Source organism: Chaetodon trifascialis, chromosome 5, assembly GCF_039877785.1.
Source record: "Chaetodon trifascialis isolate fChaTrf1 chromosome 5, fChaTrf1.hap1, whole genome shotgun sequence".
In the NCBI taxonomy this organism is placed as follows: domain Eukaryota; kingdom Metazoa; phylum Chordata; class Actinopteri; order Chaetodontiformes; family Chaetodontidae; genus Chaetodon; species Chaetodon trifascialis.
Genome location: NC_092060.1, coordinates 21,181,276 through 21,242,223, shown reverse-complemented (window position 1 = coordinate 21,242,223; position 60,948 = coordinate 21,181,276). Strand labels below are relative to the sequence as shown.

General features: G+C 42.3%; 3 protein-coding genes across 7 annotated transcripts; all 3 read left to right on the top strand.

Annotated features, from left to right (window-relative positions):
- The first annotated feature begins 343 nt into the window (after positions 1-343).
- LOC139331213 (protein eva-1 homolog C) lies at positions 344-5,789 on the top strand. 2 transcript variants are annotated; one of them, XM_070962592.1, is made up of 8 exons: positions 344-612; positions 1,606-1,811; positions 1,935-2,058; positions 3,508-3,660; positions 3,938-4,081; positions 4,178-4,249; positions 4,336-4,416; positions 5,041-5,783. In XM_070962592.1, exons 1-8 carry the CDS (start codon positions 516-518, stop codon positions 5,424-5,426), a joined length of 1,263 nt encoding a protein of 420 aa, XP_070818693.1. In that variant the 5' UTR covers positions 344-515; the 3' UTR covers positions 5,427-5,783. The 2 variants fall into 2 exon arrangements, with proteins under 2 accessions (XP_070818693.1, XP_070818694.1); XM_070962593.1 differs by lacking the exon at positions 4,336-4,416 and having other exon boundaries at positions 5,041-5,789.
- A 1,725-nt stretch (positions 5,790-7,514) lies between these two features.
- ocrl (OCRL inositol polyphosphate-5-phosphatase) lies at positions 7,515-25,700 on the top strand. 4 transcript variants are annotated; one of them, XM_070962474.1, is made up of 23 exons: positions 7,515-7,947; positions 11,289-11,380; positions 11,807-11,845; positions 12,234-12,353; positions 14,070-14,264; positions 14,437-14,686; positions 14,857-15,030; positions 15,154-15,255; positions 15,355-15,469; positions 15,639-15,755; positions 16,132-16,313; positions 16,510-16,621; positions 17,190-17,299; positions 17,546-17,681; positions 17,830-17,940; positions 18,112-18,277; positions 18,707-18,942; positions 19,677-19,700; positions 21,552-21,671; positions 22,044-22,128; positions 22,459-22,586; positions 22,780-22,891; positions 23,580-25,700. In XM_070962474.1, the coding sequence occupies exons 5-23, from the start codon at positions 14,099-14,101 to the stop codon at positions 23,702-23,704; spliced, it is 2,571 nt and encodes an 856-aa protein (XP_070818575.1). In that variant the 5' UTR covers positions 7,515-7,947; positions 11,289-11,380; positions 11,807-11,845; positions 12,234-12,353; positions 14,070-14,098; the 3' UTR covers positions 23,705-25,700. The 4 variants fall into 4 exon arrangements, with proteins under 4 accessions (XP_070818575.1, XP_070818576.1, XP_070818577.1 ...); XM_070962475.1 differs by lacking the exon at positions 7,515-7,947 and adding an exon at positions 8,643-8,716; XM_070962476.1 differs by lacking the exons at positions 7,515-7,947; positions 11,289-11,380; positions 11,807-11,845 and having other exon boundaries at positions 12,240-12,353; positions 14,860-15,030.
- Positions 25,701-25,968: 268 nt separating this feature from the next.
- Positions 25,969-43,065, top strand: vimr2 (vimentin-related 2). The gene is made up of 10 exons (XM_070963231.1): positions 25,969-26,078; positions 26,497-26,641; positions 26,802-26,960; positions 27,156-27,275; positions 30,411-30,506; positions 33,005-33,136; positions 34,820-34,951; positions 38,525-38,635; positions 38,787-38,911; positions 42,450-43,065. Exons 1-10 carry the CDS (start codon positions 25,969-25,971, stop codon positions 42,502-42,504), a joined length of 1,185 nt encoding a protein of 394 aa, XP_070819332.1. The 3' UTR covers positions 42,505-43,065.
- The last annotated feature ends 17,883 nt before the right edge of the window (positions 43,066-60,948 follow it).

The window sequence follows — 60,948 nt, the reverse complement described above, 5'->3', positions numbered from 1 at the left end:
TCTCTGAGATTTTGAGAAAGCCAGGCTATGTGTTTTCCTGTGCTAAGCTAAGCTAATTGCCTCTTGGCTGCAGCTTCTGGGCTCCGTAAATAAGTGCATCTCCCAGAAAGTTAAATGATTTCTTAAAACTCACAATATAAAACACCATTATACTCAAACCACGAGCTGCAACAACCAATCAAAAGAGCCATATCGCAGGTTTTCGCAGTGTGTGGCTCCAGTATAAAGATGTTGCTGTTTCATAGTGTAACTATGAAATTAAATGTACACGCATCCATCCACAGAGACACACACGCACATACTGTAACATGGTCCCAAGTTCAGCCAAAGCAACACTGAAGCCTGGCTGTCAGCTCGGTTCAAAGCAGTTAACTGTGATTTTTTTTATTGCTGAAGAGGGGGTGGCTGTTTCTTGTAAACACAATGGCATCATTGACCTACTGACCGCTCTCTCCCAGGCAGTCAATAGCGCAACAACACATCACAACAAAACCCTGAGGTCTGCTGTGCAGGATATGCACAATGACAGCGCCATGGAGTTCTTCTTCGTCTTCTTATCTCTTCTTTTGGCTCTGAAGATACACACCGCACATTCGGCTCCTGATTTCTCTAGTAAGTGCTTTGTTTTTGGCATCAGTAATTGCTTTTTCAGGAGAAAATCAAACTGCTGACTGGCTATTATTTAGCCTTTAAGGGTTTGCAAAGGAAGCTTCTTAAGCATCCCCGATTTTTTTCTGCACATCCTATTTTCCAAACAGCTGATGCCACTCCTGCTAAAAGACCTGAAGCAGGGTCCTGAGCTTAGATCTTAATAGAAGAGGACGAGATGCTCCCAAAGCGTTCAATAACCTACAGTTGAGTTGTTTTGACTCATGGAGATAAAATATGATGGATGACATTATATTAACAATGATATATTCAGACAAAGTCAAAGGTAGCTTTTGTCTCAGACACCTCTGTTATGAGCACTGCAGTGTGCCTCTCGATCTGACCTCAGCAGATATTTCCATTTTTTTGTCCGGCTGCAGGCTCTGAGGCGCCTAAGAATAGTTCATTGTGAACAAATGCCTGGTACTGCCTCTCATTTGCTCCCTGAAGCTTCAGGCTGCCTCTGTGCTGCACACACACACACATATTGTCTTGGGAGGCTACACCCGCCGGCTGGGTCACCGCCCAGTCAACAAGCAGGGCTGAGCTGCAAGCGTAAAAAAAGCACCTAACAAGTCACACTATTGACCTGCCGATCATGGACAATGAAGGGCTTCAAAGTGACGCATTATTTGGTGATAATAACCATGTCAACCAGTCACTTCTGTTTTGCCAACAAGGAGAAATAATTGCTTTGTTGCTTAGAAATCAAATCTGAAACTTGAAAGTCAAACAGGTGTTATACCTATTTATATATTTAAATGAGATGAAAGTGAAAAATTGCTGTTTGAGATTAGATATCAGCCTTTGTTTTAATGAGCATGTTGACCATTCACTGCGTTTGCATGTCTGCTGATTTGCTGTAAGTTGCATTATTAATTTTCTCCCACCTGTAGATGCAAACTAACTCTCCCACAACCTGCAGAATAATCAGCATCACCTTGTGTCCTCTGTCAGTGTATCTCCACACCATCCTGAAGAACCACACGGCTCATGCTTGTGAAGGGGACACGCTCATCATCGAGTGTCCCTCCAGGACGTCTGTGACCGTCCTGTCAGCTTTCTATGGACGACGTGTTCCTAATCAGCATTTGTGCCCCTCTGCAACCTCAAACATAACTGCAGAGGAGGACACAGAATGCTCTTCCTCAGCTGCTATTGAGGTATATAAAGCCACAGTAAGACGAATGTGAAGTCTGTGTTTTAGTAAAGCACTTTGTTTTCCTTGAATGCTTTCTTGACTCACAGCCGATTCTTGTACGCAACACGTTTCCTCGCTCTTGCAGAAAGTGCTGTCAGAGTGTCAGGATCGACGTTCCTGTCACATCCCCGTCTATAGTCCGGTGTTTGGTCAGGACCCCTGTCCTCTCACCAGCAAGTACCTCCTAGTCGCCTACAAGTGCAGACCAGGTATGCTGCTAAGGTCCTGTACATACAGTATGAACTCTAATTATGTCGACAATCATGTGGGAGTAGTGGTCACGGTTTCAACATTTCAAACAGGTGATTTTTCTTTCTTTGCACATGTAATAAATTGACAGTATTAAGCAACCAAATTGTGTGTGTTGCATGTTTAAGCTCATCACATACAATTTTTTATTTGTATTTTTGTATTTATTTATGTATTTATGATAAGTATACAAGTGCACCTTGATAAAAACTCAAGCATTATTTCAGCAAACTTAACTTGATGTGTTTTTGTATTTATCCAAAACAAAAAGCAGTAATAAAAGTCAGTGATGTCCGCTGTGGTGGATTATCCATTTCAACCGTTTTCATTTCTCTAAATTTGATTTGAAAACACAAATGAAACCAGCAGTGGTACAAGTCATAAAAAATAGTAGTAAGAATAGCAATACTACAGTGTAAAAATACTCTGTTACAAGTCCTGCCTTAAAAATGCAAAAGTTTAAGCACAAAAGTATGAGCATCAAAATATATTTAAAGTAGCCAAAGTAAAAGTACTCATCACTGATGCATTCATCAGAAAACCTTAATGTTGCATCTGGAGCTAATTTAAGTAAATTCATATATTGCTAGGTAGCTTAACCTTTAATAATATATTAAAATGTATCAGCTGATGTCTATTTTGTACTCATAATCAAAATCTGCAAAGTTATTGGTAAATAGAGCTTCTAAATAAAGTACAATGTGGTGGAGAACTGTTGAAGTATAAAGAAATAAAACAAGAAGTAAAGAACAAGTTCCTCAAAATTGTACCTAAAGGGAAACCAGTGACTGAATGAAGCTCAGCAGTGACATAACATCTATCATTGATGACAAGGAGCTAAAAACAGCACAGTATTTATTTATCTATTTATTTTGCTGTTTTCTTTCTCCTATAGTACAGGGTTAGGAATAGGCAAATAGTGGTTATGTCTAGAATTAGGGTAAGGCTCTAGGAAATGAATGTAAGTCTATGTAATGTCCCCACAAGTGATCTGTGTGTGCGTGTGCGTGTGTGTGTGTGTGTGTGTGTGTGTGTGTGTGTGTGTGTGTGTGTGTGTGTGTGTGTGTGTGTGTGTGTGTGTGTGTGTGTGTGTGTGTGACCAGGTATTTATCACGTTGTGGGGACAAAAATCTGTTTACACAGTCACATTGTGGGGACTGACCTCCCTTATGGGGACAAAATGCAGGTCCCCTTAATGTAAATCATTACATTTTAGGGTGCAGACTGAGGATAGGGTTACGGGTTAGGTAAGGTTAGGTTAGGTACAGGGTAAGGCTCCAGGAAAAGAATGTAAGTCTATGTAATGTCCCCACAAGTGATATAAACACAACATGCGTGTGTGTGTGTGTGTGTGTGTGTGTGTGTGTGTGTGTGTGTGTGTGTGTGTGTGTGTCTCGTGTGTTTTGCAGAGCACCACCGGACAAGGTTGGTGTGTGAAAACGAGCGTCTGAGGCTGATGTGCAAAAATGAGACCGTCCTCGCGATCTATTCCGCCACGTTTGGACACCTGCTGCATGGAAGTCCCTACTGTCCTCAGGAACCTGGATCCCATGCTGACATGGGTCTGAAGCAGAGCGCTTCACTGTCATCCTGTAGCTAAACAGTGGAAGAAATATCACGTTTATAGACACAGTGGAGAATAACTGTTGTGCTTTCATTCATCTGTTAGTATAAATAGTGGTTGAATTGCAAAGAAATGATCAGTTCACCGGTGCATCTTCAGTGAGACTATTTAATCACAATTCCAATGTAACTAATCAGAAATGAGATTTGAGATCATAACTGTGCAATATCAAACTGATTCCAGTTATTAATTTTACTAAACTTCATTTATTGCAGAGTGTTTGTCACCCTCGGCTCTGAGGAAGGTGTCACGCAGGTGTCATGGCAGAGCGAACTGCTCCGTCCTGGCTGATACTCAAACCTTTGGGGACCCCTGCTTCGCTGGCACCAGGAAACACCTGCGAGTGTCCTTCACTTGTGGTACGTGACGAACCGGATGCTGCTGCTTGTGATTGACATGGTTTGCAGCATCATGTAAAAAATAATAGAAAGAAAACCCTTTCATTTTCTCTTCAGTGCCCCGGTATCTGCTGGAAGATGTGGGCCGAGGGTCAACAGATCCTTTCATGATCTCAGACTACACACATGGTGAGAGTAAGGCTGAAAATCCTCAGGTTTTGTTGCATGCTGCAGACTTTGACTGGCGCCTGAGCCCAGACCCCTCTCACCTGCAGGTGGATGGTACACTGGCCCCACCTACAGGCCTCAAAACGTGCTCTTAACCAACTCTCTGGAGATCATTGAAAAAATATTGGGTATGTGCACTGATGCCTGGAGACCTCAGGCCAGAGTAGCATGTACATTTCTTTGCATTGTTGTAGATAACATTTAAAGGGCCACAAAGGTGTTTTAGTAGTAGTGCTCAGTCACATCACATTTACAGTACATCATTGCTAATCATAAGTATGTGCTTCTTTGTGTTTCTTTTGCCTCCTTCTGCACAAACTGAACATATTAAATATATAAAAATGGCTCCTCTCCATTTTTCTATGTAGTAAAGAACGTGTTTATATATATTGAAATATTTTGTCAAGGTTACATTACCGTACAATGGTAACACAGAAGAAATGAAGCCAATAAAGACGACTTAATGTTCCCAGTGATCATTAGCCTAGTTTAAAACCTCTGCAAGCTGATTTTCATATAGTACAGCGAGTTTGTCGCTGCTTGGGAAGTTAAAGCCAAATTAAACAAAGCTTATGGAATTTTTTGGTAAATTGTCCACAGTAATGCAAAGTATAAGCAATTTGTAGTGAATTGTAGTAAAAAAAACACCTAAAAACACCAGTGTAGTGTTTTCAGGAATGATTTGGTGCAGGGTGAACAAACATGCTGAGTCTCACAGCTGCACATTTTGAATTTAGTTTGATTTCTTCCAGGTCTCCCAGAGCGAGTGGCCCTGTACTTTGTCTCTGGCATCTGTGCTGGTCTGGTTTTTCTGCTCTGCTTGTTCGGTCTGCGCTCCACGCTGGTGAGAGATGTTAAGGATCTGGTTACTGAGCTGAACGATGAGCTGAAAGCATCTAGGAGACAGCGGAAGGAGCTCATGGAGGACCTCTTTGATGACGAGGTCTCAGACACGTCGTCCTTCCGTCGCCTCACACAATCCTACCGCACAACAGACATCTTCAGTCCTTCCACTCTGACTGTAGAGATGGTCGATCGTGAAGTGGAACAGACGAGAGATCTGCCCAACGGAGACATCTGGCCACATCGAGACTCCAGCCCTTATGCTATTCATAAGATTAAAACCTACAACAACTGAGAGAAGTCACATTAGTGAAACTACTGCTAAAGCATCCCTCTGTGGAGTATAATTACACAACATTACTATTTAACTGTGCCTCCCTTTTCCCATGTATCGTCATTCATGGTCAAGTGACTCTAAACAGCAAGAGTGAAATATATGAAATCCTTATGTACTAGATTAATTACAAACATTATTAAGATTAGCATCAGGTAACTTGTTCTTTAGATTAATTTTAAATATAATAGTATGTTATAAAATAACAGCAGGGGAAAAGCCTCAGTTAATTTAGCTAATTCTCTGCCTACATTTGTTTTGGTTATAGGATGCCATGTACAAATGTTGGATAATAGAAATAAAGTAAAGATTGTGTTAACAGGGTGATAATTGTGGTCTGTTTACAGTGATGCCCCTGATTAATGTGTCATAAAAAGAAAGAACTAATGCACAATGAACCACAGGGGATGCAAGCCAGCGTTTCATGTTTTGTGCTATATTTTGTTTTATATATATATTCTTTATACAAATATTTTGTTTTTTATACTTGCTTTATTTATATATATATATATATTCTTTCTCTTTTCTAAACTTCAAATGCAAAATGTATGACAAAAAAATGGTGTCTTAAGTCAGTGGTTCCCAATACCAGGTCAATTGCTCAAACCTCATAAACCTGTGAAGAGGGCTCACATGGAACTTCACTTTAAGGCATCACAAGACCACTGCCCAGGGTTATGTCGTGAAGAAGACCCTAATGTTGTGAACATGACATATCCTTTAAGTGGTGGAAGATGTAATCAGATACTTTACTTAAGTGAAAGTAATAACAATGCACTAGTCAAGCATTCAAAATTCTTCTTGAGTAAAAGTACTACCTTCAAAACTGAAAGTACTCACTAGGCAAAATAAGGTAAGTCCCCAGGGGGCAAATTCAGTTGCTGCAGCAGCATAAGGACAGAAATAAATACAGATGAATAGAGAAAGAATAAAATATAAATAATAAGAGACATAAAACTTAACTAAAAATAGATAGAAGATAGACAAAAGTACAAAGCAAAGGTGACAGTAGTGTGATTAAGAGCAGCAGTCTGGTATATGTAAACAGCATACACCAGATTAATATGCAACATGGTTAACAAGTGATACTTCCTGTTTATATTAATATTGATATGTTATAGAATATAATGTAATAAAATACTCTAACATATTAACATCCATCCATCCATTATCTATACCGCCTATCCCTTTCGGGGTTGCGGGGGGCTGGAGCCTATCCCAGCTACAATGGGCGAGAGGCGGGGTACACCCTGAACCGGTCGCCAGCCGATTGCAGGGCCACACGCAAGGACAAACAACCATTCACACTCACACTCACACCTACGGACAATTTAGAGTCATCAATTAACCTAATGAGCATGTTTTTGGTCTGTGGGAGGAAGCCGGAGTACCCGGAGAGAACCCACGCATGCACGGGAAGAACATGCAAACTTCACACAGAAAGGCCCCGCCTGACCCGGGGATCGAACCGGCAACCTTCGTGCTGTGAGGCACGCGCACTACCTGCTGCGCCACCGTGCAGCCCACATATTAACATAATACAGTATATTAATACAGTATATTTAAAGGATAACTAGGGATATAACACAGCATTTGGTGAAATGTATTACTATAGTATAATATCATAAATGGTGTCATACAGGAGTATGTTTGCATGTAAAAATCAAAGTAACTATAATTATAGCAGTTAAGTAAATGTAGTGAATTAAAAAGTACAATATTTCCTTCTGAAATCTAGTGGAATAGAAATATAAAGTAGCGGACATTGGACAGGCTTAAGTAAAGTACAAGTATTTCAAAATTGTACTTTAGTATAGTACTTAAGCAAATATAAATAGATAATTTTACCAATGCAGCAAGCAGAGGCATTGACACAGCACTGAATGAAAGTTCAATATGGAGATAATTATGAATTTTACCACTTGATGTTTTTATTTGATCCCGTCAGTGCTGAGATGCTGCATTCAGCCTCCTAGCCATAAGGTGGCGCTATGGGTCTCATACTCGATGCCAATCCCTCTTAAAAATGAAGAAGATGACGCGAAATCCAGGAATAACTAACCAGGGAGAGGGACGGAAGGAGGAGGGAGTCTACTTAGCAAACTCCCGACTGGAGCCAAAATAGCTAAATCTGCCCCAAACTGTCAGTCATGTAGCTTGCCCGACCAGCCTGCTCACTGAACTGAAGGGAAGCCGAATAATTCAGTGTTTTTTGACAGAATGACGCACACTGACGGGGATGTTTTGACTTCTCGGCTCCGCTGAACATTTGTGACCCCGTCCAGCAACGGCAGTAACAACAACATCTGGCTAACAAGCTAACAAGCGGTTAGCATTAGCAACAACCGCTGAACAGCTGTCACCCGGAAGGCCGCCGCAGTCGCCGCCGCACCGGGTGGGGATTTAACTTTCTCTGTCCGCGTCCGGGCTGAACCAACACAAAGTCGCTAGCCAATGATAAATCGCTGTTTATTACATATCGGTAAGAATGGAGTCCTCTTTGGGAATATGCAGCGAGGAGTGCTTGGCAATATCCTTTTTGAATTCATTTCCAACCTTTTTTTAAATGTGTTTCTTCAGTTTGTTGTAGCTCGTTGGCTAACGTTAGCTTCACTGAATCATTTCTTCAGGTTACATCTCTTAATGTTAGCAAGTCTGCTAACTTGACGAAATTATTTGGTAACAACATACGTGGACGTTAACTGTTTTTTGAGTAACTAAGTTAGCTGCTTTACTCGTGGGAGTTTATTTACCTGTTTCAGTTGATTTTCAATTTAGATCACTACAAGCTTGTCATACCAGTATGACCAATCTCATCTGTACTTAGCTAATTAAACCCATTTGGTCCTGAGCGGAATAACGTTAGCCATGATTTTGTTCATGACCCTGGCTATCACGAACTTCACCACCATAACCACTGAATTGATTTCTCTCTTTTTTCACTGCCTTGTGACTTCTTATTTGTCACATTTGCCTCCTTTTTAATAAGCACGGCTTCTTCTAACACAAAATCATAACGTACCAGTGCTTTTCAGTTTAACCACACGCATGCTAACTTAAAAGCCTAGCATGAAAGTGAGGCCTGTCTGCGGTTGATTGAAATAAAAACTTGGGATGTCCAAGTGCCTTTCTCATCCTCAGTCACAATAATTCCTTGATTGTGATGCTCACACTGTAAGAGGTCAGGAGCTGAGGGCTGGCCAGAAGGAGCCCAGACTACTGTCACTAATTGAGCGCAGTGGAGAGTTTATGTAAGTATCAGAGAACCTGATGACTGAAAATGTGTATGTTTGTTTTTGTCAGGCAGCAAGTAGGTAAATTTACTGAGATGTCACAGGTAATGTTTGAGTTTTGAAGCTGCTCTCCAGATGATAATCTGCAGAAGTTTCTGACAGCTTTTTCTGTTCAGAAGGGAGATACTCGCTATGGTATATCTGAAGGGTCTGACCTATTCTTCTCTTTAATTGGGAGCTTTTTTAAATATTTTCTGCTGTCTGTGATTGACATGCACTAAATAGCTGCAATGCTTTTTAGACCAAATAAGCTTTTAACCTGCAAATGAACTTGCATCAAGATGGTTGAAAATGCAATCCATTGTACCAAAAAGGTGTGTGCCATGACAGCGTCATTAGAGACAAATGGTTCTCCTCTGTTATCTAATGAAGAGATTATTGTAAATTACATAAGTGTTAGTATTGTTGGAGAGAGCTTGTGTGGCTAAATCAAACAGGTCAAATGTGCCATCAGAAAATTATCCTGCACTGCAATATTCAGCATTGTCAGGTGAACAAGGTTTTGTCCTCCTGAGGACCTGAAACAAACGTTGAATGTATTTGTCACAAAAAGCTTTAGTGTCAGGTGTTACGCAGCCCAGCGGGAAAAAAGTTGATTGCTGCATGGCTCAGTGACTCTGCATGTCAGCTCCAGGACAGTGCTGCTGCCTGTGGAGCTGTAGTGATTTGGTTTCAGACTTACATGAGCAGGATTTTAACCCCCGTCTTGGCAGATTCAGCATTCGTTTCGTGAAAGGGGATGTTGTGGGTGTTACACCATCAGTGTAGTTTGTGTTTGTAGCAGGTTGTGCCTTGCACTAATGTGAAAGAGAAAGCAATTACACCAACCAGCAGCCAGCTCACTTCGCATTACGCAGAATTCCTCGTCTTAGTCCTGGACCGTAATGAGACTCACATGGGCACACAAGCTCCGTCCTCAGCTGACTGTGTTAAAGCCACACACACTATACTCCTGACCATAAATCTGACCATGTTTGGTTTTAGTTGAAACCTGAAGTGTTATTTGAGCTCAGTGTTCATTTATTAGCTTGTAAATTAGTATTAAAGCTCTCATTATACTACAAAAGGTGGATGAAATATCAGAAAACAATATATGCTTGAATTTTGTCTGACAAGATATATCCTCTTACCAGGCAGTTTTTATGTTTGAACATTTCAATTGTTTCAAGCTTTTTGTCCCTAATTATCTTAAAAAGATAATTTAACTTAATGCTTGAAACTAGAATTTCAAGCACTATAAAGCCGTTTGATCAACAATGACAAGTGCAAAACTGCTTTGTTTAAGTCTATCCAGAGAAATCTATTAGTTTTTAGTCTGGCAGCACTTCTTTTAAGATAACTGGGAGACTAGATATGTTTACTCGTTTTAAAAATCTTGATAGGTGAAATTTTCCAGCTCTGTTGGCAGATAATTGTTTTTATTTTAAGTAATGTTTCCCCCATTTAGTTGCTTTCTTTCCTTGTTTTTGAGAGCTTTTTTTTTTTTTTTGCAGTGTAAGCGTGTTCTAGTCAGTGTTGGCGAGGATGCACTTGGGACCGCCTGTTGTCTCTGCCTGTGCAGTCCTGTGCTTTTTGAAACTACCCTGTTTGCCACAATTTATGCTTTCAGAGACTTCACTGCTGATGCGCCTCCTGCAGAAGTAGGGGTATAAAAACATAAGGTGGCATCATGTAGCAAAGAGGATAAATAATAGAAAACTATAACCTCAGAAATAAGCACAAGGTTGAAGCAACATATCTCACAGTCTCAACTAAAACCAGACATCACGATCTTCACATCATTTGTGCTTAATTCAAGGCTGTTGTATTGCAAGGTGTTTTCATTATTTTGTCCACATCCTTGAGGAGTCTTTATTCTTTGTTGGTGATGTAGTTTACGACATCAGAGGGGCCCTTGCTGATTCAGGAGAACCGCGAGTCACTCTGACACATTTCGTCCCACAGTGCTGAATCATTTTCCTCTTCAACGGTAATCAGACTTACTGTGAAGTGGAGGGGAAGGGTGGGCAGTGCCCAGCGTGCCGCTTTGACCCTGGCTGTTAGTCAGCCATTGTTAGAGAGTGAAATATGACCTCGCCTACAGAAACCCACATCACAGATTTGAAGCTGCTCATATTGACCATTTAAAGACCCAAAGTGAAGCAGAATGTTTTTTAGTCAGTCCTGTGTCATTATGTGCTTATTGAACTAAAGCAACTTTGCAAATCAGGCTAAAGGAGACTTTTGCATGTGTGCATGTGCATTTCAGACTTTTGTAAATCCCAAATTCACATTTTAATCCTTTTATAATTATAATCTAATCCTAATTGTACATTTACCCATATTGCATCGTAAATGTTCACTTATTCTAATAATGAATGCTGTGCATGAAGCCCGATTTCAGTAGCAAGAGAGTAGCTGTTATGAGGAACAGCTGCTGCAGAACTTTCCTATATGCTTTAAGGTTTTGAAAATTTTTATTATTAAAGTGAAATTTAAAGGTCGCAGCTGATGCTAAGTGGGACTGGGACTTTGTGGTGTTTTCGTACAGATTGGGTGTTTTGGCCACCCCTGAAGCTGTCGTGTCTCGTCCAGTGGCTCAGCTGTCTATACCCATCAATGGTAATTTTGAAATTGTGCGAGGTATGTGACCCTTTTTTTGTCCTCTGTCCTATCATATTCTCAGTATCAACTGTTTTGGGTAGACTCAGTGTAATCAAATGTTCAGGATATTTGAAACTTCTGCAAACAATTTTTCATTTCCTTGTATTTTTCTCTAAGATGTTTGTGATTCCTGTCCAATAGATGAATGTTTATAAAGTTGACCCTTACCTCACCTTCTTTAACCCACTATGCATAGTAGTGTTACTGTTCAGAGGTTCACGTCACAGTGGTGTGAAAGTGAAAGCCCAGGGAGCATTTCCTTTCCGCTTAGAGGACAAAATTTAAAAATCAACACACGACAGCTCTAGCCTGTTGAAATAATACACAACCGCTCCAGATTACTCCCACAGCAGACCTTTGAACTGCATGGGCACCGTTCAAGCTCTCTTTCCTCTTTCATTTCAGAAGCTGAAGAGGCTCTTCTCATTAACTTCACAGTAGGTTGTAAGTACTTTTTCCATTTTTACGTCTCCTCTTTTTTCTGCTTTTCAAACAGACACGATACAGAAAATGTGTTGTTTTTGTCCTTCAGGCCTGCCGGAAGAAAGGGTTTATTGTGGGAACAAAAGAAAGCTAGAACATGGCATTTATTGCAACACAACCCCTCTCTAGCCATACTGCATTTTTAGAGCATGCCTTCAGCCAACTGTCCTTTATTTAGCCCCAGACGCTGGTCATGAGTTACCAGGGCTCTCTGAAAGAATGCTGAAGTATCTCACTATTAAATCACTTGGCTTTGCTTTCTAGACAGTCTGCATTTCTAATGTGTTTGCATAGTCTAAAGGTGTCCAACATGTGTGTAAGTGTGTGTGTTTTCTGTGCTCCTCTCCAGCCCTCTCACGTATTAGGATACGAATCAAAGGAGAAAAAGCCCCCGAGCTGCTGCTGGAACTTCAGGAAGATGAGCGGACTCAGACTTTCCTCGCCCAGGTGAAGAGTGCTCAGCAACAAGGTAAGACTCCACTGTCTAGTCTAAAGCAGTTGCATGATTAATTATTTAATCACTCATCTAACATTTATTCGGTGAGGGTGCATTACACCGCTCGCTGATTTCCTGTGCGTTCTTGCCACCCAGCTCTGGTGGAAAAACTCATTTGGCTGCAGGTTTTGCAGGTGCCAGCCCACCTCTGTGAATGCTGCCAGAAAGTGCTAGAGCTTGTGTTTTTATGCTTTTATTTGACATTCAGCATTGAATACATTTCCATGAAATGAGTTTCAACTATTGTGTGCATGCATCACCAGTTTGTTTGTCTGCAAGAGCCATTTTGAGATTTGTGGCAAATGAAAACAAAAATAATGAAAATAATGGACAACTAGGGGCAGATGTTTTCTTTGCCATATAATCTTAGATTTACAAAATTTACATACAGTCCGGCCTATGAGGCGTTACATCGTGATGTCAATTCATGCATTTAAAGTAAACCTGCAATATATTTAAGAAATGTTTGTCGCCTCTCTGTGTGTGCCACCAGCAATAAGAATAAGTCTGCTCCTATGGTTTTATCACATCTGTAGGGAAAGCTTGATTGGCCTTAACGGTGTTTGGGCGCTACTGTTGGGAACCTCAATGTTTAGAGGCTCACCACACATTTTGTTGCTGCACCCATGGCAACCTTTTGACTGGGAACAGTGAGATGATTGCGTGAAAAGATAATCATGAGGGTAAATACTGCAGAACATGTGTCTTTATCTCTGCTGCTCTCCTGTAATAATGGAAATGCAAAGTAAACTTTGAGCAATGGAGACTACTTAGTTATAGCCAACCTGTTAGCTGTTCACCACCTCAGATTATAGCATGCTGATGAAATGCTTGTAGCTGTTTTGTATTCTTCAGATGGCGTTGGAGGTTTCATTGACAAAAATGGATCAGACATGCAGTTGTGGATGATGGAAATTGATTTAAAAAATCACCTTTCATTCATTACAGAGTGAATTATCTTGTATCTCCACAAACACTGTCAGCTGTGCAGAGATCACAGAATATGAAAATTATGTTCAGGTGCATACGTGTCCTGGCTTGTGTGTGATAAACTGTAATAATCTGCAAATGTTCCTATGATTATCTTTAATCAAGTAGAGTAGACAAAGACTGAAAAGTTAGTTTTTTTTATGTGGGTTTTGCCTAATCGCATTTCTTATATGTGTGCAAACTCTGGCTGATACAGTCATGTTTTGGTTGCCACTTTGCTGGCCAACACCCTGGAGAAATGACAGATTTTGAAGCAAGATCTTGGTTGGGCAGTGAGTTGTAATAATTTCTTTTCGCAGAACCTGCTCATCAAGTTTCACTGTTACTACTATCATGTGCCTTCATTTCCTATAACATCATATAGTGACATGCCTTCCTCAGTCTTGTTATCAATAAGCCACTTGGTAGCTGGTATCCTCTACTTGCTGTTATGACAACGTTGCTCTTCTGGGTGTTGGCTCATTTTCATCTATGTTCATATTTACATTCAGAGAGGTTCTGACTTTACTTAAGTAAAGTGGAAACCTTTAATAAGGCAGATTAGCTTTCATCTTGAAGACGCTGTAATTCCATCATTGTTTTTTTTCTTGCACCGCTTAAGATAATCCCTGGAAAGATGCTCCTTTGTGCCTGAGTAAGGCTGTGGTAAGCTTGGATCATGGTGTGCCTCCTTCTGACAATGCCATTTAATTTTCTCAGTTCAATCCAAACTCAGGAAAACCAAAGCGATGGAGCACCTTGCACCAACAGCCCTTAGAGGACCAGTCCCAATCCCGCCGCAAAGAGGGAACAAGACTGCTAACTCTGTGGGCTCTGGAGTCAACCCGCCCAACTCGACCAGTGCACTGCCTCCCAACCTCAACAACAGCATGTCAACAAATCAGACTAGGACAGGTAATAAATACATGGACACACTGTGTTAACGCCCAGAAAGATCCTGCAAATCAGAAGAAAGTTGTATAAAGGGCACCGATATGTTTCAGATCATCTTAAGTCTCTGCCCTCTATATTTGTTTCTGTTGCTGTTAGATTGAATCCTCTGTTTTTGAACTCACTCTTTCTGAAGATCCAGTTCAATCACTCGCCTCAGACTTCGGCTTTGAGGACAACTTCAACCACGCTCTCAAAGTGGAGGAAAAGAAGAACCATCAGAACCGCTTAGTAGCCTCTAGGGAGCCTCCTCCTGTCCCTCCTCTACCTCCTCGCAAAGCATCTGTCACGCCATCCAACCCTCTGCCTCCTCCACCCATCCCTAAAGACAGAGCTGTCTCCCTACAGGCCAAAGACAACTCGTTCATCACGAGCACCAAAACAGAGTAAGTTAACCTTTCATGACACGATGTCGGGTTTACTGGAAACACTGGAAACTGACATTTCATGGAAGCCTGATTTTATAACTGCAGTCCAGGACGCTTAGTATCCCAAATTAGAAATTAGAATCTAAAATACTGCTGATGTTAAATAATACCTGCTTTTTCCATCCCAGTAGTTTCAGGTCAGGGTTTGACCGCGTGGACAGGCAACCGTCTTGGTGCGACAGCCCCACCACCAACAGCATGAGACAGGATATGTTCTCCAGCCAGGCCGGACAAAGAGAATACCTCATCAAACACCGCCTGGGTAAGAAGGAGAACGAGTATGTGGACATCGAGACCTTCAGGTGAGAGGAGCTTCTGTATTCCGTGTTTTGCTAGTTTGGTTGCCTTGATATAGAAATACAACAATTCAAAAATGCACACGTTAACCTGACTCTGTGCATGAACTCTGCTTTGTGTTTCTGTAGGTTTTTCACAGGGACGTGGAACGTGAACGGCCAGTCTCCAGACAGCAGCCTCGAGCCGTGGCTCTGCTGTGACACAGAGCCTCCTGATATTTACGCCCTGGGGTCAGTGAGAATTCATCATACAGTACTTTTTTGACCATAACCTCATACATACTCCTCCGCTCCTGCTTCAATTACATCCATGGTGGTTTATGACTTTAGTTTTCAAGAGCTGGACCTGAGCACTGAAGCTTTCTTCTACATGGACTCGTCCAAGGAGCAGCAGTGGGTGGAATCTGTGGAGAGGAGCTTGCACCCAAAAGCCAAGTACAAGAGGGTGAGTCGAGAAAGGAGGCAGAGCACCCAGATCAATCCCCAGCTCCTCCTGTCCACATGGGGGCCAGACACCGAACCATGAATGAGACTTGGACTGTCGGGTCCTGCCATGCTGATGCAGTAAAGGGACTAACTTGCTGTCTTTCTTTTTTTTTTTTTTATGTCTACAGGTTCGGATCATACGACTAGTTGGAATGATGCTTGTGGTCTTTGTCAAAAAGACGCACAAGAATCACATAAAAGAAGTGGCTGCAGAGCATGTGGGGACGGGAATCATGGGAAAAATGGTTTGTTCACACTAAACTCAGACCACATCCCTCAAAATACACACAGTGATGTACAGTCAGGGGATAAATGAGCCACTTTTTTCACTCAAGTGCAGTAGCTCGTGACAAATTAGTGAAATATTCAACCATGCAGTATCCCTCAGTGTGAAGAAATACTTACAAAAACTGCAGCTGGATCTAGATCCGCATGAATCGCATTTCATTTTCTCATGAAGTATATACAATATACTGCACTTGGCTTCTGTTTGACTTATTTAATATTAATCATCTTGCGCTGGCTTTATTCCTGCATGCATTTCCCTAAATTGAAATAAGGGGCTATTTATATGCCAAATCGTCAGCCTCATTTGTTAATGTAAATTCTTTTTTCCCCCAGGGGAACAAAGGAGGCGTGGCAGTGAGGTTTGTTTTCCACAACACTAGCTTCTGCATCGTCAACTCCCATCTAGCAGCACACGTGGAAGACTTTGAGCGCCGCAACCAAGACTATAAAGACATATGTGCCCGCATGACCTTCCACCTGCTGGACCACCCCCCACTCAGTATCGTCAAGCACGAGTGAGTTCCTCACTCGTTCATGTCCAAATGGAGAACGCGGCTCTGAAATCATGTGAACTGCTAAACTAAATGAATCTATACTACAAAGCTCTTGTGTCACTGTGTCTAGTAGCTTTACAAATATGAGCTTCAGCCTACAGTTCTCCAGTGCTCCAGTTCTGTCGTATTAAGATATCTGTCTCTTTTCGTCTTTCAGTGTGGTAATCTGGCTTGGGGATTTAAACTATCGTCTGTTCATGTACGATGCTGCAGAGGTCAAACAGTACATTGCTAAGAACGAGCTAAAAAAGCTTCAGGAGGTCGATCAGGTAAGAGACTGTCAGTGCTGTGCACCGATGATCAGCTGAAAAACACCTCTCCACTTTTTCTTGTTCTTTAAAAACACAGACGAGTGTGAGGCCAACTTAAAGAAATAGCTGTGTTAATTATTACTGCGGGTACAGAAATCAGGCTTCTTTCACTGCCTCTGCTTCTATAGTTGGCTACAGCTTCTCTTAGAAGTTTTAAAAGTTGTACTTGAATAATCTGTCTAGCATTTCATCATTCTGACAAAAAAATAAGAGAAGTTCGCACTTGGGCTCAGTAGCCATTAGTAAGATTCCCTTGCATGTATGAGTGGGCTGTGCTTGTGTTTTGCAACTCTCTTGTGTGTGTGAACCTTTGTAAATGTCTGATGGTGAAAAAAGTGAAACAGTGAAGATTTCTTGATAAATACAGGTTAGACAGACACATAGCTGAAGCTGTTTTGCCAGTGGTGCACAGGTTGTATGCAATCTGATCCTTTTTATCTCTGCGTGATGATAATAACGGACAGTAAAGGATTCTGTTTCGACTCTTTTACCAAGTAATGCAATGCTGCTGCTTTTCACTGTGTAGCTGAACATTCAGAGGCAGACGAAGAGGGCCTTCACAGACTTCATGGAGGGAGAGATCAACTTCATTCCCACATATAAGTACGACCCTAAAACAGATCGATGGGACTCAAGGTAAAAACATATCCCTGTATCTTCTTCTAAAATGACTGAATACACAGATTCATTCCAAGACTTTATTACTATTTCTAACTGGTCCTCAGTTTCAGTTTGTCTTCTTTGGGATTCCTGATAAAGTTTTGCCAGTATTGAAACTTTCCCTGTCCTTATCATTACACTAATACAGAGTCAGCAGTACTGTACGTGTGTCTGATGTCTGACCCTTCACTCTGCCTCTGATGCTGTGGCTGTTTCCTGCAGTGGGAAGTGCCGTGTCCCGGCCTGGTGTGACAGAATCCTGTGGAGGGGCAAGAATGTCAGGCAGCTCAAATACCGGAGTCACATGGAGTTGCAAACTAGTGATCACAAGCCTGTCAGCTCCCTCTTCAGTGTTGGGGTAAGAAGCAATGGTGTCAAATAAAAAAACCCAAGCTGACTGATTTTGGTTGAAACAAGCAGGGTTTTGACAATATGGATGATTTTGATGTAATAAATGCTGTTATTGATTAAAATCGATAAAGAGGACCTTTTTGTCCGTGTAACAGGTTAAGGTGGTCAATGAGGAGCGCCACAAAAAGGTGTTTGAGGAGATTGTTCGGGCGATGGACAGAATGGAGAATGACTTCCTTCCATCTTTATCTCTGAGCAGAAGAGAGGTAAAAATAAAGCCCTGACATACATGTGCACTCATCACACTGACTCTTATCTTTCTTCCTCAGTGATATAAACTCAGGCACCAATCACTAATAACCTTTATAACAGAGCCGCCTGTTGTAATTTGTAGGATAATCTTTGATTAATGCCGCCTCTCTGTCTCCATCCTGCAGTTTACATTTGAGAATGTGAAATTCCGGCAGCTTCAGAAGGAGCGCTTCCTAATAACAAATGACGGGCAGGTCCCCTGTCACTTCGCCTTCATCCCCAAACTCAATGACACGCAGTACTGCAAGTCCTGGCTCCGCGCCGAGCCATGCGATGGATTCTTAGAGCCGAGTGAGTCCTTTTTATCTTAATCTTTTCTTTTTTGATTACCCCGAGGCTTCTTACCTCGACTTTTAGATCTGTGATCATGTCGTATTTTGATTATTGATGGTGAAATGTAAAAGGGAGATTATAGATTTAGTTTTCTCCCTTCAGGACAGCTTTGTACTCTTTGCCACTGTAATACTGTCATTGTGAAGGATTATTCCATTCACCCCTTTTTAGTTGCTGCATTTAAACCAGAGCTTGTTGCACCTTTTGGCTGATATTGTCCTTGTATGTTGACCCCTGTGTTATGTTTAACAAGGCAAAGCAGATGTGTTATGTTTGTACAGAAAAGCAGATAATCAGTGCTCAAAAACAACAGATAGTTTGACAATGTCCTCATCAGACTTCCTCAGAGAGTTTCCCTGTGAACCTCTTCTTTAACTTCCTGAACAGATGAGACCCTGGAGATCTATCTGGAGGTGTATGTCAGTAAAGACTCTGTCACACTGCTGAACTCTGGAGAGGACTCCATCGAGGACATTCTGGTGCTCCATCTGGACCGTGGCAAGGACTACTTCATTACCATCTCTGGCAACTACCTGCCCAGCTGCTTTGGCACCTCGCTGGACACTCTGTGCCGCATGAAGAAGCCCATCAGAGAGATCCCCATCACCAAACTCATCGACCTGGTGAGGGACAGTTTGTCCAGCGGCCATGCAAAGGGAAATCCAGTCAGACCAGTTCAAAGTTATAGGATTAGTGGACAGGGACATACATTTATCAGATTAGTTGATTGTGGAACATAAACCTTTCTCTGCACAGAACACTTCAGGTCAGATTGTAATCCAATGGCTGTTCCTCACTCTGTAGCTCTTCACTACCTGAAACCAAGAGCAGGAACGTGTGAGGGCTTGTTCAATCCCTCAGGACAGACTCAGTCACACAGTGAGAGCCTATATTTGGAGAGCTAAAGTGTCTCAACCTGTATATTTCTGGCCAAGAGAGGCCAAGGGAACGAGGAAGTGGCAAAAACATGGGAAGGGAGCTCCTAAGAACAGGGAAAACTGACTCAGGTTAGGCCCTTATTAGTGCTTTACATAAATAGACTCCTCTGGTCTTCACACATTCACCTCTGTCTGTTTCCATAATGCTATTTTTGACTTAATCTTGGCTTTGGAATATAGTGCTTTTATCATTCAGTGCTCCTTTATTTCTGTTGAAACTATTCAATTTTCCTACTTGCCTGGTGTACTTGATCAATGATTTATGCAAGAACAATCCATAATCTATCTGCGTTCTGATTCTCTGTTTATGCATACCGCCGCTGTCCACTTTCTCCTTTTGTTTCTCTTCATCGCCTCTCCTTGCCTTGATCATTCCTTTCCAACTCTTCACTGTGGTTGTGGGCTGGCTTCTTGCTCAGGGAGAGGACAGCTTCATGGAAAAGGTAAAATATTAACAGTGATACTGATCAGCTATTGGCCGCTCCGGGTCAATGTCACCTTTGTGACAAGACTGCAGTGATCATGTTTCTGCTTTATGACACTTAATTGACCTCCCTCAATTTGTCATGTTAAGTAATGTTAGAATTAGTCATTCAGGATATGATCTCAACAAAAGCCCCTGTTCAGGCTGCACCCTGTTAATGTGTAACCTTAAAGATTCACATTCTGTGTACCACTATCGTGTCTGCAGGTTGAGTGTGGAATGCTAGAGCTGGGAGGCAATTAGCCTAGCTTAGCATAAAGACTGCAAGCAGAGGGAAGCTTGTTTTAACCACCTCTGAACGGGCATTCAGCCAGAAAACGGTCATGTGTTAAAACAACACAAGAGGTCATCGGGAGACATGAACTCTGATCCAGGATGTCCAGCTTTAGTAACAGATTCATGAGTTTGAAGGCTTAGCCACAACAACTATTAAGCTTTAGAGGTGCTGGTAGATGTATTTTTGAACTTTGTGGAGAGCCAGGCTCACTCTTTACCCCTGTCTCCAGTATTAATGCTAAATTAAGCTAATCGCCTCTTAGCTCTGGCTCCATATTTGATGCACAGGCACAAGAGTGGCATCGAACTTCTCATCTGACTCTCAGAAAATAAGTGACACGGTGTGCTTCCTGTAATATGCGCTTTGCAGCTACAGTATTGTGCACTGACACTTGCCTGCCGTTGTTAGGTCGATTAAAAAGTGGCTAATCAGAAGATTGAATCAGTGCATACCCGTGCTACATTTCAAAAAGCAGGCGGTCACGGCCCACGCCGGGTCGGTCTTGTTATAATCTGTGTGTGTGGATCAGTCACCCGTTAAATCTCCCCTGGCCCGTTGAGGACAGGGTACACCAGTCCAGCAAAAGTTAGACGCACACCAACACACCAAATCTCATTTCACAGCAGGTCACCCTTGCTGCACAGCTCCCTCATACACATGATTAAAGCTAATGAGAAGAAGTATTAGCGTCTGTTCGGCTAAGCTCAAACACTCTGATGAAGCCAAACGACAAGTCTCCTCTTCCATTTCATAACCTGTTACCGAGCAGTGAAACTGAATAGCTGCATGAGTAAACAGATGTCAGCTTAGAATATAAATGAGGCCCCGTTTCTGTACAGTGTTGCTGTTTGTACATTTTATCTCAAAGCTTTCTTGATCTGAATCCCCTCTGAAAGATTCACCTCACTGTAAATACCCCAAAGGTTCACAGTAGAAGCTGTGGGTGTTGAAACATTTTACAGAATATCGCATTCGTTCTGCATGCTATCTGAGCATCGTCCCCATTAAAGGCCCACTCCAGTTTCCCCTGCATTTATGTATAGCCTCGCTAGCTGTGGCTATTTTTGGACGTCTCTCGTGAGTCTCGGGGCTCCATTTCCAGAAACAAAAGGAATGTCTGCCTTTCTAAAGCCCTTTCTGAAATGGCTCTCCTTCAAGTCTCCAGAACCCAGAGATAATCCTGACTTCAGTGCTGCTCCTTCTCCATCACTGGATTGATGTTATCTATCTTTATCTCTCTCTCTATCTCTGATCCCTCAAATGTGGTTATCAAACTCTTGGAGGCAGGTCATTGTTCAGTTAAACAATAAACTTTATTGTCCAAAATGACATAAGTGCACTGAAACAGCAAACTATTTCACCAAATATCGGAAAGTATAAATTCCAATACTGATATATCTGCGATAGGCCAATATGGGCCAATAAAATCAGTCAGACTCCAGACAATATTTGTCTATTAAGCTGGGAAATAATCTAATGTCTCTGCTACAGTTTGTCAATGTAAAACATAGTAACTGTGTTATCTCTCATCAGGAAAAGTCAAAGGTGAGCTTCCTGATGGTGGATGGAGCAAGTACTGAGGACAAACCTCTGAAGATCCCCAAGGAAGTGTGGATCCTTGTCAACCATCTCTTCACCAAGTCCTGCGATCAGGTGAGACGGCCACAGCAGATAAAGTGCTCGCTACTACGGAGAGTTTATCACTGAGAGCTGATAAGACTGCTGAGACTGTGAAAGTGAGGGATACATCTTGTTGAATTTTGTAATTGTGATGTTAAGCAGCAGAGTATTTGTGTTATGTGCTTTATCTAAAATGTTCTGTTCAAAGGAGTGATAAACACAAATGCTCAGGGAAAACAGCCTGTAGTGTTGCAGCTTACGAGAGTATTTTTCCAAAAAGTACCTTGATGTGCACAATAAGATGATATTTTAAGGTGTGCACCACACAATGACTGACTCTAGTGATACTAATTGGACTGGGAGCTGTTTGAAATGTTCCATATTTGTCTCTGCATGTCTTCCCAGGAGGACTTGTTCCAGACACCGGGTCTGCAGGAGGAGCTGCAGAGCATCATCGACTGCCTGGACACCAGCATCCCGGACTCTGTCCGTATCCTTGTTTATGAAGCCGGTCCCAGAGACACACGAGCGACATGAAGTTATTAACTCAGTTCACAGCTGGGCTCTGTTGTGTCTTGACCACAAGTATGTTTTAGCACTACCATGATGATAATAGCAGTAAATACAGTAATCACGTTACCTCGTTGTGTTAGGAAGTCAAAATGGTCATGGACAGGGTTAGTTTCCTGCTTTCCAAAGTCAAATGAGCTTTCTAGGTAAACATTTTTCCCGTTTATTATGTTATTCTGCACATGGATGACGCACTCAGCAGGCCCACTTTGGACTCGAGTTGCTTGTTCTTCCCTAACTGTTCGTGTAGTTGGGTGTAACCACTCTGTTGCTGAGGCTCTGTTGATCTTCTTGGAGGCATTGCCGGAGCCAGTGGTGTGTTATGAACTGTACCAGCGGTGCCTAGACTGCGCCCACGACAGCCGCCTGTGCAAACAGGTACAGTGACAACCCATAAAACAGCGTGTGGTTATCTATTAATGCTGCAGTTTACAATGTGATAATTTCCAGTCAGGCGTTGTTTCCTTTAAGGAGTGTTTGTCTTGCAGTTGTACAGAAAAGGACTTCTCTGCCCTATACTACATACAGTCATGTATCTGATGACTTTTTGTGTACTATTGATGATTGACAGTTGATCTCCCAGTTGCCCCGGGCTCACCGCAACGTGTTTCGCTACCTAATGGCCTTCTTGAAGGAGCTCCTCAAGCACTCCCACAACAACAACCTAACAGCCAACCTCATAGGTATGAAATGGAGACCTGCTATGTTAACGTTCACTCTGCTTTGCAGTTCATTTAAGAGCTAATTTGGTGTGTGATCTATTACCCCAGTGTATCAGTCTCAAGCACCATGCCTGAAGAAAAATAAGACCACTGTAGTATAAATTGGATTGTTGTATTTGTGGCTCTCTGTGTTTATTCTCAACATCAGTTATTTGACTTCCTATAAGATACTGTAACCACAAGCTACTCTTTTACAGTACTTCTATAAAAACAGCATAATATGCAGCTCAGATGTTACATATTATGTAACATCTGAGCTGCATCCTCACAACAAGATTCAACAATACCAACAGTGTCAGGAGACAAAATGACATCATGCTTCACAGTGTTTATAAAATTATCATGATTTCATTCAAACTTTTACCCCAAATCCTGCACAAATACATTAATTAACCAGCATTGAATTCAGGCTAGAACCAAAACCTCTTCCACACAGCACCACCGAGGCAGTTTGGGCTAATGTCCACCACCTTGTTTAAAGGTCCAGTGTGCAGGATTTAGTGGCATCTAGTGGTGAGGTTGCAGATTACAAACAACTGAATACATTGCTGATAATACAGAACATGTAAAGTTGTTTTATTTTACTCCATAGAAAAACAAGTCTTATGTCACCATATCTTTATTTCCTTGTCCTGTTCTTGTCTTCTAGCAACACTCTTTGCCAGCCTCCTTATTCGACCGCCTCCCAACCTGATGGGCAAGCAGACCCCACACGACCGGCAGAAAGCCATCGACTTCATTCTGGGTTTCCTCATGTCAGGAGATGAGGAGTAACCGAGGCCGATGGTCCTCACGACGTCAGTCAGGTTTCGACTTGATCCCCAACCTGGTTCACTGTTGGCAATGGATCTGGACCTGTAAGACTTGTGTAACATGATCCACTTGGTATTGTGTCATCTGTTGGAGACCAGTGCAGGTGTTTGGCACCACAGTGCTCACAGACTCATGTAGGAGGATGATTTTATCAAGTGTCATATCTTCAGTTCATTCACAGAATGACCGCTCGCTGCATTTTGAAGCACTTGGAGGAGGTTTGAACTGATGCCTGTGCACTTTCTGATAACCTAAAGGCCCCCGTGCCTCCTCCTCAGCTGAGCCTTCGTATAGTAGGCGCTCATGCCAAAATAGCCCCTGAACAGTGAGTGGTATGAATGGAAACACTATGGATCCAAGCGAAAGACTCAAGTACACAAAAGAAAAGGAAATTCCTGAAGTTTGGAGAAATGAACTGAATACTAGTAAATGGTTTAAAGCATTAAATAGATTGAAATGGGATAATCATAGAAATCTATATACTAAGAATATTTAAGCTTAAGCTAAATCATGACAATCATCCATTTTGCAGCAGTTTAACTGAGGGGAACATCTGTGAGCATCACCACACCCATTGTATTTTACCTGTTATTTATATTTTTTTTCTTCTGAATTTGCACCATCTGAACAGTTTTTTTTTTTTGTTCCCACTACAGTTCATTTTCAGCTCCACGTTGGTTGTAAAATATTTCAGCTTGTTTTTATCGTCCTGTTATCGAAAAGGTGAATGTTTGCTGTGTTTTTGTGTAACTTCAGCCGCGAGCCTTACATCTCCTTTTGCCAGTTCCTCTTCAGTTACGAAACAAGTCTGTTAACACGCTAACTTCCTGGCGCAACGGATTCAAGTGAAGAGTCACCCTCTGCGGTTCTCAATGTCTTAAATCATGTAAATAGTGATTGTTTCCCTGTTTCTTGGGCCTGTCGGTATGGTGGTGCAAATCTGTGATGAGTCTCCGGTTTGTCATGTTTGTCATGAAGGTGGTACTGTTAATATCTGTGTTTACATGTCTCTTTCCTCACTTCTGCCACATCTTAAAGCTCTTTATTTTTGTTGCTTTACGGCCTGTGTGATGCCAAGACACAGTTCTTCGTGGTAAATGCAGATGAGTAATACTCCTGTTTTAAGTGATGCAGAATTTTCTGGGTGCAAGTTTAGTAAGATTTAATGGTTCACTACTCTGCAGGATGCAGCCTGTCTTTGTGCGCCTTTCTCATTTGTGCCACAGAGGAGTTTTTTTTTTCTCTGCAGTCACTGTTGCATAACATGTTATGGTTATTGAAATAAGGAACTTCTATGCTGTGTATAGTCAGTGTTTCATCTTTAACAGATTTACCCAAGAGATGTCAGCATTAGCGTTCCCAGTGGACAAAAACACTCACATTTCTGACTTTAATTTCTCGTGCTCAGTATCTCCAGTAATGTAGTGATTACAGAAATTTTAGAGATTCGATGTTTGGACAATGTGAGCACTCGATCTAATGTGACAACACTGACAATCATGGCACTGAAAGAAGTGCCTGTCGGGCTGAAGCTGCTCCTCGTGTAGTTTCTTCTGCCTTATTGCCATCAATACACTAGATTCTTCTGTTGGTCGTAATCGAGCCGAGCTTTGCCAAAAGGCGGCCTGGGCTCGAATGAACGGTCGGAATAAAATATTTGGGAGAACCATTTTATAATAGTCATTTATTTATTCACTTTGTCTGTAGAAATACTACCACCATCCCATCAGCAACAAAATCAGTATAATCAATAACCTCTAATTTTAGGTGTTGTTTCCTGCCAGTGTATCAACTGATGTATTTGTATTTTGCTTTTTGTCTTCTGTTTTTTTTTTTTTTTCATAATCTGTTCATAAACTTAAGGTACGTTTAAAGGAAACACTCGCACCTGTTTTCATCTTTGCAGATTTTTGGTGCTTTTAATTTATTTAACAGAAATAAACTGTGTAAAAAGCGGTTTTTGTTTCCCGTTGTTGACAGCTGCTCATTTGGATCAAGAACAAGAAAAACAACAGTTGCACTCTGGGTTTTGGGCTTACTCCTCAGGTACATGTGAAATCATCGCTGGCTGATGTTCATGTTATACTTAGTCTGCTCCGTGGCCGGCGAGAGATCCTTCACCTCAGCGCTACATTCTCCTTCCCTGTGAATATAAAACCCCTCCTTGGACCTGCTGCCGCCATTTGCCCGTTGTGTCGTTGTCCACTCTGATCCCATCTGAAGCCATGGCCATGCTCAGAGTGTCTTCTTACCGCAAGCTGTTTGAGGATGATAGCTGGAGTCGAAACGGAGGGTTGAGTATGCAGTGTGCAGGGCAGTACCGGGCCTCCGTCAGGTCAGTGTGGGTCTCTGAGTAGAGGGACACTTTGATGCGTTTACCAGTTTTAAGATGTTAATGACAGACGCGGGTGTCGTTCCACTTAAAAATATGTTGCCTTTAATATTTTTTTAACCAGAGGGAAATGTTTGGGCTAAGATGATGAAGCTGGGTGTTGTTTTTTTCCTGAGGAGTGATGCCAAACGCCTTCTGTGCTCATGGAAAATATGACATCATGGTCGACTATGTTCATTTAGGGCTAAATGCACTGAAGCGACTGGAGTCAAACTTATGTTTCTTTTCTCTAAATATGGTAAATGATGGTATTACTATATGAATACTTGGTGAAAGTCATGAAAATCCCTGAAGGCAGTTTAAATTACCTCTCCCGTTGGATCCTTCAGAGCTCAGTCTCCGCTGCTTTGTGTCCTCTCAGAGGTGCAGCCGCTGACGAGTGTGACTGTGACAAGTTAGACTTCGAGGCTGCCAAGGCGCTCAACAAGGAGGGTCTGAACCGGTTTGTTCAGGACCGCGCCATCATCGCTGCCCTCAATGACCGCCTGGTCAGGCTTATTGAACTGGTGAGGACAAACACTTTCACTGCTCCCAATGACACATCAGCACTTTTCTTCTCCCTCTGCTCTGTCATGCCTTTGCTCTTGGTAAATGAAGCATTGAATCTATACATACATTCACTTCATGCCTGTTTTCATCCATATGTAATCTCTCTGTGCCCTTTAGGCCCATTGTTTTGAGGAGGAGAACGAGTCTCTTGAATGTCAGATTGCTGAAATAAAGGACGAGCTGAGCGGTCGACAGGCGCCCTCCAGCATCACCTCCACGGTGGCTGAGCCTGACTACAGTCTGGATGCGGTGGTGGACAGACTGCGCAGGGAGAGGGTAGGGTGCTGCTGCAGATGGGTGTGTCTGCTGCGTGCTTCTCTCCGTGTGTGACATTCCTAAATTGGGTTTTCTCATAGACATTGCACTTCTCATCCTATCCCATCATTTTTACTGCGGTTTGTACCGTGAGAGGCGGGCCTGATCTCTAACCTTGTCGAGATCCATCACTGTCTTCACTGCATCTCCCTGCAGGATGAGATCCTGCGTGACACCGAGGGGTTGCAGAGGGAGCTCGGGCGTCTGATGGACGAATGTGAGAAGGCTGCACAGCAGAGGATCCTCCTCCAGCAGGAGCGACAAGATGTTGCAGAGGTAATAGCTGTAAATACAATAGCAACTGACAAGCTAGTGGAAACCAGGATTAGGGCCAAAATTTAGAAATACTGAGGTCACAACTCTGAGTCCCCCTTAAAAGAAATGTAAAATTTACATCTTACAGCTTGATTCTGCAAAATAATTGAGTCAGATGCACTTAAGTAATTTAAGGTTACACATGGTTTTAGTTGCCAGCTTTACTGTTACCTCTCACACTAAAGTGATATCCATCAAGGCTGTCTTGATTGACAGATGATTTACTACCTCTGCACAACTCTGTAAAACATTAAAAGGATCCTTTAAGTTGGAGTGAGTCCTCAGACTAACTTAGCTTGTGTTCATATTTATTTTAAAGAAATAAGCTCAATAAATTCGCCAAGCTCCACAGATTCAAACTGCAGAGTTGCTTACTGTGAAGTGAACAGCAAAGGCTCATGGGATTTTCCCCACACAATAAACTTTAACCCTGTGGCTGTAAATCACAGTTGGCATTTTTCTGGCCTGGATACTCGTTCCTGTCCATAAGTTGTCCATCAAATGTCTTATGGACAGTTTGACTTTGACTAATAGATCCCACCAGTGCCATAGCAGAAGTGCTGTCTCCAAACCAGAGCACTGGTTTAGTCATAAGAATAGAAATAGTTATGTTTAACCCTTTATGTGCTCAAGTTTAGAATGGTTATATTTAGATTAAAGAAGTACTCCAGGAAGTTATAATCACACTTCCATGAAGCTGGGAAGGAAACAATGGCCAGAATTGAAGCAGCAGATGGTGAGAGAGCCTGATTTTAGCGCCACGTACACTTGATCCTACATTTCCCATAATGCAACCAGGAGCTCCTTTCAGTAGACCCTCCATCCATTCTGGGTATTCTTGTGCTACACTGAACAGTGACAGACCTCTGTTGTGATAACGTACCATCAGCACTAGATGGCAGTGTTGTCAAGCGTCTCCCTGCTCCCTCTCCCCTCGGCCTCCTGGTGCATCAGCTGAAACTCCCCACAGCTGCAGCTCTGTAGCCCAGCCCAGTGGGTGTTGATCACCAGCAGTCACACAGTCTGGGCTGGTGGCCCACTGCAACCTGAGCCACCAACTTTTCCTATACCCCCCCACCGCCCACCTCCCTCACACATGCCAGAGCCCCATCCCCTCCCAGCCCTGCCAGATGCGAGGGAGGCTTTAATTTCTCCCTTACAGATGTAATTCAGGCTTTAATACAGTGCTGTAACGTTCCTGCTGGCTCTCTCCTCTCGTTCTGAATTGGAAGCAGCTGCAGGGCGACGAGACTTGGTGGGAAATCGGCAGGGAGGTAGAAGAAGAGCAGAGATGCGGAGGAGAGGAGCGAATACTACACAGCTCAACCCACAACTAGCTGCAGTTCTCTCAACATAATGGTAGACTGACAGTGATGAAACAAGACATGTGCGGTTTGTTTTAAAGCATACTACTGGCTATTGTGTTGCTTCTCTCCTGCCAATTCTGCTCCATTTTCTGGGCCCACAAGTTTCTCCTCCTCATTGTCTCAGTTATTTTCACAGGGGACTTTTTTTGTTTCACCAATGTCTTGCATCACCAGACCTACTTGGCTGCGGTAAAACACAGTAGCACAAGTGAAATGAGATTAACAAGATTAAAATACAAATGCAAAGAAGCGAATGAATGAGGAGGGCAAGTGCTCAGGCTGTTTCATGTGTGGTAAGTGCAAGGAACATTAATGTGCTCCTGAAGATGAAAATAATAGATGCAGAAAATGTTCCTCAGACTTTCTTTGGCAAAACAAGGAGAGAAGTTCAGTTTAGTTTATTCAGTCAGCCCTATTGGTTAAAGCGCCTGCTGGTTTTGACCTTACAGGGTCCTCATTAGAGTGGAAATAGTAAAAACACTGGTTTTTGAAATGCTGAGGAAACCTAAAGGCCTCCGAAAACTTCATTTATCAATCAGGTCATTACTGTGAGCCATAGGGTCCAACACAAACACACGATTTTCGTTAGATAGAAAAAGGTGATGTCATGTTCTTCAGAACCAGCCGGAATTTAACAACATTTAAAACAGAATCTGATGAAAACAGGATGTTTCACAGCTGTCAGTTAAATCTGATCCAAACACAACCAAACAATCGTGATGAAGCAGATTAGCTCTATTTTGACTGTTAAATTCTTTATAAATAATACCTGAAGATGTTTTTTTCTTGTATTTTTGCGTCAACCCCACTGCACAGTACCTGCCCAGCACAAAACAACACAGACAAAGCTAGCAGCTAGCTGGTGAACGAAGTGAAGCATTAGCAGCTAAAAGAATCAGAAACATCCCTCCAAACCAAAACAGAGCTGAAAGAAGAGTGAATACTGGACTGACATTAGTCATGTGGGTAGAAACACAACTCCACATAATTGCTAATGTTGCTCTCCTGGATGCTAAAAATAGGCAACTGTTCCAACGTGTTTGCCAGACTAACTATAGGGTGCTAATTTGTCATTGTTTACAGCTTGTCCTGCTGCCCCTACGTGGCCCAAAAGTCAATTCATTTTGCTTTAAAGTTGCACGGAGTGTGATTTACAACAGGTTTCCGCTGCTGGCTGGTGTTTGAACACAGGCAGCAGCTGCAGCAGCAGGACCAGACTCACTGCTGTCCATCAAGGACCCTGCCACCCTCCCAGCGAGCCTCCACAACTTCACCACCAAACCCTCTCTGCATGTGTCCAAATGTAAATTCAGGCACCCGCGGTAATTGCATCCAACGCCAATTAATCTGGTTCTTTTAAAAGAGTAGATGAGCTGAGAACCCCTGCTGGCGAATGGATTGGTGGACAGGGCTTTTGTGTCTAGTTAGGCTCCTTCTGATCTTCCTCCTCCTCCTCCTCCTCCTCCTCCTCCTCCTCCTCCTCCTCCCCCTTCCTCTGCATTGCGGCGTCTACTTGCTGTTCAGTGAAACAGGTGGATGTGCCGGTGCTGATGGTTCTTAAAATGGTTGTTCAGGGTGGAAACAGAGGGAACACTTTCTCTACTTTTCTTCGACCTGTGGTGTGATTTAGCTCACAGTCTGCAGTCTTCCTCTCCGACACATCCAGAAATTAAAGTGGACCTCTTTTACTTTCAGCCTTGTTTTCTTTTTGACTTGATTTTCTGTGCAGGAAGTGGACGCTGTGACAGCGGGGTGTTTGGCGTTGAGGGAGCAAGTGGCTATCTATGAGGAGCAGCTGACCAACATGGAGGCCCAGCACAAGACGGTGAGGGGCGGGGGAGAGAGGATACATAGCTGCAGTGCGATGAAACAGGAAGAGTTTATTGCCACGAAAATGACTCAAAATGTAGCACTTAGGTCAGACGGGGGTGTTGGAGAAATGCCCAGACCCGTGGTGACAAACACAGCTGTGATGACCCCAGTCACCTTGCTGACGAGCCAAGAACAACCCTGTCAACAGAAGCATATGGGGAGAGGATTAAAACATGAAATATGTAATCTAGTGAATTCTGCAACTCATCAATATTTGGCCCTTTTCATTTTTTGTGCTCATTTGAGTCTTCATTTCAGTCTCTTAAAGGAATAGTCCAACATTTCCCTTCTTACTGAGGAGTTAGATGAGAAGATCAAAGCCACTCTTCTGTCTATATGATGCTACAGCCAGCTACTGGCTAGCTTAGCTTAGCACAAAGGCTACAAACAGCTATCCTGGCTTCTGTCTGCCTACTAGCACCTTCAAATCTTAGGAAATAATTTGTCTAATCAAATTGGTTATCTGTGTGACTGTTTCTTTGCCAACTCCAGGAAGTCACTGCTCCAGGCCAAGAAATAGTCCGGCAAGTAACCCAACATAAAACCACAATTTGTAGTTTTTACACTTTGTTTGGAATGAACAACTGAGATATAACATGTTTAACAGAGAGTTTTAGAGGCGCTGATAGGTGTTACCCTTGGACAGATCCAGGCTCGCTGTTTCTCTGTTAAGAGCGAAGCAAATTTTAGACATGGCACAAATCCATACGAACGCAAATCAACTGAAAAATGTAAGCTGACGTGAACAAGCTAAAATGTTTCAACTTGACCAACAAATTTGTGAATCTGAGTCATAAATGCACAGAGATGATTGGAAAAGACAGAAAGACTGAAGGGAAATAATAGAAAAATAGATTGGTGAGATAAGTCAGAGGCTGAACTTTATACAAATACACAGGTGTGGTGGGTGTGCCTGCTGTTGCTAGTTAGCTTACAGCCTATGTCTGTGCAGTTGATACATCGGCTGTTTGGGCCAAATAAATAAAAGGTCCAGCAGTCAGATTTATGCGAATCACATAAGGTGAAAAGTGTCTTCATATCCTGTCTGAACACCTTCATATTTAATGACCAGATATGAGATTAATGTCAGTTTTCGTATGTAACTCTCCGGAAGAAATTAAATAATGAATGATAATAATCTCAAAATGCTTTACCATTGCTTTAAAAGAGGCATATGTTTCCAATGCACCTCATTGCGTATGTCGCAGCCACACACACGCACACACCCAGCTCTCTCCACCTTCTACAATATTCTTCACCTCGCCAGGAGATGACAGACGCGCCCCAGTATCAGATCTAGAGGCTGTAGGCAGAGAGAGAGGCAGCTGAAGCAGGACCAACTCCATCACACTGTGTTTTTCTCTGCAAAGCCGGGCTGCCCAGCGTTTAACACACTCCCTCTGGGACACGGTCGATAACTCACAGTCCGGGAAATGCGGCTGAATACCAAATGAAAACAGAAGTTCCCTTTGTTTTATTAACTGTTGTCATTATCAGCACTTCCAGATACCCCATGTTCCCCTGACAAATCGGCAGCCATGTCGTTATTTAGGTGGAGGGAACAGGAGAAAAATGTTCGACTGCCACTGCGGCTCTGTAACAGTTCATTTTCTCTGTAATGGATGTGGGGTTTTTTACTGAAGGGGCTACATATTGGAAACTGAGGACATACATGTTGAATGTAAATGCATGAAAATATTTTGTATGTGTCTGCAGAGGTGCACCTTAACTCAAGTACTGTATGTTAGTACATGATCAATAATAATGCATCATAATATTGTATGTGAGCGTTTCCATTTCATGCCACTTTATACTTCCACTGTACTACAATTCAGAGGAAAATTATTTGACAGCTTTAGTTACATTACAAATTAAGATTTTACTTAAAAAACACAGGAGCTAATAAACTATGATGCATTGTTACAGATAAAACTACTCAGCGGTGTGTGGAATAGATACATATAATACACAGCCACAGGGGCCATTTGTCTGCATAACAAGCACTTTCAGATGCTTTAAGTACATTTTGTAGCAACATATTCAGATGGTTTATTTAAGTAAAAGTACCAATACCACACTGTAAGAATACTCTATTACAAGTGAAAGTCCTACATTCAAAATATTATTCAATATTAACACAACGTGTACTTTAAGTATCAGAAGTAAAAGAACTCATGATGAGTAATGGCCCCTTTCTGTGTGAAATTATTATGTATCGCTGATTTGTTACAAGCAGCATTTTAATGTTGTAGCTGGCTGAGGTGGAACTCAATTTAACTTCGTTCAGTAGTGTGTTTTAGTAAAGTAGCAGAAATTGGAAATACTCAGCTAAAGTGCAAGTACCTCAAATCTGTACAGTCCAGTACTTGAATAAATGTATTTAGTTACAGTTCACCTCTGAGTAAAGGGTCTGAACATGTGTTTGTTTGTATTTGCTGATTGTACGAGCAGGCGGTGGAGGGTCTGCTGGAACCGGATGAAGGGACTAACGGAGGGGTGGCAGCGATTAGATTTGGCATCCCTGACATCACTCCAGTCTTGGATGTAAAGGAGTACTACCGCCAGCTGGCTGAGAGCCTCCAGGTACAAGACAGTGTGCCATAAAACACGTAACCAGGTCTTGAAGTGGAAGCCTTCCTGTGCCAAATGCTTTACAGTAGCATGTCTGCGTACATCTTTAGATTCACAGTCTGACTGAGCTACACTTACATGCACATGAATGGACAAACCTCATGCACAGCAGGGGGAGGTATCTAAGCGCAGTTGCTCAAGTCATGCACCTAATCAGCACGATAAGCTAATAAAAATCCTCTGTAAAAGGTTAAACCAGTGTTTGAAAATGTGCAGAAAGATAGAGAAAAGCCCCAAAAAATGAATACAAATTTATTTTTTCCTCCCCCATTAATCATCCTACAACCCCTCAAATTTATCTTGTGATCCTTTGGAGGGATCCGACTCCAAGGTTGGCAACCTCTGGACTAAACTGCTTAACTCTATAAGAAGGAACACAAGCACCACCGTGAGCAGCTCCAACAGTAAAACCCCACTAACACACTGATGCATCAGTATTAATGTCGTACATTATGTATTTCAGTCACAGGGGCCATTTCTATGCAGAACAAATCCTTTTACTTTTGATACTTTAAGTGCATTTTGTTCCTAATAATTCAAGAATTTTACTTAATTAGGATTTTTTTTTTATTTTAGTAAAATGATCTGAGCACTTCCGCCACCACCGATACACACTTTCCAGACACCAGCTGCCATCCTCATCCTCCGACTGACCACTTGATCCCTCCTTTGTTCCCCACGTCACCTTCTCTCCCTCTGAAACAGCCCGGTCAGGTCCAGATGTAAATCTCAGCTTTCACAAATCACACGATAGTCCCACTTGTTTTCTTTGCCTCTTAACACAACACCAGGGAAGAACTTGAGAATCAGAGGTGCAGTTCTGGACCCGAACAGAATGCCTTTGTCTACCTGTGTGTGTGTGTGTGTGTGTGTGTGTGTGTGTGTGTGTGTGTGTGTGCGCCTGTGTGTGTGTTTGCCGTCCAAGTGACGAGGTGCTGCATTGGGGTCAGATTATAGCTCCGGTGGGGCTGACCTCCTCTGGGCCGAGGATGTCTGCCCAGTTCAGAGGTCAGGGCTGTAATCAGACTGTTGGCCGCCTTCCCAGGCTCCTCAGCAGCACTGAAAGCTGGTGTGTGCGTGTGTGTGTGTGTGTGTCCATTCAGAGGCACGGCTGAAGAGTATCTGGCGTATTTATGTATTTGTGTGTCCGTCTACATGCGTAGGTGTGTTTCTTGTCCCCCCAGATCCCATCTATTCACTCTCTCTCCCTCCCATTCGGTCTCTTCTCCTGCCAGCTGGACACCGTCCTGTCTGTGCCTGGCCTCGATTACGAGACGCAATTGTCTCGATGCTGAAATGATTGCTATTGGGTTTGAACAGTAATGGTGATTGCTGGCTGACTCTCACACACCTGTGCACCCTTGTGTTGCTCGTTTCGGCTGCATTTGTTCCATCTAATCAGGAATGTGGTGTACACAAGGAGAGGTTTAACCATCAGCCGGTATGAGAGGCTCTGATTGCTCTTTGCTCCCCCGTCAAAGTGCTCTTAACTGCCAAAAAAAAAAAAAAAAAAAAGCACTATCCTCTGTGTCTTTGCATTTGCAGACTCAAACTTAAAGGTCAGACAGTTTTTTTTTCTATATATACCTACAAACTTTCGCAACTGCACTTATTCCTGATCTTCTGTCTTTGCAGTACGAGTGCGGTGCAGCCTCTTCTGCTGTGGTTCACAGTGCTGATGGAAAACAACTGGAAGTGGGAAGAGCTGCAGGGTCAACAGTCAAAGACTTGTCAGAGATGAAGGACGTCAGTGAGATGAAGATGCTGGTGAGTGGACTCTTTTTTTTCAGTTTTTCAAGGGTCAGTTCACACAAATTGCACCAAAAAAAAAAAAAAAAAAACAGAAGAAAAAAGTACAATAGAAACTGTCATACAGACATCTTCAAATGATCCCCGTGCATGTAAGTGCAGCCTGCAGGAGCTTGTTTCAGCCTTAAAGGGATAGTGCAACATTTTTAGAATATTCTTATCAGCTTCCCTGCTGAGAGTTAGACGCGAGGATTGATATCACTGTCAAATCACAGTATCACTGCAACCTAAATATGAAGCTACAGCCAGCAGCCCGTAGCTTAGCACAATGACTGGAAATGAGGGGAAACAGCTAGCCTTGCTCTGTTCAGTGGTAACAAAATCAGCCTGCCAGCACCTCTGAAGCACGTTTGTTTAATCTGTACATCATGGTTTTATTTGGGGTTACGTTTCGTATATGTTGCAGCCACTTTCTGGTGTTTAGTCGTCACCGCGAGGCTGCCAGGCTTGTAGTCTTTATGCTAAGCTAAATTAGCCGTCTGCAGGTGGTAGCTTCATAATTACTGTACAGACATGTCAGTGGTGCTGATGTTCTCCTCTAGCTCTCAGGAAGAAGTCAAATAAGTGCGCTTCCTCAAACGTGGAACTATTGCTTTAAGAAATAGTCCCTATGAAAACTGTTCACTGTGTTCTGAGGCTGAGCCACAGTAATGAAATAAAGGTTGAATTATTTCAATGGAATTTATCGATGCTGTGAGCACCGATCTGCCTCCACATTTGCTGGATGTATAAATCTCAGTAACTGAAATCTATAACCTCTGCAAATTAAACCAAAACTGTCTACATGGCTGGCTCCCAAGAAATATTCTTTTGGTCATGAACCCTTTAAGTCTCACAGTTACACACCATTTAAAGACTTCAGTTACTACCCACTGATTCAGATCTTCCCATAATACATTTCCCACCTCTTTAATGACAAAGAAAAGAGGAGTCTCACAGCCCACAACTGGCTCTGCGTTAGCCATCAGCTCCTAAATCAGACATAATGGTGAAAATGAATGGTTTCCCACAGCAGGCGAAGGGAGTGGAGAGCAGCTGAGTGACAGCAGAGCAACAGTGTGGGAGATCCTGCTGACCAGAGTGTTTACTCTGTGGACACTTTCAGCAGGAGATGTGAAGGGCTCGGCTTCAGCTCAGACAGGATTTATTGCCCTCCGTGTCCTCAGTTATTAAGAACAGTCTTTCAGAGCGGCTGCAGTGTCATAAACGTCTTAAAACTTCACACACACACACACACTGCCCAGAGTCTTCCTCTGTAGATGGAAGAGAGGAAATAAACCTTCATCGGATGTTTCTCATCTCAGCCTGCAGAAAAATGCCAGGAAAGCAAAGGGGGTTTTGAATGGAGTAGACAGCAAAGCAGGAAGTTATGACTCAGGTAAAATCACCAGGTGACTGCAGGAAACAGAAACTACCTCCTCTTAGTTCAGTCTCTCTCACATCCATCAGCGGTCAGACCACAGCTGACACCTAACCACATCTGCAACAAACACGGTGGTTTGCTTCTCATTACTGTGGCTGCAGCTCTACCTCCAGCTCTTTAAATAAACACTGAGCCTCTCTAACCACACAGCAGAAGTCTCCCAACATCATCTACTTTTCTCTAATATGCAGCACACAGTCCCCAGGTCTGCCCAGTCCAGCCTGACGGATGGACAGCACGGCCGGATCTGCTCTGTTTCCTCCCTCGCCCGTGATGGATGCCTCGGGTCTGGTTTCTCACTGAGACACAACGTGGCCAAACAAACAGATTGCAGTGAAATCAGCCCTGACGCAGAAATGTATATTATAGAGCAGGCGCTGATGGGGTTGTATGCCACTACTCGTATACACAGCCTGCCAGGCTTTACTTATCATGCCAGGGAGAATGGAGGAGCGCGTGAGTAAGCGAGTCGACCAGGCTGCGGACTCATCATCAGCCTCTGAGTTGTAACCAGGGTCTTCCTCTGCTCACATGATCTCGCTGAAAGACGAGCACGGGCGCCTGGATCCCCATCTGGCTGTGACAGCTAATTGTTGAACTTCTGTGATTGCTGTAATTACTCACAGCAAGACACTGCAGCCTCAGTGACGGGATGGGGAGGGACGCTCCTGCATGAGTCTGTCGCAGAAGTAACCTGTTTTATCTGTGGAGGTCGGGTTGATTGGTATACAAGCTCGATTCTGAAAAAAGTTGTGATGCTGTGTAAAACGCTACTAAAAACAGTGTTCCTGAGCTCATGTAGTAAAATCCTAATCATGTGCTCACAGAGGGGTGAACCTCGCCCCATCTTTGCTTGAGCCTTTCCAGGATGCCCCTTTCATACCCAATCATGATACTATCACCTGTTCCCAATGAACCTGATTACCTGTGGAAAGTTCCAAACAGGTGTTTTTGGAGCATTCCAGAATTTTCCCAATCTTTCGTTGCTCCTGTCCCACCTTGTTTGAAATGTGTTGCTGCATCAAATTCAGAATAAGCAGATATTTACAAAAATCAATGAAGTTGATGAGCTCAAACATTAAATTATTGTCTTTGTGCTGTTTTGAGTATATGTCAAAAGGGGTAAGGCGCTTATCACTTTCTGTTGTATTTATGTTTTGCACAGTGTTCCAGCTGTTTTTGAATCTGGCTTGCATTAGATTTTCGGGCTGTTTGAGCTCAGTTTCTATATTTTAAATCAAAAATGGATCAAAGACTATGTGTAGTGTAAAAAAGGGGATGCTTGAGGTGACCAGCCCACAGAGAATTTTCCCCTCTGACTTTTATCTTGTTGTTTTGGTTTTACAGCCCACAAATTCTGCCCTTATCATCCCTGTTTTCAGCAACGGTTGAAAGAGTTGTTAGCAAACAAGAGTCTGCAGCTAGTGTCTCTGTGTGGCTGTACTCAGGCACAGTGGAGCTTTGAGCTAAATACAAACGACTGTATGCTACCATTCTCATAATGACAACCATGCCGATGTTTAGCAGGCATCATGTTTAGTTTGTTCACTATCTTCGTTAGCATGCCAACATTTACTGATTACCACAAAACACAGCTAAAGCAAATGTGAAAATCATTACTTTAGCAGGTATTTGGTCATAAATCAAAGTTTCAGACCTGAGGGAGACATGAATGTTTGAACCAAATTCCATGGCAATGGTAGTAGCTGGTGGACTGACTGACTAACGTTGCCACGCTACTGTCCAGCATCACACAGCAGAGAGCGTTAACAACTAGCTGGTGAAGAAGTCAAACAGATCGCTCATGCTGTTTTTCAGATGTTGGGTTTTCAGTTGTCGGTTAAAGCTGTATATAATCAGTTCAACCAGAACACCTGAGTTAAAGCCTTTTGTTGACAATCATCTACAGTGTTGATGTGCTCTTAAACACCCTGAATGCCTGCCAGCTCCAGGGCTGCTGTTTTTTAACAGAAAATGACCATGAAGGGAGCATCAATACACAGTCTAGCATCATTATTATTACTATCAAGGTAATTCAGTAGAAAAATGGTTTTGTGAGTGTACTTTGAATGAATAACCATTGCTGTATGTCGCCTGTATTTCTGTAGATTTCTGAGCTGCAGAAGGAGCTTGCTGAGCTGGAGAAGTGTTATGAGGAGCTGGAGGACGAGGCTGAGATGAAGAAGGCTGCATACATGGCTGAGATCGCTGAGCTGGAGGTCTGAGAGTGGACTGATCAATCATAGACTGTGAAGGACCAGTGGTTTGGACCAATTCTGTCATTTAATCTCACTCTCTAATCCCACCACCCGTGTGTGTACGTGCATGCATGCATGTGTGCACGTGCATGTGTGTGTGTGTGTTCTTCAGTGTACCATAGACGAAATGCGGCACCAGGAGGCCGACTTCCAAACGCAGATGAAGGAGCAGTGTGAAGACTACAGGGAGCTGCTGAGTGAGAAGATGGCCAGAGACATGGAAATCACTGCCTACAGGTCAGCACAGCCTTTTGCAATGAATCTGATCAGATGGTGTTTTTTCTGTCGGTGTAAAACTGCTCTGAGAAATAGATGTTCTAAGTCTTCACAATTCAAGACATTTACAGTCAGGTAAACAAGGAGCTGTCTTACAAATCTTGCAGGAATGACAAAAAATGATCAAATATACTTAACAAAAAGACTGAATTGGTACATAACCCAGAAATCACTGCCAAATATAAATCTAGGCAGGCTGTGGATGCACCTCTTGCATGTTGCACTATTGGTGTATTTATATATGCATGTGTATATAGCTTCTTGTTATCTATATTGTCACCTATTTGCATGTACAAGGTGAGAGTGACTAGAAACTGGAGTCCTTGTATGGACAAACATACTTGGCTCGTAACTGATTCTCATTAACCAAGAGATAAAACCAACTGTAAACCCACCGTTACGTCACCCTCTGGCTTGTGGACTACCGTTTGGAAGCCTCGAGTTTGGCGTTATGGCCAAACGCCATCTTTGTTTTTCTTGGATGAGAGGGTGTAGCTGGGAGGACACACAGTCGCCGTTATCCTGATTGGACCCGCTTGAGAACGTGAGGAGTCACCATGGTAGCGACTTGTCAATCATAAGGTAGCCACGCCCTGACGCATACCCTGCTTTACTGTCCATTTGACTCTAAACGGGACCATAATTTAAATGAACATCATGCTGCATTGAAAAAGACTTGAAAGTAGTGATTGAGACCATAAACTCATGGGTAAAGTGTTTATGGAGGTAAGAAGCCAAGTGAGAAGAAGAGTAATGGTCTCATAATATCACAAACAATCTGAGCTCTTCTTGCATCCAGAGAAGTCGCCCCCTGTGGGTCATGAGAGAGAATGCAGCTTGAAGGCACTTCTGACGTTGGCTTCACTTTTCAGACCTGGAAGCTCCATCCACTATTTATGCCATATATAGATACAGCTCAGGGCCAAACCATTACAAAATTAGATTACTACATTAGAGCATATTACCTAGAATATCTTGCACTTGCAATTTGATCCTCTTTCTATCAGTAATCTATTTGATGTGAGTTGGTAGCAGGTTACAATCTGAAGAAGCTCTGTATACAACAGTGTCTTTCAGATAATGTGTTTTAATGGTTTGTGGATATAATTGATATTTCCACCTGGGACTGATTTTATAGCAATACTTACAGTTTAACTTAAAGGCCTAATATGCTATAACAGATCGTAATGTACTAGTGCTGACCCGTATTGTAATGATGAGCTGCCATAAAAACAGCACTCACAGTGGTCATTCGTAGCTGCAGGTTGTTATTCTTAAATGAGACCCCTAAATTTTTAATGCACACTTTATGTCATGTGCAGCATGGTGCAATTATACCAGAGAAGATCAGGAGACTTTGGGACAGAGCGGTCCAACTGTTAGCGAGACTGTCAGTCAGCGGTGTGACAGCGCTCTGGGGCAGGGATGGACAGCTGTGTCTGCTGGAGCTTTTCACTCCAACAAAAACACTGCACCGGGCCGCTTCACTGATTAGTTTGCCTTCTCCTGTTAAAGGTGTTCAAGTCATAAAGTCAGCTGCTGTTTTTTTCTGATTGCAATTAAAATCCGCAGCCTTCCCCAACATGTCTTGTAGATTCCCATCTCTGCGGCAGGGGGTCAAATGAAAACAGACGTCCCCCGTGGTGCTCAATAGAGCGCCACACGTTATTTAAACCTGTCGAGGAGAATGAAGCGTTTGGGGCAAAGCACATAACGATCCAGGGATGATTTCATTAGATTTTAAATTAACTCAGCACTCTGTTTACTTTTGACATTCTTTACATCCTCTCAGAGTGTGTGTATGAAAGCACACAAGAACACACGGGCAAATGACGTGTCCATTGTCACCATTCCTGCCTCAACACGGACAAGACGTTTCTACGTGAGCGTCACCGTGAATAATATAAGGAGCATTTCCGCAAGATCATGTGAAGTCAGATATTCTCCAACATCTCAAACAATGTCGCCTGGGCGTCCGCATTGTCCATATTAAGATATTTCTGCGAACAAAGAGCTGACATCACCGGGGTCACAGGAAACAGCTCCTGAATATGCTACAACTTCCTGTATGTGACCTTGAAGACGTTTCATGTCATACCCTCCGTCCACTGAGGTTGTTTAACAATCTGCCATCCTGGTATGTGGAGTGACGCACTTTAGCCCATCTCATCCTGCTGCCACGGACTTCCTCTTGGTCTCTCCATCGCCGATCCAACTGCATTTGACCCCCAGGGGGCCCTGCTGCAGACCTGAGCCCAGACCCTCACAATGCCTCATTAGAATGGGCAAAGAGGACCTCACACTGTCAGCACTGTGTACTGGTCCGCTGCCAGCTCTTCTCCATGCCAGCCTGTTAATGTCAGCCCTCCCCTTACACACATTTCCAAAATTCGCCACAGTTTTAATTCCCTCTCCTTCCCCAGCAGACTGTCCCAAAGACATTTAAGGCACAGGGAAGGCACACAGTCGATGCCAACTTTTTTTCCTCTCTTTTTTTATTTACTGGATGTTTTGTCATGCGTGATTAAAACCATGAATAAGAAATGAAAATGGTGGTTGTTTATTCTCTCCGTGCCGTGGCAAACTGTCTGCACAACAGACCCTAATGACCCCAGGCTGCCATTACCGGGTGGCTTATCGCCTGTGAAAGCATCTCAGAGCAGTTTAGGCAGATGCTCACTGCTTTTGCTCACTGCTAATGTGAACCATATTACACCGTAATTCATTCTGCTGTTCATTGTGGTGTGCTCACACTGCTGCACGACACAGCAACAAGTAACTCCATGAAGGACATGATCTGTTTTAGTTCAGTGCGCATTTTGCAGTGGATGATCTTAAAGCTGCTATAATCAATGCTTTTATATGAATCAAATGACTCCCCACAGCTCTACTGAACTTTACAGGATCCTTCAGCTTGTTGTTTTGGTTTTCCGGCCGCAGCTTTGTAGTTTTGTGTGAGTTAATTCTTACCACTGTCACCAGGAGCATTTCCAGATGCAGCAGGCAGCTGTTTTCAGTCTATAGCTATAAAAACCGACAGCTCGCTACCTGCTGAGCACCAAACGACGGACAGATACTGTTAGCAATGAGCTGAAAAACACAAATATTTCCCTCTGGAGTTGGTAGAGACCAAAAACAGAGCTATCAGGTAGACACAAAGGTGACTTCATATGGATAACAGTGTTGCTCTGTGTCTGCTGGGTGTGTAAAGAGGCAACTGTTTGCTAACAAGTTGGTCACATCAGTATGATTCATAAGGCGATGTGTCAATATTGTGTTTTTAGCTTGTATCTGCTGCTCCCAAGTGACCAAAAAAGATCAGTTATTGTAGGTTCAAATGTGCATGCGATTAATATATCATGGTCAACGCATTTATAATGTTGTGAACGTACTGGATTTAAAGAGTAATCACATTTACTGAAACAGTACTGAAGAGCAGCTTTACCTCTGAGCTCTTCCAGTTGGTCACTTGTACTTTGTGTGTTTTTGTGTTCCTCAGGAGTCTGGTGGAGGAAGAGGAGGAGAGGCTGTGCAACCTGTGTCTGGAGGCCTGAGAGTCAGACTGGTTGGCTGGAGTGTGGCTGGATGCTCCCCCGCACATGGATTAGAAAATAGACATAAGAGAAACGTGAAAAACACGCCCAGTTCTGCACTAGGACGAAGCTTAAGGTACCACTGCAGCAATTTAAGCAGATGTAAACTTATCATGACAGATTAATGCCGTCTGGAGGCCTAAGCCGGGCCATTGATAACAGGTCGCTGGCAGATGACCCCGAGACTCCAAGAAAGATGGAGCTGTCTAAAACGGGTGGGAGGATGGGGGCTGTGCGATGAGTGTGTATCCATTCAGTGTCTGGCAGGGATATTTCCTTAAGTGGGTTTTATCTCAAAGCAGCTCACTGATATGATTCATAAATGTTTTGTCCCCTCTTTGTTGAACAAGCCCCACACAAACACAGAAACACAGATACCGACGCACACGAGCTAAACTGTGCGGCTCCGTGGAGTCATTGCACCTCGTCCATCACTCAAACTTTGTCTGATTACCAGCTCTTAACCTTTGACCTCTTCGGTGTTGGCAACCATATTGACAGCTCTCCCTTCAGTAACTGGCAGTAACTGGGAGCATCTCACCTTCACATTTACAGTCGTGCTTTCATGATGGCTTTACATGCGACGCTGACAGTCAACTGCGCAGCGCGCTGTTTGCTTTTCAAATGGCTCATGAAGTTTCCTGCAGCTCTTATGAGCACCTGGCTCTTTCCACAAGAGAAGTCTGTGTGATTCATTATTTCTCCTTTGAAAAGCAATGTCCCAATTTGCTGTCATTTCAGAAATAAGCATTTGGTAATACATTCCTCTGTAATCTTTTCCTTATTTTCTACATGACTTTCGAGCTGTCTGTGATAAATCATTTCTGGTTCCCGCTTCTGCACAAGCGTCCGAATGTGTTTTAGATTTAAATTAAATAAAACTAGTTGCTTGAGAGATCACCTCATACTGTGTGATTCCTTTCGTGAAAATCCGTTTCATAAGAACTGCTTGTGAATCCTTGGGCTTAAGACTTTTCCTGCGCTATAAAACTATGCAGAGTGATTTATGTTCTGTGAACCTGCTTTCATTCATCTTCATGCTTAACGTGAGATTTGAACATTCCCAGCTATTAACGATCTCAAAGGCTTGTTAGCTCTGCCATAAAGATGAAAAATGCAGCTAATAACGGATCAGATAAGATTAGCCACACTCAGTGCACTTGTGGTGATGAGGAGTTAGCCTCTGTAATAATTGAGTTCAGTGTCTGGAGAAAGGGCCGGGGCTGGGTGGCCGCAGTGACTTGTTTAATTGTCCTGACATGAAACATGGCCGGCTCAGGAGGAAGCCGCTGCGTCTGTTTTCTCAGAACCGCAGAGCTCAATCAAGACCTCAGAGGAGAGGAGTTGGAAGGCGTCGCTTTCCTTCTATATCTCTCAAATGAAACACCAACGAGCCACCAAATGTTCCTCATCTCATGGGACTGTGTTCTGCCTTGTGGTAAATATGAAAATGTCTGAGAAAATTGTCTTCCTCCTCAAGCTGTGCTTTCCCACTTTTATCTTCTCTGCTGTGCCTCTTAGGGGAAGGTGGCTGACTGTATGGAAATCAAGGAAATGCATGAAATAGACTGGACCAGAATAGTAAAATTTCGACTTTTCAGGAAATTCATCATCTATCCTGCTATTGTAGGTGTGCTCCTGCACAGGAAGGGGAGTTTGCGGTGTGTTCAGACAGCTGTTCAAGAGAATAAATGATCAGTCCAAGTATCAACTCCTGTATCAAAAACAGATGGAAAAAATACCTAAGAATACCTGGAAAGGGGTGCAGGATGAGAAAAATATTTTCATTGTATTAATTGTGTATTATTATGGGTAAAATCAACAAACGACAACAAAAGAAAAAAGTACGATCAACAGCCTAAACAATAAACATCCAAAAACGACAAAGCCATCTTGTCCACACATAAAGGGGTTATTTCACACCCTGCAGAAAAGCAGTATGAATATGCAAGAATAACTTCAAAAAAGCCACGCTGGAAAGCTCTGCGAGGCTGTTCTCGGCAACAGTTTTTGTGCTAAATGCTAACATCAGCATGCTAACTTGATATTTTGCAGGGGGTATACTACAAAGCAAGTTGGACACAGCCAAGCTTTCTTTGCATTAGCTGGCTCGACAAAACCAAATACCCCAGTCAGAGATAACGGTTATCAACTTTCTTTGTGAACCCGAGTTTTCATCAGACTATGTGCATGTTCCCATATAAAGGGGCATTTGGTGCACGCCGCCAACTTTAGTCAAGAGGAACAGGTTTTTATAATGCAGATACTGAAGTATATAAAAGTTACTACTGTAAAAAGCAGCACAGTTGCTGCAAATAAGACAAGAGAGGACTGATGGCTGAAAACTGCTTATAGTGTTAATTCTTGATATATAACTTTATCTTTTGTCTCAGTGCTGACTGTTTATTTCTATTTCTAGTCACATTTTTGAGCACTCAAGCTTGAAGCAGCATCTTTAAACATCTCACTCAAAAATTGCATTTAGGTGTGACACTTTAATAAAGAACCTGTGGTGACCGCTTTCATTTTGTGAAATGAATTTTATTGATTGAATATTATGTGGGATAAATAGGCCTACCAATAAATTAATAAATTTTCTCTGCACATCACATCCTCTAGAGCTGATCAAGTGTGCAGCATAAGTTATCATGGTGATGTAGCCAAGTTAAAAGAGAACCACCTTTTAGATACCGAAAGCTCATTCGACTTGACAATTGCTAACCCATTAATCTCACTTTGTACCAAAGTGATGGACATTGCCATCCCTACAGCTGTGGCTGAATGGACACAGCACCAGTGTTGCACTGGAAACCACACAATATCTAAAGAAAACATGAATTCTCATAATGACAGCAAATAGTTCAGTAATCTAGGAAAACAAAGCAAACCACAGGACTCTTTTTTACGTTTTATACAAATCCTAACATATATAATAAATGATGAAACAGGCCGTCGTCCTCTGAGGCAAATCAACAAGCCAGTCAAGAACATTTTGAGGTCTCGATGAGTTTCTACTAAAGCAAAAACTTAAAAGCTAAATGACGTGTTTGGATTTATAAATCTGGTCATTCCGGCACTTGCAGCTTCTTTGTAACCCAATTAAGTGTTTCAAAGACTTGTGATATTTGTGAGTGTGGTGACCTCTGTCCTCCTCTGTTTTCCTTTGCCCCCATCACACGTCCTTGACAACTGAGAAAAATGCGAGTTAACCCCTCAAAGCTGGTCGGTGACATTGAGTGGCCCGGGGCAGGACTGTGGCACTTATGCTCCTTGAAGCCGGACAATTTGATTTGAAGGCACAGATTTTCAAAGCTGAGTCATGGATCAGTGGTCAGCCAGTGGCTTGGCCTTTTCATCCCTTTTTTTTTTTTTTGCATCGATGGTTTCTGTGGACTGGGGGAGGGGGAGGGAGCGGGTGTTGAAAAAGCAGCAAACCTGACCAACACCAACAAACAAAGAAGTCACTGCTGGGAATAAATGAGTGGTCTCCTCTGGGTGAGACTGAATGTTTCACGATGCTTTGCTCGTGCTGAAAGGAACCATTTCACACAACATATGCCGTGGACATAACATCCCATTAACTTCACACGGTGCAGGAATGTCGCTACATTAAGAGTGGCAGGGCCAGGCTGATAAATGATGACATCTGAGCTCGTTGTGTCAGTCCACATATCTTCAATCTCCAGCAGAGGAATCTGATTAAGGCCTGAGGTAACGGTGAGCGAGGTCAGCCTGTATGACTCAGCTCAGCTGTCACCTACACCTAGGTATCCCCAAAATCTTTCCCTTCAGGTTCACCCGGACAAATAAACACTGTCCTCAGCGAAGACAAAAGTCATTTTTTAAAGTCTCTTCATGGCAGCTTGGACGTCGTGAACCAAGCTGGTGTTTAGAAAGCAAATAAATAAGAGAGGACGGGGTTGAATCAAGGAAGAAAATAAGAACAGTAAAAATATACAAAGGAGAAAGAGCTATTGAGAAAGTATTTCCTTAACAAGAGGGGAACAAATAATAAATTATGGGGCCCCTCTCCCTTGAGGCAGGACTGGCACGCCTGAGGGTAGCAGGAAGTGGGCATCCCTCTCTTTTTATAGGGGTTGTGGACAGGCTTCCACTGTGGGAGCATCACACATGACAGAGCCCGAGTCCTGAGAGAAAACTCCTTAAAAGAGTGTTTACACACAAACTTCGCACACACACAGCTCCTCACACAGTTTATACGCCATGCTGTGCTGAATGAAGATGGTGGTGGTGTGACATTGTAACCCCGTGTCCCTCATCACGTCATCGCCGTAGTTTCTGCCCTCCTCATATCTGCAGTCCCACTCGGCCTGTAAGACTGAGTGACTGCTGACAGCAGCGACCCCACATTTACCCCACACTGGCCCTCACACCTCCCCAAAGCAGGTTGTAAACACCCCCCAAGACGAGACTCTTCATCTTGATCTGCCATATATATGAAATTCTGATACCTTTATTTCTTGGCAAACATTTCACTGCCTTGTCTTGTGCTGAGGAGATAAAGCAAAGCAGCTTTTCTTAATTTCCCCAAACTCCACACGGTGGGTTAGTCACAGCCAAAGTTGATAAAAGTTTCCCTTTTGTCCTAAAGTGTTCAATTAATCAACTTCACCGGGCGTGCTGGATGGAAGCGGATAAAAGTCTGGGCTGCAGGGAACACGAGAGAAAACAGGCAGGATTTGTGTTCTGCTGCAGTGGCTTTCATACCCATTAAAGGATGTTAGCATCTTTTTAAGCATAGTGACTTTGTTGTCAGCTTAGGGCTTACACGGATCCGACCATTTGCTGTATTGGATTCTTGGCAGATGGCCTGCGTGGATCTTGGCCACCCTTGAATCTAGCTCTCATGTTCAGCTTCACCTTGTCAGTAAATGGGCTGCTCCCTGCACTTATCTCACATATAGGAACTTATGTCTCGGTTGTAATGGCTTCTTATCAGTTAGAAAAAATCATATCACGTAGTTGCTGCAAGAGATCCTCCCACCTACTGCAGCGCTTCTGCTTTGATAGATTTCGTTCTTTGATATATATAGTGAGTACATGTAAATATACCATCAAGATGAATTCCTCTGAATTATATTGTGTACAATGATCGCTCTAAGAGAGTGAGGACCACATAAGTGCATTTGCAGACCACCAGAGGGGCCTTCAATTTTACATAATGTACTACGATATACAAAATATGTCCCAAGATGCTTATTTTTTTATGATTTATTAAACCTGCATCAGAAGATTTTTTGCCTGTGAACACAGCACTGACATATAATCACCTAAAGGTGTTTTCAGACAGTGAGTGGTTGCTGCTGTCATCTCCATTATTTTCAATGTAAACACGACGTCAAGCAGAGGGTGGCGGATGCTGCGCTTGTCGACATGCATTACTGTGTTGGTGATAGTTCAACTTTTTCAGTTTGGCTGCCGCCACTACCATGGCAACCACAGAAACCACACAGAAGGAAACATACAGGAGCTAATTTCACTGGTATTAGCTCTCTGAATTATACATCTGACCTGCATCAATGAAGAGAAAAGGTCTTAGAATAATATCAGCTTCAAAGTCTGATTATCCAGCGAGGAACAATAAACAACTTCTATATGATTAGTTAGCAAATCGTACCATATTAATTGCATTATATTGCTAACTATTTCCTCTATTTTAAGCTACAGTCCAACGTGCTCTATTTAGTTACTTGATGAGATTACACCCAGTAGATAGCAGTAGCCTGTGCTGCATGGTACAGACATTTAGTAGAATTGGATGTATGTGGAAGTCACCATCGCAGCATTACACCCATTACTGCTGCCAATTCATAATACAGAACATCATCTGCAATGGCAGCCATCTGTCGCTGTCTAAAAGTACTTTTTATATGGTGAACTTGTTAGCAAACAGATTTAACATTACCATTCTTTGTAGTTGCGTATCTGGCAACCTGACAGATTTAAGTCTGATATTCACTCGTCTTTTAGCTCTGATTTGGTTTCCACCATTACAGCTTATTTTCTAAAACAGCTTGGCCTTAAAAACCAAAACAATCACCTGAAAGTCTCTAAAATGTCCCATAGAGCTGAGGGGAACTGCAGAGTCAGGTGATGTGTAGTCAGGTGTGTCATTTGATCCATTGTTTGTGTAAAAATATTGATTTGTATAGCTAAATCAATGAGAAGGTCATGTATTGCATTTAGTTGTATTGTATGCTTACTTCTGCTTATGTAATTGTAAGTCTAATTTATTCCTGTTACCATTCATTGACTTATTTGAGCCCATAACCAATTCCTCTTCCTGTGCCTCTGAGGACTTGGGGCCAGAGCACCAGTAGTCCAAACTATCATAATTTGGGCTGGGAGTAAGAAATCACATGTGTCACAGTTTATGTCGGCAATAGTAGCCTGGAGCAACGGCTGGTTTAGAATTTGGAAGAAACTACGAAATCATTTTCTCAGTGCACCAGTCATTCATCTTTTTCCCAGACACCCAGACATCTCAGGCCTGCTTCCTCTCAAACTGACATGACCGGCAGGTAAGCAACATTTTCCATTCTTGGATCACATGTAGGTTTTTAAAATTGTATTTTAACATACATTAAAATGTAATCTGCTTGTAAGCTGACATGATTTCCACATCTTGAACTGGAATCTGTGACAAAAACCGTTCAGTGTCATGTGAAGGACAACAACATATGGACTGAAATCAGATTGTCTTGTGGTGTTAAGAAGGCTATCCACCAATTAAATCTTTGAATTTTCTACTACATGCTTTACAATGAGTAGGACTGTTCAAATACCCCTAATCTTTGTTGTACTCCACCTCTGAAGTTTAGGCTTTGTTCAGCTTGTCTCCTGAAACCTTTCTTCATAAGTGTCCATTAAATGGATGGTTGAGTGTTCAACCATCAGTGAGCCTCAGTGGAGCTACTACACGGCTGTATTGCCCCTTTGCCATTTCACCGCAGAGGCTCACCAGAGGACATGTCAGGCCTGCAATGTTTTACAGCTCAGTTTGCAGACAAAACACCTCACAACCAAATCCCTTCAACAACATCTGTTGCCAATTTAGCAGAGGCATTCCTGCAGTCTGTGCTGCTTAATATTCACAGGGGTTAGGATCTGCCGGGACAGGGGTGGATGGTGGGGAGGGGGAACCAGCTTCTACAACCCTTTGGTCCGTGGTCCAGACACGGTGAAAAATGAGGGGTTAACAAAGAGTGAGCTGGAGCAGGGGTGGGTTAACTGGGCTAATTTGCAGGGATAATAATGGTGTTCATGCAAGGCCTTTGGGGAGCGGCGGTGTGGAACACAGACCTGACGGTGCAACCACACAGGAAGTTTACAACATAGCTAAAAATGTATTTAATCATCAAACAAGCAATGAGGACCTGGCGGCATGGCCAGAGCCAGCAGCCATCCTGAAGATGAAGACTAATGTTTGGAGAAGGGGCCAGACAGAGCACCAGATCTATGACTTCAGCGTGTTGAAACCCCTGATTTTATTGGCCAACTCCAAGTACAACATGTCAAAGGTTCTTCTACTTTTGACAATAGCCTTGAGCGTGATATTAACATTATAGTGTACATTATATATGTTTTTAATGATTCCCATGTGAGTATCTAAAAAAATATGTTGTGGTACCATGAAATGAACAATAAACCTGGATGCATTGCAACTTTTATAGGAAATTGCTTGTGAATGGTAGAACTAAGAACCGTCTTTTATTAGAACTAATCAGAGTGTCCTGCATACATAACAGCGCACATGTGCTGCCTGACTGAGTTAAGAGAGAGTAATAACCTACTTAATTGATAATTAGACCCATAGCCTCCTTAAATATGGCCACACAACGTCCTTGTGAATTTTTATGGATGTATCCCAGGCACTGCTAACTTTAGACACTAAGGAAATCCAAGCCAGTTTCCTTCTTTTAGTCCAAGTTTATGTTTATGCTTATTTCCCTGAGAAAATATATTTTGGTGGATATTATGTTTTAGGATACACAATACCTTGCAGAGAAGGAAACCTTAACACGCAAGCAATAATACACAGAACTTAAAATACTGAAGTTCAACTGTATTTGTTTCAGTGGGATGTAGTTCTCATGTGTGGGAATATTTTCTTTTCATCATGTGCAGAAGCTATCAGTAACTCCCTCGTTTTTGGGGGGGTGAAATGGCTATTTATGTAAAAATAAATCTGTCTATATTTTGCAGTACGTGTCCTCGTTCCAAAATGCACGCGCCCATTCTGTTGAGAGGACGGTATTTCAGTGGTTGACACAAGCGGGGCTGTCTAATAACTCTCTGAAAGGGTGATGTGGATCGTGCGACACCTCTGCTGCTCCCTCACTAAAGGACACCCCTTGCCATGGTAACTGCATAAACATCTGCCTCCCCATTCAAGGGAAGGTCTTGAGGGAATATAAGAGGCTGCAATTTAATGTAATATATAAGAAGAGACCCAGCCTGTGTGTATGGTTATATTTCTGGTTAGTGGACAGAGAGAGCTACATGTGATAATGAGGACATTAGGTTTCATATTTATATAAAGTGCTGTATGTCCTGTGCACAGTTATTGCACAATATGTGTGATGTGGACATGTGTGAAATGTGATGGCAGGAGGTAGAAACTGTACATGATGTGCTGTTATAGTGGTGACATATGCTTATTTCTATTGCTTTATAGATCAACTTTAAAACAGTTTTTTCGGTTGCCAGCTTGCTGCTGGTGTTTATCCTCCTCCACCATCACATTTAGTCTTTTTAGCTTCATGCATCATGTAGACACCCATCGAATGGACAGTTTGACTAACATGTATAAATGCACATAACTCACTAAGTTTGCCGTTAGCTTGTTAGAGAGTGGGAAATAAATCACTATTACTGAGTTTATTCACAGTAAATGCAGAATTGTTATTTAGTATCTTTTATTTATGCCTTCCTAACACTTAACTCCAGACCTGATGGGTTATTAGAAAGTGGGAAATATTTATTAAAGCCATCAGTTACAATTTATAAACCCTCTAAAAAGAGTGACTTATTAGAAACTGGTACCCTAAAAGCAATCAGATATATGTGACTTCATATAAAATTCCTTGTGTTATGTTTTCGTGCAGTGACCTGGCATTAAACATTTCTCATTTCCAGATTCATGTAACATTCAGGGATCTGTCTTGCCCTCATCTTGTACTTGTGTCAAAACACATTTCAGGGATCTGTTGATACAAGAGATCCAACAGCCATCCACAGTCCTTAACATGTTTTACATTCCCACCTCATGCCTTTCATTACACCGCAGAGAAAATGGCTTGATGCTGACAAGAGTCTGTAAACATTCATCGCATAAGGAACAGTTTGCTCATGCTGAAAATGAAATGACCTCAGGGTGATGAAGATTCATGCAGTGGCCTCATTTTAAAAGGGGTTTAAAAATAATTTATGACAATATGATTTATGGACAAACACCATTAACTATGTAAGTAGTGCAATTGAGGAGCAGTGCTTCACAATGTAGAGTAATACTGAAGAACCTAACTGTTTATACGAAATGTGCTGTGAAGAGCAATGATCTTCCACAATTAAAGTCATTTGTTTCTGCCGGGCATAGTTGAGGTAAAAGTTGAAGATATTTTTCTGCTAAGTAGATGATGTATTTTTCTAACCCCAAACATAGTTTCAAATGTTCGTTGGAATAAAAAAAAACATTCAGATAAGTTATAAGTGAGCATTAATAGGCTAAAAAACAAACACTAGTTGACTAAAACCACAGCCAGAAGTAGAGATCTCTATCTCTAAACCTCAGTTGTGGTTGGCTTGTGCTTTCATATGTTGTCTGGACTGTAAATGAAGCATATCTAACGGGATAATACATGTCAGATATCCAGGTTGAGCACAGAGCTGCACTGTTTTTCAGGAGATGCTGCGTCAACGAGCCAGGGTGTCCCTTTTGTTGCATTTTAACTTGTGCTGCTGGCACCCAGTGAAAGGTCTGTGGAGAGCTGCCAGTGGCTGAGGTCATTATAGTCTGAGTTTCAAGTAAGCTGCGACCACGAACTTACTTTCACTGAATCAGACACAGCAAATAAGGAATGCAACCAGTCCTCTGCTGTGGTTTGGACAGGAGTTGTTACTGCAGCTTAACAAGTGTGTCTAAAAATACTGTGACACAGCTATGAACAGCAGCTAAGAAAGAGTGTCCTTTGAATCTCAGTCTGCATTTAAAGCTCTGTCCCAGCAGACGTGCCCTGCTGACCACCTTTGAGCACAACCATGTCTCCTAGAAATAACCTTTATTAACCTTAACCTTGATTAGCACATGTTAGCATGCTAACATGTTAAACTAAGAAGGTGAGTGTGTTAAGGATAAGACCTGCTTAACATCGGCACATTAGCATTGCCACTGTGAGTATGTAACAAGCCGTTAGCATTTAGCTCAAAACACTGTGGTGCCTACAAGTACAGCCTCGTGGAGCGAATAGCATGGGTAACATTAGCATAGTTCATGTACAGAAATCAGTCACAGACCACTTTCTCTTTAATTTACCCAGTATCCAATACAATATCTGCTCTAGAAATACAATATCTGCTTGAAGTAACCAAAGATGATAATGATTAATGTGTTTATGGTTATGTTCTGGCACTCAAAGCACTTGTTTAAGGTTAAAGAAAGATAAAGGTGTTGGTCTAATTAAAAAAAAAAAATTACAACTAGAAGCACAAAAAAGTTTATTTTGTTAACATTTACCAAAACCGTAATCTTTCCTGAGCCTAATCTGAGCCAAAGCGCTTTTGTTCCTAAAATTTGGGATGTGTACCATGGTGCCATCAGAGTCCTCTGCTTTCCTCACCCATGATGTCTGTGCAACACAAGAACAAAATACTTTACCAGGCTTTACTGTGGCAGCCTTCCTTGAAATGAACTGCTCTGCCATAGAACAAAAATTCCCTGAATAAGAAGACATAAATGTGACAATAAAGTTTGTAAACTGACATGTTTTTGAGGGATTATTTCCTGGAGGCAACTTCCATTACTTCAAGTGACTGACAGTGGGAGAAGAGCAGCACAATGTATCATACACACACTGATATGGAGACAGTCAGCTCATTCACAGTTGAATGAAATTAAACGCAGACTTTGACAAAGCTAAAATTAAGATGTTTTGTTTTTTTTTCCTGTGATGAATTACTGTGCTCGAGGTATTTCGTCAGAGTTATGTCGCTGTGGTTTCTCATGCGGAACAAAAATGAATGATGGCCGATCTGTTCTTTTTAAAGTATGCCGACACCAGAAGGAATAACGTGAAGAGAGCCCAAACATCAGCATTATCCGCTCAGGAAGCCTCTGCTTCACTAGATAGTACTCAGCGGAACATGACAGGAAATTTGGGTCGGAAACAGATGATGTCTAGCAGAGGTCGTGAGCTGGTTTTGAACTCGTGATGACAGGAACACATGGTGTTCACCTCCAGCCCGGCGAGCCACACGCACCAATAATTTATCTTTAAGTTAAGAATGTGCCACTGAATTTCTCCCCTCATCCTTCTATCTCTGCTAAGCCGTGTGTTTGGTCCACACATACTTGGGGATTTTCAAAGTGCCTGGTCTGGCTTTATAGCAAGTCCCCCTGGAATGAGATTACTTCAAAATTTTTTCAGGCTGTTGTTAGTCTAACGGAGGTCATGTTTACATGAGTGGAGTAGCTGTTGAAGGGACGGCCCCGTGTTGGCCAACTCTGCTCGGCAAGTCTGGTTTAGATTCTTTGTCATCACACCCCCTGAGCTCATTGAATGTAACTCCTCAAATAATATTGAATGATTTCCATGAAATTACCTCATTCTGACATATAGCATGATATCAGGGGTGGATGTCATGCGTAAGGAGAGTCCTGTAATATCCTTGTGTACATGTTTGTGGTTTGTGTTCAGCTAATGTGTGTTGACGCCCACACGTCCGACCTTTTGAGATCTGACTCATGTTAAATCATCCCTAATCCAGTGTCGTTCTTATCAGTGCACTACAGTGTACTCTGGATACCGCTGTGCCTTTCCCCTGGTGTTTTTCTGAGGTGCGATTGGTTGGTGGTGGGTTGATCTGTGTGGTCTGTAATGTTTACCTGTTGCAGACAGATATTCTCCAGGAAAAGCAGGAACACGGCGTGGCTGGATGTCAGTGCTCTGTACAGCCAATCATGAAGTCGACAGTAAATCTGCCTAAACTACCTAAACCCAAGTCATTATTAACTGTAAACAATAGCAAGTTTAGTCAGCCTATGGGCTGGTCAGTTTGAGTATTCAATGTTGTTTAGTAGGTTAGGGGATTTATATGCAGGAGTCGTGTTCTTATCCACACTGCAGTTGGTTTGGGGACCATGAGTGTATCCATGTGTGCTCTGAGTCAGCTGTTGTCAGTGTTGCCAGGTGTATAATAATTATATTTGTGCAATAATTTAGTCTTAAGTGCATGATTAATTTAACATGCCATAATTTCAGTTTTTCCTTCCTATAGTGAAGTGACCTGGAGCTGGTTTGGGGCCACTCTGATTATTAATCATTTAACTATGTCAAACTGCACTACAATAATGTGATCCTGGATCTGTCCAACCACAGCTCTGTTGAGATCTTATGATACAGCCACTCACACAACCTCTTCTAAACACTTTGACAATGTAAAAGTTTAGTTTGCTATGTTAAACTCATTTATTTCATATGGTTTATGGTATAACAATGTTATCTATAACTATTACCTGTCCTGTATCTATGATAATAAATGTTGCAAATCACTGAGTGTATGTATGTGTTGCTTGCCTCAAAAAATAATTATTCTGGAGTACAATTATTTGTTTTTTGACGCCTGGCCACACTGGCTCATGTTGGCAGATAAAATTGTACAGTGTGACTGTGACTTTTCTTTTGATTCTGAAAATCATTATTGATGGATGTCCATTTTCTGTTTTGGTTTTGGAATATGCAAGAATTATCACCCAGTTACATAATGCTGGTTAAAACAAAACAAAAGAAAACAAAAAAAAAGTGAAACAAAACAAAAGAAAACAAAACAACAAACTTACCTGTAAATAAATAAATCATTGAATGTGATTTTTTATATTGTGTTCTGCAGCATTTTCACACAAAAATGTCCTCTTTACTGATTACACCCTGAATGTAGGTTTTATAAGGGGAAGTTGTGATAAGCTAACGTTCTGTTAGCACAAAATTCCCTTAGCCTACTGTGTCTCTAGAGCTCACCACCAATACCTTTCTCTGCTGTGTAAAAGAGGTCATAAACTATACAGGATAGGTCCTGCTTGAATTACTGCCATCAATTCCAGAGTTTTAGTAAGTCTGCGTGTTCAGAAGACAGACATCTGTAAATTCGGACGACCGAGACAAATGGATCTTGTTAACCTGCTAACTGTTGAAGCTAACGTTAGCATTGTTCACAGAAGAGTGAGTGGGCAAAAAGGAATAACGTACCAGGGCACTTAACTACTGAGTAAGTGTTTCAGTAATCCAGTGTTGTCTCTGTATTATCAATGTCTGTCACTTAGAGTAGCTGTTACAGCAAAACATTAGTATATTAGAAAAATTAACCACTAGCTAGCTACTAATGGCTTCGAAACATTAACCACTAGCTAGCTACTAATGGCTTAGAAACACTACTTAGCTAGGTGCCTTTTGCTAGTGAGGATGTGCCCCCCCCCCCCCCCCCCCCTTTTTTTTTAAGTAAACCTTCCGAACAAAAGGGAAATTTGTTTGGCTGCTGTGAATTAAAACTGAAGGACATATTGTTTGTTTATTTGCCAGCAATGTAAGTAGAAAGCCCGAAATAACAAGGTTGAACGATGTTAGCTCACTTCAATATTAGCCTCGCTAATATTGGGGTTGTTATTTTAGATTGGGTGGGGGTAACCAGACAGTACTTAAAAATGAGGAAACGTTACTTTATTAGGTTATAAAAGGTGTCTTTTGTCATTGAAAAGTTAGGACCGACAGTCGCAGCAGGAGTCAAAGAGCTAAATGTTTAGCATTTGCTTTTCTAAAGGATAACCATGATAATTTTGGAAAAACCTAAAGGCTGCTTAGGATACTCAAAACTCCTTGAACTATTACTGCTGCACAGAAAAAAAACATACTTATTGAAAGTTTGATAGGTTAAATTCTTACAAGTGGTATTCGTGTATATTGATGTTATACAGTGTACCTTCATTTAGCAGGCACAACTTACAGGAAGTGCATTCAGCCACCATCAAAAATTGTAATTGCATCTCATCTAAAAGCAATCTGTGCTCTTTTCAGCATTAACCTTCTGGCTCTTGATCATCTTCTCCACCCTCCGGCCCTCCTGACTCATCTCCACTGTGTCTCCCTGTGGCACCCACGGTTAGTGTGCTTTGTATATTGCTGATGTCTGTGTTTACTGGCCTTACACGCAATGCTAGCCAGAGATGTCACCTACCAACACATATGTACATAAAGTGCATGAGTGCACGCATGCACAAATAATTCACACAGAGATTTGCCCGGAAAGGAGAGAAAAGTCTTCAGGGTTTGTGTTTGATAAACAATTCAGTGGAGATAATTAGTTGATAAGACATCAGTCTGATTTACTGTGGGGACTCGACTGCATCTATTGCCTGCAAGCAGAGCCTAACTCACAAGCTTTGTATTACCATATGTTGAATTTTTAATCAATTAACGTCCTGAAGGAGAGATGGGGAAAGTGCAGATTTGCTCCAGTGGGAATGTAAGGGCAAGGACAATTCTCTGATATTTGCATATGGCTCATGCTTGCATTCTCGTGCACCGCTCTAATGTGTGCTCCTATATGGCTTGAGCAACTGTCGAAAAACTGCTGTCTGCTGCTTCTGAAGTAATTAGTAGCTCTGACCACTCAGACAGCTGGCCAATTAAATGTGCTCGTGACTGCTGCTGCTGCTTGATGTGTGTTGGGCATCACACAGAGGTATAGATGGGAGGACAAACTCGTCTCTCCGTAGTGGGGGGAGAGATGCCAGGAAAGCTTGGCTGTGTCTGAGAGTGCTGTGTCTGTGTGCTGCTCAACTGGCTGTGTGAGCAGATAAGAAAGGAGGCAGAGGGAGAGCTGCTGATTCTGGGTTTATTCCACAAACCCCCCACCCCCACCCCGCTTTCTCCTGGTCTGTCTTTCTCTATACAGCTGCAGGTCTGGGAGCTGACCTGCATTAAGACATCAGAAACTGCCTGACGGGCTAATAGGGCCAGTTTTCTAGAACATCTTCAAAAGCTTGTTAAACTGTGGAGTTTTGGCAGTGATTTAAGGAAATCTGCTATTATGGTTTAAATGGAGTTCACCTAATCTATGCTGGCAGATTAGAAATGCGTGGACATCGCCCAAATGCTTCCTCACTGACTGATGTCTCTGTGTCCGCTCTAATGTATTTATTAGGCATGTACGAACACAGCCTTTTTCTGTGTCGTTGAATGAATCAAACTCATGAGCCAACATTTCTTAAGTCATATTACTTGTTATGCAATGTGTTACTTTTCAACGCAAGACTCAAGACTGTCATTATCGGAAAGATTAAAAAAAAAAAAAAAAAATCTCCCAAAAGTTCCTTTGGCTTTTGCACTTTTTGTATTCTAAGTATTCTTTCTCTTTTATTTCAGCCATTTTGCTTTTATTATTTTCCATAAACCCTCTGATTCTGATGGGAAAATAGCTTTGGTTTGGAGTGGATTAGCCAGTGGGCATCTGACAGTGATTTGCTGATCCTGTGCAATTGCATGATGGCTCTCATCCTCTAAGGCCACAGGGCCCTAAGAGCCAGCCAATCACTGCCCCTCAGCACTCTGCTGTTGGCAATTATAGGTCAGTGTGTGTCACGACATCATTGTCTTCCCTTTGAATGGCTCAGTACCAGCTCCCACTGCAATCAGTTATGTTTTCCTCTTTGCTATTTTAAGCGGAACAGAAATCCAGTAACAATCACTGTTTTCTGAATCATTGTTTTTTTGAGTTGTTTACTACATTCCAGACAAATGAGAGTGAAGGCAATAATGAACCTTTCTCATTTTCTGCTTTTAAAACATCACACATTTTTCCAGTCTGAAGCCTCTTAACATTAGTCAAATGCATCTTCACCTTGATTAACTTGAAAATTGTTAAGCGGGAAAGACCTGAGACCTGTTGGCATCAGCTGAACATAAGTTGGAGTGTTAAGTTAACACTAAGCGCTATCTTGTATCTACTTAATTTCACACTGAACTCACCATTTTGTTCATTTGCATCAACTATTCTGAGTCATCATTTAGTTAAGGAGGTTGCAATCAAATCACAGACTGTGAAGTGTCACCTAGTGCATCACTTGAATAAAATGGCAGTGAAAGCCACCGCTAACTAGTGATGGAAAATAGGAGACCCACAGTACAATAGATGAATGGTTTTATTAAAATGGAGAATATGTGTGCTAGCTAACAATGCATGTTTGTCCATCATCAGTAATTCAACATTCATGTATTGATCACTTCCATTGTAGTTTTTTTGGCACTGTGCTCCTAGTTTAAAGATTAAATGTCTTCCTCTGTCTTCTTAGCCTCTCTCATCCTTTACCCCCAGTACAACAGTTAATAAGGACTGACTCTTTGGGGGAGGTGTAATTTTTAAAAAATAACTTGTATGGTGCATTATTACCAGGTTATATTGTAACTCCCCTACTTTGTTTAACCTAAGCTACATTTTAACTTACACATAGCTTGTACAGCAGCCTGCTGTATGGATATAGTTCACTGCCTGCCATGTCTGCACTTGTGCATCTAATTTCGGCCTCTAAATAATTTAGAAACATTGATTTGGGAACTGTGTTATTTATATAAATATTGGTTACTGAATGATAGCTTTCTAAATTTTGTCAGCAGGCTCCGACAAAAACATTCAGCACCTCTCAGCAGACTTGACTCTTGTGGAGCCTCTTGATAGATCAGGGAAATACCTTGAGGGCACTAAAGTGACTCATGTTGTTGTCTGTCTTTGCGTGTGTGTGTGTGTTTGTCTCCTTGAGTGTCCATGTGGCAAAGAGGTTTTGGCCGTTAACGCCTTTGTGGTCGCATGGCAGCCCACGGAGCAAAGTGACGCCTTCCTGACAGGATCGGATCAGCCCTTAGAGACATGGCCTCTTAACTGACTCTAACACGATAATAACACTCCACTGTTCCCCAGATCAGCAGCAAATTGTTTCTTTAAGTGCTTTCGGGTAGGGGAGAGGAGCTTGGGGGGTAGGAGCTGTACTGGCGTGACCTTGAATGGATCTCATCAGCAATCTCTGTAAAGCCCAGGATGTGTTATTAGATAATCTGTGCCATGCCCACAGTTGATAAACATGTCGTTTTGGGTGACACCCATATGATCTGTTCACTCACTTCCTGACTCTGAGCACGCTGCGTATACATGTGCATGTATTGTGGTTAGAGATAGGGCTATCGAAGAAAACCTCAAGGACAACTGGACACTTCAGATTTTTGTTTGAAGCTGTTTACGTCTCATCTTGTTAAAAATATAACTTGAAGGAAGCATTGAGGATGTTGTAATGTTACAAGCAACCAAACAATAGAAAGCATTCCTCCAGAGTCACTGCTCAATAGAAGGCTTTGGCTCTTTACAACATGACAGCACAACACAATGCACAGCTTTACAATGTCACATAAACTCCCAGAGGATTCCTTGTTTGCCACCCCATATATGACTGTAAAGATTTCACTTAGGTTGTGTCCCCATACCTCTGCATAGACAAAACACCTTCATGCTTGTGTAACCATGACTGAGAAATAATGGCAGGGAGGCAGGTGCCAACATTTCTTTGTGTAATAGGAAAGAAAGTGTCCTCTTGGCCCATAAAGAGGACACTTGAGGGAGGGTTTAAGGAAGTAAACAGTTCATATCCTAAGTCCATCCATCATCAATGTGTAACGTTCTAATGATGGGAAAGTTATGACCCTGATTATATTAGCCTACGGGCCGGTGCACTCACTTTGTTCCTGGCCTGTGAGCTAAAGCTAATGTGGCTAAGCTTCACAGTGTACAGAATAATCCTCAAGGAAGTCTTGGCTCATTGACAAGGGACTTGAGTTCAGAGAAAGGTGCAAATACACAAGACACCCTTTTCCTTTTGAAGTTTTTAAAAAGATATAAAGAGAGGATGCTCTTGGCAACTCATGCGGCTATAGTTCCTTTTTCTATATGTCACCCCCATCCCAGTTTTGCATCTCTGTACCCCCGGTCACATGTTTGTGCTGGCTTTGTTTTCATGACCACTCCAGTGATCCGTTGCCACTGCAGAGCTGCTGGTGTTAACACAGCTGAGGTACATTATAGACTGTTGCTCCTGCCTCTTACCTGGCTCCAGGCGTTGTTTGCAGTCAG

Coding starts and splice junctions, on each gene's coding strand:
- LOC139331213 (XM_070962592.1), top strand. CDS start 516: ATGCACAATGACAGCGCCATGGAGTTCTTCTTCGTCTTCTTATCTCTT. Junction 1,812..1,934: donor CTTCCTCAGCTGCTATTGAG/GTATATAAAGCC, acceptor TCGCTCTTGCAG/AAAGTGCTGTCAGAGTGTCA. Junction 4,417..5,040: donor GATCATTGAAAAAATATTGG/GTATGTGCACTG, acceptor GATTTCTTCCAG/GTCTCCCAGAGCGAGTGGCC.
- ocrl (XM_070962474.1), top strand. CDS start 14,099: ATGGAGCACCTTGCACCAACAGCCCTTAGAGGACCAGTCCCAATCCCG. Junction 15,256..15,354: donor CCTGATATTTACGCCCTGGG/GTCAGTGAGAAT, acceptor TTATGACTTTAG/TTTTCAAGAGCTGGACCTGA. Junction 22,129..22,458: donor CAGCATCCCGGACTCTGTCC/GTATCCTTGTTT, acceptor CTGTTCGTGTAG/TTGGGTGTAACCACTCTGTT.
- vimr2 (XM_070963231.1), top strand. CDS start 25,969: ATGGCCATGCTCAGAGTGTCTTCTTACCGCAAGCTGTTTGAGGATGAT. Junction 26,961..27,155: donor ACAGACTGCGCAGGGAGAGG/GTAGGGTGCTGC, acceptor ATCTCCCTGCAG/GATGAGATCCTGCGTGACAC. Junction 34,952..38,524: donor TCAGTGAGATGAAGATGCTG/GTGAGTGGACTC, acceptor GTATTTCTGTAG/ATTTCTGAGCTGCAGAAGGA.